The sequence below is a fragment of the Nicotiana tabacum genome, chromosome 18, assembly GCF_000715075.1.
Source record: "Nicotiana tabacum cultivar K326 chromosome 18, ASM71507v2, whole genome shotgun sequence".
Classification (NCBI taxonomy): Eukaryota; Viridiplantae; Streptophyta; class Magnoliopsida; order Solanales; family Solanaceae; genus Nicotiana; species Nicotiana tabacum.
Genome location: NC_134097.1, coordinates 24015777 through 24087865, shown reverse-complemented (window position 1 = coordinate 24087865; position 72089 = coordinate 24015777). Strand labels below are relative to the sequence as shown.

Below are 72089 nucleotides of genomic sequence, written 5' to 3'. Positions count from 1 at the left end.
TGATGGGAGCATAATGGTATATGCCCCTCAATTTGGTCAGTACCAAGTGTGGAACATCCCTAGATCTGATGATGAACTCGTCAGTAGGGAACCACTCGAACATCCATTGAACCTGATCCTCGGTCAAAATGCTGAAAAACTGCGCCCATCCTATAGCATTTTCGGGTTGAGCAAACCTGTCTGGGATATATGACATTCTCTTAGGATTATGGAAAGTTATGTGGTCATTCCACGGCCTTTACGGAAGCTTTTGACGGTATTGACCCTTTCGGAGATGCTCTAACAACCAAACTTGTAACAGCAGATTACAACCTTCGAAGTATTTGTACCCCTTCTGACAGCGCTCTAAGGCTCGGTATATGTCTGCTATGATCATAGGGACAATGGTATATGTTTGCCCCTCGATCCCATCCATCAAGGTTTTGGCTATCATGGCAAGTCTGGTTTGGATTCTATCCCCTTGGATTGGAACACTAACATACCCAAGAAACAGACAATGAACACAAAAACCCTACAGTGGATCCAACCCAATGAAGTGATAGAGAACTCGTCATCGAAGATATGATAAGATCTGTTGTGACCGTATCATTCAAAGAGGAAGTCGAAGGGTATGTAGGAATTCTACAGACACTCCAAGTCATCATTCTTCTTTAATCCCATCATCTTTAGAAACCCCCTAGTAGAGCGATTTTTCGGCACCAATAAACCAGGACTATCCCAAGGTAGCCAAGCGAATCCCCCTATTTCTTCCAAGAGAGGGGTCATTTCTATGTTTCCAAAGCAAATCACGACTCTTTCTTGTCCCAGAACATTGTGGCAGCTTCGATTAACATGTTGTTTGGCTGGAGGTCCAATAAAGAAGGCAAATTTCCCAAGACCCTTTTCACATGATTCTTATCACTTGATGGAAGATCCTCCCACCAATCTAGCAACAATGGTGGTATGTTACGGACCATGTCAAACCTGAGGACTTCGTGCCTTATTTTCTGCAAAACAAATATGGTTAGGCCCTTTCCTCCTCCAGATCTGACTATTTATACAACAATGATTAGCATATTGGCAATTATTTCTCCAAAATTAATGCACACAATCATGGTTGCATCCGTTGTGATTATGGAAAACGCGATGGACTTTTGGACAAGGCTTGTCTTAAAGGGTTATTATGTGGAAAACATATTAACTCGGATAAGTTTGATCATGATGCATGTACAATTAATCAGAGTAAGATTTGTAGAAAGGTCTAGACTGGTACCCTCAAGTGGACAACTTGAGGGGGAAAGGCACGAAACCGTCGACTGCACTGCTGATTGACTAGTTTTATCGCAAATACGCCTTTCCGAATTTAAAGGTGATATATAGGAAGGGCACAAACACTCACCAAGCGTTTCTATAGGATTGATTGTGCACAAGTGGAATATGATGTTGAGCATTATTTATGCAACAACAAATAGCATGTTTTCACGTATTTGCACGTTAAAAATAATAAATGCAGTATTTAATAATTGAAAGACATTTAAGAAAGAAAACAAGTAGACAAGTCAGTTTCTATAATAAAGGAAATCGTAAATGCTTGAAAAATAGGCAATTAAATCCAAATAAATGGGGTAGGAAAGGGTGCACATGTATTAACAGCATAAAGCATGCTTAAGACTAATTAATAAAAACAGGTTTGTTATGATAAGAGCCTAAAATATCCCAAGTAGAGTCGCCATGCTATCGCGCCCTCTTTTTCCTCGTGGAGTTCGGGTTTCGACATTCTAGGACAACTCTTTTCCTTTTGGTAATTGGGTATAATATTTGAAGAGTCGTCGCCTAACGAATTAAGGTGCATTAGGGCACCTAGAACAAATAACTCGTGTACTAGTTTATGTCACCAGATATTGGGTAAGGGCTCAAATTACCTTGAGGGGAAGGTGTTAGGCACCCCTCGAGGTCCATAATGGTGGGTCCTGGCCAAATTCAATTTAAGCGAATTAGTCATAAAGCAATTTAAACAAATAGAGATTATTTTAAAACGGGAATAAAGGGGGTCCTAGGTTTATTAGCCTATAGGATCACTTCTGTGCAATACTCTGTAACCTTCCTCAAATAGAGGTGTTTACGCATAGCATTAGCGTACAGGTCATCATATCTTTTACTACCTGATTACCCTCCCCTTAATTATTATCTAAGCATTCTAACAGCATCGAATACATATCCTATGTGTGCACTACTCGTCCCTTACATGTGGCCCTGGAGGTGTTTAGGACCTCTATTTAAGGTGGTTCTAGACTCACCTATGGTGCTTAAAAGGAGAAAACTAAGTGACAAACAAAATAAGTAGGACTGTCACATAAAATATCACTTAAGGGGGCTCATATTTACCTCCACAAATAGACAAACAAATGCACGCTATTCAAGCGAGAAGTTTTAAAACGATTAGGGTTCTATAGGCAGGATATCTAAATAAGCACAGAATATAGAGTTGTTTTATTAAGGCGAGGCAGTAAATACTTATCAGTTTGCCTATTGATTTTAATCACGTACTGAAGCTGGGCTTGTTTATAAGCAGTCAAACAAACACAATTTTAATTATCCTATAGGCTTGCCTAGGTGATATTCGGGCAAAATCCTATAGACATGGTATCTAAACATTAATCAGCACGCAATTATAAACCAGTGATTAATTTCAACAGGCGAATTTTTATCTTTTAGACCCAATAGGCATACTTTCTAGGTGCTGAAACTGATTACAAGCGTTATTTCACGGCATAGAAACTGATTTTATACACGTTCCCCATAGGCATGATATCTAAGTTGTCAAAACTGATTTTAAATATGATTTCCAATGGACATGATATCTAAGTATTCATGTTGATTTCAAACATGATTTCCTATGGACATGATATCTAAGTGAGCAGAATGTTATAGGAGTTGGTAATTCCCAAAAAGATCTTATGGGCATGGTTTCTAATGCACATTGAAACTTGAGAATATGCATGAACATGAATTTTGATACAGAATTGATAAACGTCCTATAACAGGATTTCTAGTATGTAAAGTGGAAATTCAGGACAAATATAAAGATAAGGCCTATAGGCATGGTTTTTAATGCATATAAATAATCACAACAATCTTATAGGCATGTTTTTACCCGATCCCAACAAAGATATATAAAAATCCCTCCTAGATTTACTAATAAACACATATCTGTTTATACAAGAATTATTATTACAGACCAAACAAATGAATCACATAATGAAAATTATTATACCATAGGGAGCCTTGACAGCCCAAAAGTAAACCTGGAATCCAGGCCTTCATTCAAATCTGGAGTCCAACGGGCAGTCCATAATACACATAATTGGCTTCTAGTGTGTCAAAGTTCCCAAGGGCCTCAGGGACCCTGGGCAATGCTCACACCAGAACCTTTTCAAAGAAGTAGATTTTGTAAACAAGTTTGGAAAGGCCAGCCCTAGTGTGTTAAAGTTCGGAGGAGTTCCATGGACTCCTAGGCAATGCTCACACTGGAGGGGCAGGACCCTAGATATCTAAGAGTAGGAGTTGAAAATAGCATATGAAAATAGGAGATAGTTTTAGGAAAAAAAATAGTTTGGATTTTAAAAGTGAGTAGAAACAGGTTACAAGATTGAAACAACAAACAAAACCATATTCAGCAGATTGTGTTTAAACATGCATTCCAGCAGTCAAACAACAGACAGAACAGAGTCACAATCAATTCAAACAAGGTTCCGCATTGCCTGGGATTGACTTAGTTCATTAGTTATCACTAGGTGAGCATATGGACATGATTAAACAGGGAATAACATATTGGGATTAGAGTCTTAATCAGACAATTACATAGAAAAGGCAGCAGGGGTTGAGAGCATAGAAATCATTAATCAGGAACTTGTTAAGGTAAACACATAAAACATGACAGGAAGGAAAGCATGCTAGTTGAGAAACGAGTAGACAAGTATCCTGGATCAAATAAGAACATGCTAAAGTGTATGACCATATTTATATATTGGACAAGACAAATTCACAAGAGTTAAGGCATGCTAGTTAACAGAAACATAAAGCAGGCAGAGGCAGGTTGATATCTACAACAGACAGATTACATAACATACTGAATAGTACATAGTAACAGAGATAGACATGTTGATTAAGAGTAATAAATAGGAAGCACATAGTTCTAATTACATAGCATATTGAATGATAATAGAAGTAGTCATGTTAATTAAGAGCAATAAACAGTAAGAACATAGGTTTATCTTCAAAGCATATTGGATGATAGCAGAAGTGGAGGCATACCAGTTAAGAGATAGCAAACATGAAGATGAAAGTATGTAGAATCCAATAGTTTTGCCTTGGCTTTCAGTCGGCTGGACAGTGCAACAAACACAAGTAACAAAAAGATTTGCAATAGAGAGTATGTGTGAATAAGAGCAAGAGTTCGTGTGCAGGTAAAACAACTAAAGCAAAGAATAATAGAGTTCATAAATAAGGTATACAAATAAAATCAGTCAGTTAATTGGGGCTAAACCCAACTAATTAGTACAAACAGAATCCAAGAAAGACACCTTAAAATAAGGGGAATCAATTACCAACCCCATATTGGGATTCAAATAAGGCAGGCTAATAAACTAATTAAGGCAAGTAGTACCAATTAGGAGTCATAAATAAGGAAAATTGGTAAAAATCACAGAGAAGTACTAATTTCAAAAGAAAGATATGATTCCAAACCCTAATTAGGCGGATAAAATCAATTATCCTCTATTAATTGACAGGACAAAGAATAACGGGCAAATATTGAAGCGAACAGTGAAATAATTAAACAAACAAGGGATTAGAACATAGGCATGAAAAATCAGTAGAACTAGTAAAGATAATCAGATTCAAACACTTAGAAACTTTTGAACCTTTTTGCAAAGAACTTAAGAGGAAACCCTAGTTTTAGTAAACATTGAAATCGATTAATAATAATTAAAAACATAAGGTTTTTCAAAGAAAATACTAGATAAACTTAAGATCATCTCAGATCTACAAGGATCTGAATAGATCAAGTAGAAAGAGATTAGGGTTTTGAAAAATGGAGCAAGATGAGAAAAATCTAGTTAAGAACCGGAGTTTCAAGCCATAATCATAAAGATAAAAATACTCACAAACGTAGCGATGAACACATGGCAGGTTCATCAAAAATGAACAATTTAGGTCGACTCTAAGTTGAGTCTTTTGAGATTCCTTCAAACCACGAAGAAATCGAACAAATAGAAGAGGTAAGAGGCTGGCGGGGGCCTGAAATCATAGAGAAATCCCATGGAACGGGTTGTTTTCCGGTGACGATGTCTAGGGTTAGGGGAGAGCTTGAGAGAGAAGAGAGGAGAACAGGGAAACAGAGGCGGCGGAATGGGGAAAGTGAGTAGGGTTTGGGGCGGGAGATTAATTAAAAATTGTAACTCTTTCCTGGATCGTTGATCTCTGAGATCAACGGCAAGGATTTGATTTGGGGGTTGGACGGGTTTTATGAAATGGATTAGGGTATTTGGATTGTGGGTATTTTAATTGGGATGGGGGTAATGTTTTGGGCTAGGTCTGAAATTAAAATAAATTTAAAGAGGCTATTTGTTAAATACCCAATTAATTGATAAAATATTTTTATAAAAATATGTAATAAATGATAAAAATGATGTTGGTGCAATGAATTTAAATAATTACTTAATATTTTAAAAATATAAAAATATTTTTTCTGGTGAAATAAAGTAATTAAGCACTTATTATTGCGAAGCTATTGCAATTATAACCCTAAAAATATAAATGTGGCAATTCATGAAATAATTAAAGCTTAGTATAAATATAACTGATAAAAATTAAGCAGTAAAATTATTATAAAATTATTTATGATGCAATTAGTAATAATTTATATAATAAAATACTGGATAAATTAATAAAATTCATAAAAAATACAGAAATAATGGAAAGATATCAATTAATGCTCATGCATGGTTTTAAAGATGCATATGCATTTTTGAAAATAATATAGGAAAAAATTGGATATCAACAGTCGCCCCTCTTTACCCGAGAAGGATGAAAGAGTTATCGGGTAAAGATATGATGGCCAATTTTGACCGAGTAAGGCGATTTGAGAGACATAGGCCGCACTCTAGTTTCCGAGCTGCCTACATATCCCTGGTTTTATAGGAATCAGGCCCTGTGTAGTTTTGGATTCACCGGCGAAATATACAGATGAAGTTATCACAAGAACGAACACAAGGTTTTGAATAGATAAAATGGTTATGGTGAGCGGTTAGGTTTGAAATAGTATGAAGGAGCGGGATTGCTCCTTTTGGGATAACGGTTGCTCATCAGGTTACCTGCAGATGAAGACGCACTACATGCATATATTTTGCGTAAATTTAAACATGATACAAATTCCCTTCGTATCATGAGAATTGTCTTTGGACGGTTGAGGATGACGTCCTTAGACCATGATGTCCCTGGCCATGAATTGCGCGATAAGGGATTCACAGGCCATGAAATGATGTTCTCGGGCCATGAAAATAGTGTCTCTGAACTATGACGCCTTTGAATAATGATATGCAAGTGTTGAGAGATCCTCAGGCCATGACATAGTGTCTTCAGGCTATGAAGATGATGCCTTCAGAATATGATGCCTTTGGACAAGTTTACTATACATCAGCCCATGAAATGCAAAGATATGATACCAAAGGTAATAACAAGGCAATTCTTAGACTTGTGTAGAGTTTGGGGGGGCAGAGCTTAGCCCCGAGAGAAGAAGATGATGCAAAGTTTAGAATAGAGCAACACTTATGCAAGGGGAGACAATGCTTAATCCCATGAGAAGGAAATTCTTAGCCTTATGCAAATATGGAGGCAGGGCTTAGCCTCATGCAAGATTTGAGACAGGGCTTAGTCTCATGCAAAGAGAAGGAAGTGTTTAGCCTTATGCAAATATGGAGGTAGGGCTTAGCCTTATGCAAGATTTGAGACAGTGTTTATCCTCATGCAAGAATCGAGACAGGGCTTAGTCTTATGAAAGGAAAAGGCAGTGCTTAGCCTTATGCAGATATAGAGGCAAGGCTTAGCCTCATGCAAAATTTGAGATAGGTCTTAGTCTCATGCAAGGAGAAGGCAGTGCTTAGCCTTATGCAGATATGGAGGCAGGGCTTAGCCTCATTCAAGATTTGAGACAGGGCTTAGTCTTATGCAAGGAGAAGGCAATGCTTAGCCTTATGCAAATAGGGAGGCAGCGCTTAGCCTCATGCAAGATTTGAGACAGGGCTTAGTCTCATGCAAAGAGAAGGAAGTGTTTAGTCTTATGTAGTAAACAAGCAACAGATAGGAGCAGAATATTTCTTAGCTGGAGATATATTTGCGTCTGGTGGCCTAATTGATAGTGATTTTGATATGTGTATATTTGCGAATACTCCTGTTATGTTCATCGTGCCTGCATCCAAAGAAAAATTGTGAGTTTTGTAGCGGAGGTTGGTCCGTGTCCTTGTCTGCTTGCTTTGCTCTATTTTGGAGGCCCTGTTTGAGTCCTCTTGGGTAACACATGGCTGCCATAGAAATAGAGTTTCAGAAAATATGCACTTATTTGATGAAATAGAGTTATTTTAGAAACATAATGGTATATAATATCAAGTGAATTAGATGAACTGATGATTGTAACGCTTTTAGAGATATTGTGGCTTCTTTGCATTAGAATTTTGAGGGTCCTCCTCAAAATTCTGCCCCAGTTTGATCCTTTGGTTGTTCTACATGCAACGAAATTTGTTGGATCTGCTCCGGAATTTTGAGAATCCTTCTCAAAATTCTGGCCCAGTTACTTAACCGATTTCTGACTTTCTAGCATATGATGGTGTCGGCTGGACTTGTTCCGAAATTTTGAGGGTCTGCCCCAGTTTCTGGTTCTAAGGGAAAATGAAGATTTTATTAAGATATGACCGAACCCACAGGACTGCCTACGTATCCCCTATTAAACGGTAATCAGGTCAAGTGTAGTTCAATTACATTAGATGAATAAGTGTAAACAATCTAAACATAGTATCTCTTGACTGCATCTGAATTGATGGGTTTTGGCCAAACTTCTCCGTCCATTTCTACAAGTATGAATGTTCCTCATATTAACACCCGGTGAACCATGTAAGGACCTTGCCAGTTGGGTGAAAATTTCCATTTGGCTTCGTCCTGGTGCGGGAAGATCCATTTTAGCACCAACTGCCCCGGTGTGAATTATCTTGGTCTAACATTTTTGTTGAAAGCTTTGGACATTCTATTCTACTAAAGTTGATCGTGACATACTGCGTTCATTCTTTTTCCGTCAATAAGGGATAGTTGCTCGTAGCGTCTCATTATCCATTTTGCATCATTGAGTTCGGCTTCCTGTATGATCCTTAAAGAAGGAATTTCTACCTCGGCTGGTATGACAGCTTCGGTACCATAAACCAGTAAATAGGGAGTTTCCCCAGTTGATATGCGGACTGTAGTGCGTATCCCAAAAGGGCAAAGGGTAACTTCTCGTGCCATTATTTGTGATTTTCTACCATCTTACTTAGTATCTTCTTGATGTTCCTGTTGGCAGCCTCCACAACTCCATTCATTTGAGGTCTGTATGCTGTAGAATTTTTTAGCTTGATTTTGAAGGTTTCACACATGGCTTTCATCAGGTCACTGTTGAGGTTGGCGGCATTATCAGTGATAATGGACTTGGGAACCCCGAACCAGCAAACAATTTGATCCTTGACAAAATCTGCGACGACTTTTTTGGTTATATATTTGTAAGATGCAGCCTCTACCCATTTTGTGAAATAGTCGTTAGCCAATAAAATGAACCGGTGCCCGTTAGAAGCGGTGGTATTGATTGGACCAATGACATCCATTCCCCAGGTAGCAAAAGGCCAAGGTGCACTTGTTGCATTAAGCTCATTAGGTGGTACCCTTATCATGTCTGCATGTACCTGGCATTGGTGGTATTTCTGAACGTACCAGATGCAATCTGTTTCTATGGTCATCTAAAAATATCCAGCTCTGAGTATCTTCTTAGATAAAACAAAGCCGTTCATATGTGGTCCAAAAGTTCCAGCATGTATCTCCTCAACCAATCTGGAAGCTTCCTTTACGTCAACACACCTTAACAACCCCAAATCAGGAGTTCTTTTATACATGGTCCCTCTTCATTGGAAGAAGTGACTGGACAACCTCCGCAATGTGCGTTCTTGAGTATGGTTTGCATGTTCTGGATATTCTCCTTTTGCCAAATATTCTTTGTTGTCGTGGAACCAAGGTTTTCCATCTATTTCTTCTTCAACATGAGCACAGTAAGCCAGTTGATTATGGATCCTCACCGGTATGGGATCGATGAAATTCTTATCTGGATGTTGTATCATTGATGATAAGGTGGTCAGTGCGTCTGTGAACTAATTTTGAATTCTGGGCACATGTTTGAATTTTATCTTTGTGAATCTCTTCATTAATTCCTACACATGATACAAGTATGGTAGTATCTTGGTGTTCTTCGTAGCCCATTCTCCTTGAACCTGATGTACCAGAAGATCTGAATCGCCAATTACCAGCAACTCTTGTATATTCATATCGATGGCCAAATTGAGCCCTATAATGCAAGTCTCATATTCTGCCATATTGTTGATGTATGGAAACCTAAGCTTTGTGGACACCGGGTAATGTTGGCCTATTTCTGATTCCAAAACTGCTCCAATGCCCACTCCTTTTAAGGTTTGTAGCCCTATCGAAGAACATTCTCCAACCGTCGCAGGCTTCAGCAATGTCCTCTCCTGCGAATGATACTTCTTCATTAGGAAAATATGTTTTTAATGGTTCGCACTCTCTTCCCATAGGATTTTCATCAAGATGGTCTGTCAATGCTTGTCCTTTGACCGCCTTCTGAGTTACATAGATGATATCGAACTCACTTAAAAATATCTGCCACTTGGCTAACTTCCCGGTTGGCATGGGCTTCTGAAAGATGTACTTCAGAGGGTCCATTCTGGATATGAGGTATGTGGTATAGGCACAGAAGTAATGCCTCAATTTATGAGTTGTCCATGCCAAAGCACAGCAAGTGCGTTCTAGCAGAGAATATCGTGCTTCATAAGGTATGAACTTCTTACTCAAGTAGTATATGGCTTGCTCCTTTCTTCCTATCTCGTCATGTTGTGCCAAAACACATCCGAAAGCCCCATCTAATATGGACAGATAGAGTAGCAAAGGTCTCCCAGGTTGTGGCGGGACTAGGACTGGCGGTGTAGACAGGTATTCCTTTTTATCAAAAACCTTCTGACAGTCCTCGGTCCAACTAGTTTCAGCATCTTTCCTCAACATTTTGAAGATGGTTTCACATATTACCGTGGACTGTGCTATGAAGCGGCTGATATAGTTGAGACATCCTAGGAAGCTCATCACATCCTTTTGGCTCTTTGGTGGTGGTAACTCTTGGATAGCCTTGACAATGAATGGGTCCAACTCGATTCCTCGGCGACTGACGATGAATCCCAACATCTTTCCTACGGGAACCCCGAATGCACATTTTGTAGGGTTTAGTTTTAGATTGTATCTCCTTAGCCTATCAAAGAACTTTCTCAAGTCTGCTATGTGATTTGTGGCCTTCTTGGATTTGATGATGACGTCGTCAACATAAACCTCTATTTTTTGTGTATTATATCATGAAAAATGGTTTCATGGCTCTCATGTAAGTATCCCAAGCATTCTTTACACCAAATGGCATCATTTTGTAGCAGTTCACTCCACATGGTGTAATGAAAGCCATTTTCTCTGCGTGTTCTTCGTCCATCCAAATCTGGTAGTAACCCGCGAAGCAATCTACAAAGGATTGGATTTCATGCTTGGCACAATTGTCGATCAGGATGTGTATATTTGGCAGTAGGAAATCGTCCTTGGGACTTGCTCTGTTAAATTCTGATAGTCAACACACTCTGACTTTCCCATCTTTCTTCGGAACCGGTACAATGTTGGCTAACCAGACTGGGTACTCAAATACCCTGAGGACTTTGGCTTTTATCTGCTTAGTGACTTCCTCCTTGATTTTTAGACTCATGTCTGGTTTTAACTTTTTGAGTTTCTGCTTCACTGGCGGACACACTAGATTGGTAGGCAACTTATAAGCCACTATGGATGTGCTCAGACCTATCATTTCATCGTATGACCATGCAAAGATATCCTCATATTCCTTCAGGAAACAAATGTACTCTTCCTTCTCTGACGGTCATAAGTGAATGCTTATGCGAGTCTCCTTGACAGTTTTGGCGTCTCCCAAATTGATTGTTTCGGTTTCGTCCAGGCTGGACTTAGGTTTGTTCTCAAAGTTCTCAACTTCTCTAACAACTTCCTCAAGTATTTCATCTTCTTCTTCTGAGTCATTATCCTTAAATTACATTGTCTCATTACATGTCACAGTCATTGGTTCATCAGGAAAAGTAATAATAACGATGTAGAGAAAAAAATGTGAAAGATAATAATGAATACTAAATAGCAATGCGTTAATTAAATTTGAAAATATCCAAAATAGCTACGGCTCGATGACTCGAGCAATTATTTCGAAACAAAATGCGTATTTAAAACAAAATTACTGAAAATATCTTAAATGCCTAGCATGGCTATAAAACAAATCAGGCTAATTGCCAAGCTACCCAAGGACTCGGCGGGCCCAGGATGGTGTGGCAGTCCAATTGTTGAGAACAGCTCCCTTCTCTATAATCTGAATGGTAAGGCTTTCTTCCTCCTCCTCCTCCTTAATTATCACATTGCAATCCATATTCTTGTTGTCCAGGAATAAGTTTTTCAACCTAGCCAAAGCTTCTTCCTCTGCAGATCCCCATATTGTATCGGCCTGGTGAAAAGTCTAACTTAGGTGTGGTACCGGCTGCTTGATAGGGTAATAAGGACCATGCCATAGAGCCGACCAATCATCATATTCTTGCCAGGTGTATGGATATCCCAGCCTAAAAGTTGTGTCGTGAGGTTTCAACTGTATCGGTTTGGTAATGGCCTGGAGTTCCTTCCCAAGCCCTTTGACGGGTTCATACCCAGATCATGCCAGTATGTTTTCTATTTTGTTACTCCGCCACTTGTCCTTCTCAATTGCGTTGACATGTTCAATGTGGTGATAAGTTTCTCCACCCAACCATCTTCTATTCTTGATAAGCGAGATAGTTTGACTGGTGCAAATGGGGTTACTTCCATCTTCGTGAATGATTACCTCCTGATGGTTCCATTCGAACTTCACGGCCTGGTGTAACGTGGAAGCCATGGCCCCAGCAGCATGTATCCAAGGTCGACCCAATAGAAGATTGTATGTAGCTGATATGTATAGTATTTGGAACTCAACATCAAACCAAGTTGGTCCCATCTGCAGAAAAATGTTAATTTTCCCATTGTGGCCCTTTGAGACCCATCAAATGCTTTCACGTTCATACTTCATACCTGTATCTCATGGAAATCTTTGCCCAACCTTTTCAGAGTAGTCAATGGACAAATGTTGAGGCTATAAACCCCATCTATTAGGACCCTGTCAATGAATTTATCTTCAAACTATAACATAATATGCAGTGCCCTGTTGTGACTTAACCCTTCAGGCGGTAGTTCTTCCTCGTTGAAGGTGATCTTGCGACTCTCCAGTACTTGACCTACCATGTTGGCCATCTCTCCACTGGTTATATCGTTGGGCACATAAGCTTCATTCAACACCTTCATCGGAGCACTCTTATGCGCCTCTGAATTTTGCAATAGTGATAGGATGGATATTTGGGCGGGGGTCTTGTTTAAATGATTGATGACAGAGTATTCCCTTACATGTACTTTCCTCCAAAGATCGTCCGGTCCAGTTTCAATGACAGGTTGTTTTGCAGCAGCCTCCTTGCTTGATCCCCCCAAATTTTTGGGTGTATAGATCCTTCCAGTTCTGGTCATTCCCTGTGCGGCACCAGATTCTTCCATCTTTGCTTTTCCGTTTTGCCTAGCTTCGGCAACGTAATCCCAAGGTATGGCATTGGACTTGAATGAAGGCGTGGTTGCTACTGTCACTGTGAAAGGTGTGGCCACTTCTACCTCAAATGGACCAGGTATGGCTGTTGGTGATGTTACCTCTACCTCAAATGGAATCGATGTGGTTATCTCAACCTCAACTTGCGGCTATACCTGGACCACAATAGGATTGAGCGTGACTACGGGCTTGTTAGGATCATCGCCTCTTTGATAAGTCCAATTGATCCCTTGGGATCCCACTCCTCATCAGTTTCTATCACATTGATCCCTTCGCCCTTATGATCTGAAAGAGGATTGTTGCAAATGTTGGGTGCAGCTTCCTTTGCCTGTATGACCTTATTATCAATCAATGTCTGTATCTTATCTTTCAATTTCTGACACTCGTCAATTGTGTGCCCCTTCATATCGAAATGATATGCATAGGTTTTGTTTGGATTAACCCATTGAGATGAATTCTCTATTGCCACAGCAAGAATAGGGGTGACATAACCAGTAACCTTCAATCTTTCGTATAACTGGTCGATGGGTTCAGCAATGGCGGTATATTGTCTGGGTGGTTTGCGAACAAAATTAGGTTAGGGTTTCTGGTAATTTGGACGAGTTGGAGGTGAATGATAGTAGGTTGGCTGGGTGTAATAAGTGTGATAGGCGTTGGTAGGTTGAGAGTATCTGGGAGGTAAGGGTTGGTATTGACTCGAGCAATTATTTCGAAACAAAATGCGTATTTAAAACAAAATTACTGAAAATATCTTAAATGCCTAGCATGGCTATAAAACAAATCAGGCTAATTGCCAAGCTACCCAAGGACTCGGCGGGCCCAGGATGGTGTGGCAGTCCAATTGTTGAGAACAGCTCCCTTCTCTATAATCTGAATGGTAAGGCTTTCTTCCTCCTCCTCCTCCTTAATTATCACATTGCAATCCATATTCTTGTTGTCCAGGAATAAGTTTTTCAACCTAGCCAAAGCTTCTTCCTCTGCAGATCCCCATATTGTATCGGCCTGGTGAAAAGTCTAACTTAGGTGTGGTACCGGCTGCTTGATAGGGTAATAAGGACCATGCCATAGAGCCGACCAATCATCATATTCTTGCCAGGTGTATGGATATCCCAGCCTAAAAGTTGTGTCGTGAGGTTTCAACTGTATCGGTTTGGTAATGGCCTGGAGTTCCTTCCCAAGCCCTTTGACGGGTTCATACCCAGATCATGCCAGTATGTTTTCTATTTTGTTACTCCGCCACTTGTCCTTCTCAATTGCGTTGACATGTTCAATGTGGTGATAAGTTTCTCCACCCATCCATCTTCTATTCTTGATAAGCAAGATAGTTTGACTGGTGCAAATGGGGTTACTTCCATCTTCGTGAATGATTACCTCCTGATGGTTCCATTCGAACTTCACGGCCTGGTGTAACGTGGAAGCCATGGCCCCAGCAGCATGTATCCAAGGTCGACCCAATAGAAGATTGTATGTAGCTGATATGTATAGTATTTGGAACTCAACATCAAACCAAGTTGGTCCCATCTGCAGAAAAATGTTAATTTTCCCAATTGTGGCCCTTTGAGACCCATCAAATGCTTTCACGTTCATACTTCATACTTGTATCTCATGGAAATCTTTGCCCAACCTTTTCAGAGTAGTCAATGGACAAATGTTGAGGCTATAAACCCCATCTATTAGGACCCTAGCAATGAATTTATCTTCAAACTATAACATAATATGCAGTGCCCTGTTGTGACTTAACCCTTCAGGCAGTAGTTCTTCCTCGTTGAAGGTGATCTTGCGACTCTCTAGTACTTGACCTACCATGTTGGCCATCTCTCCACTGGTTATATCGTTGGGCACATAAGCTTCATTCAACACCTTCATCGGAGCACTCTTATGCGCCTCTGAATTTTGCAATAGTGATAGGATGGATATTTGGGCGGGGGTCTTGTTTAAATGATTGATGACAGAGTATTCCCTTACATGTACTTTCCTCCAAAGATCGTCCGGTCCAGTTTCAATGACAGGTTGTTTTGCAGCAGCCTCCTTGCTTGATCCCCCCAAATTTTCGGGTGTATAGATCCTTCCAGTTCTGGTCATTCCCTGTGCGGCACCAGATTCTTCCATCTTTGCTTTTCCGTTTTGCCTAGCTTCGGCAACGTAATCCCAAGGTATGGCATTGGACTTGAATGAAGGCGTGGTTGCTACTGTCACTGTGAAAGGTGTGGCCACTTCTACCTCAAATGGACCAGGTATGGCTGTTGGTGATGTTACCTCTACCTCAAATGGAATCGATGTGGTTATCTCAACCTCAACTTGCGGCTATACCTGGACCACAATAGGATTGAGCGTGACTATGGGCTTGTTAGGATCATCGCCTCTTTGATAAGTCCAATTGATCCCTCGGGATCCCATTCCTCATCAGTTTCTATCACATTGATCCCTTCGCCCTTATGATCTGAAAGAGGATTGTTGCAAATGTTGGGTGCAGCTTCCTTTGCCTGTATGACCTTATTATCAATCAATGTCTATATCTTATCTTTCAATTTCTGACACTCGTCAATTGTGTGCCCCTTCATATCGAAATGATATGCATAGGTTTTGTTTGGATTAACCCATTGAGATGAATTCTCTATTGCCACAGCAAGAATAGGGGTAACATAACCAGTAACCTTCAATCTTTTGTATAACTGGTCGATGGGTTCAGCAATGGCGGTATATTGTCTGGGTGGTTTGCGAACAAAATTAGGTTAGGGTTTCTGGTAATTTGGACGAGTTGGAGGTGAATGATAGTAGGTTGGCTGGGTGTAATAAGTGTGATAGGCGTTGGTAGGTTGAGAGTATCTGGGAGGTAAGGGTTGGTATTTAGGTGGAGGTGTTTGGTATTTGAGTGGAGATTTGGGCCTTGGGCTACCATTACTGCCCCTACTTCTTTCTTCTTTGATATGCCACCTGATTGCCACGCTTTGTTCGTGGCTTGTAGTGCCTCAAAATTTATTACCATCCCGTTTTTAATACCCTCTTTAATCTTTTCCCCGAGTTTGATGATATCGGAGAACTTATGATTCTCAATAACCATTAGCCTTTCATAATATTGTAGGTCATGTGCCCTGACAAAGAACTTGTTCATCTGTTCCTCATCTAATATTAGTCTGACCTTGGCTGCTTATAACTTCCACCGAGTAGCTTACTCGCAGAAAGTCTCAAAAATGGCTTCTTCTTTAGGTTCTGGATATAGAAAACATCTGGTGCATTCTCCGTATTGAACCTGAACCGGTCCATAAAGTCTAATGCTATGCTCACCCAATTGGCCCATTTCTTAGGATTCTGGCTTATGTACCAGGATAGGGCATCTCCGGTAAGACTTCTCATAAAGAGCTTTATTCGAATCCTTTCATCTTTTCCGACCCCCACAAGCTTGTCATAATAAGTTTTCAATGAACCTTGGGATCACCTGTTCCATCAAACATTTCGAACTTGGGAGGTTTGTATCCCTCCGACAATTCCACATCTAGTTGTATGCACAAATCCTCGTAGTTCAGACCTTCTATCCCTTTACCTCCTTCAACACCCTAAACTCGACTTGTCAACTTCTTTAGTTCTTCGACCATGTTCTTGATGAGCAGGTCCTTCTCTACGGATTATGGTGTATAGGAGATTGGTTGAGTGTATTGAGGTAGGGTTTCCACATATATAGGTTTGTTTTGGTGGGTGCCAGGGATTTGGGTGTAGTGGTGGTCGTTGGTCGAGTTTTGAGGATAGGGAATAGGTTGTGGTGTGTTCTGAGGAGTGTGATAGGTATGGGTTTGTGGTTACTAGGTTGGTTTATGATGGTGTTGTGGAGGAGTTAGCACCGGTAAAGGATTGGGATTTTGAGGTGGTGTGGTGTATTGACGGGGTGTAGGAGGATTTTATGGACGTTGGTTTGGCATATTTTTACGAGGCGCTGGGTTTTGAACATTTTGTTGGTTAACATCTGCGACGTTGAGAGTGAGGGAGAGATTTGCCAAGCTGCGGACCTGCTCAAGTTCTCACTGTAACTTCAGTATTTTCTGCTCCAATCGCAGGACCAAATCATTCTGGGTCGAAGTACTCCGACGGTATGAAGTTTCAATATTCTCATCATTTTCTTTTTGTATACCACTCAAGTCATCCATCTTAGCTTTTCCTCTGCTTTTCAGATTACTCAAAGGAGGAGGAGGTGGAGGGCCTCTAGATCTGGTGTGATATGTTGATGATGCCAGTATGTGCAAACCAAACTTAGGGGATGGGAATAATAAAAATAAAAATAAAAACAAAGGGTAAACAAGTCAGTAATGATTCTGAAAGTGTTTGCAGTATTTAAATACATATTGCAGGAATGTAAATTTGTGTTCTAATTTGGGAGCCTCGTTGTGCCCGAGGTAGGCCTAACGACAAATAGATTTGGAGAATTTCAGTGCCAATAATTGCCTCATTTCATTAATGTAAAAATAGATGAATCTAAAATGACACTAAATAAGATAAGTCACTAATGGCACTTGGCCTTATTACATTTGAAAAAGCAAATAAACCTAATCTACTTGGTCTCAGAGGGACATTCTCCAGGCTAGACGCTTTTGTCGATCAAATTCCCCAGTTCGTGCAGGTTCAGCAGTAGGTATGCCCTCGCTAGATGTCTTCCTTCACTTCCTTCGGCATTCTGGCAATCGGTGACTCTCTTCCTCATTTATCCCTCCAATTCCATTAGACTGTACTTCAGATATTCCAATCTTTCGCTTTATTTAACAGCCATCTCCCTCCATTCATTAATTAGTTCCATATCGGTCTTGTATCGCTCCATATGCTCGGCCTCGGACTCGTGAACTCTTTTGTGCAGTTTGTTGTACTTTATTTGTGCCTCGGCAACTTAATATATGACTCTATTTCCTGGACCAACCCTTGGCTCGAATATTCCTGCTATGTTGTCCTCTAACCATGATAGGTAAAAGTACACATGACCAGCATGATATCAATCTGGCTCGATGGTATCCTTTTCCACGATAATTTTCAAATGCCACATATGTTGAGCTTCACATTTGTATGGGACATCGTCATCCTGAAAATCTTCCTTATAGTGACTCATTTTAGCAACTCGTGGTATGTCATAACTTCTTGTTTGCCTGTCTTATAACTCTGATGGGAGCATAAGGTTATATGCCCTTCAACCCGATCAGTACCAAGTGTAGAACATCCCTAGATCTAATGATGAACTCGTCGGTAGGGAACCAATCGAACATCCATTGAACCTGATCCTCGGTCAAATTGCTGAAAAACTGCACCCATCCTATAGCATTTTCGGGTTGAGCAAACCTGTATGGATTATAAGTCATTCTTGTAGGATGATTGAAAGCTATGTGGTCATTCCACGGCCTTCACAGAAGCTCTTGACAGTATTGACCTTTTTAGAGATGCTCTAACAACCAAACTTGTAACAGCAAATTACAACCTTCGAAGTATTTGTACCCCTTCTGACAGCGCTCTAAGGCTCGGTATATGTCTGTTATGATCATAGGGACAATGGTATATGTTTGCCCCTCGATCCCATCCATCAAGGTTTTGGCTATCATGGCTAGTCTGGTGTGGATTTTGTCCCCTTGGATCGGGAACACTAACATACCCAAGAAATAGACAATGAACAGAAAAACCCTGCGATGGATCCAACCCAAAGAAGTGATGGAGAATTCGTCATCGAAGATACAATAAGATCTGATGTGACTGTATCGTTCATAGATTAAGTCAAAGGGTATGTAGGAAATCTTTAGGCACTCCAAGTCATCATTCTTCTTTAATCCCATCATCTTCAGAAACCCCCTAGTAAAGCGATTTTCCGGCACCAATAAACCAAGAATATCCCAAGGTATCCCAGCGAACCCCCTATTTCTTCCAAGAGAGGGGTAATTTCTATGTTTCCAAAGCAAAACATGGCACTTTCTTGTCCCAGACATTGTGGCAGCTTCGATTAACATGTTGTTCGGCTGGAGGTCCAATAAAGAAGGCAAATTCCCCAAGACCCTTTTCACATAATTCTTATCACTTGATGGAAGATCCTCCCACTAATCTAGCAACAATGGTGGTATGTTACGGACCATGCCGAACCTGGGGACTTCGTGCCTTATTTTCTGCAAAACAAATATGGTTAGGCCCTTTTCCCCTCCAGATCCGACTATTTATACAACAATGATTAGCATATTGGCATTTATTTCTCCAAAATTAATGCACACAATCGTGGTTGCGTCCGTTGGGATTATGGAAAACTCGATGGACTTTTGGATGAGGCTTGTCTTAAAGGGTTATTATGTGGACAACATATTAACCCGGCTAAGTTTGACCATGATGCATGTACAGTTAATCAGAGTAAGGTTTCTAGAGAGGTCTAGACTGGTACCCTCAATTGGACAACTTGAGGGGGAAAGGAACGGAACAGTCGAATGCACCACTGATCGACTAGTTTTACCACAAATACGCCTTTCCAAATTTAAAGGGTGATATATAGGAAGGGCGCAAACACTCATCAAGAGTTGCTATAGGATTGATTGCGTATGAGTGGAATATGATGTTGAGCATGATTTATGTAACAATAAATAGCATGTTGTCACGTATTTGCCCATTAAAAATGATAAATGCAGTATTTAATAATTGAAAGACGTTTAAGAAAGAAAACAAGTAGAAAAGTCAGTTTCTTTAATAAAGGAAATCATAAATACTTGAAAAATAGGCAATTAAATCCAAATAAGGTGGGAAGGAAAAGGGTGCATTTATATTAACAGAATAAAGCATGCTTAAGACTAATTCACAAAAACAAGTTTGTTATGTCAAGAACCTAAAATATCCCCAGTAGAGTCGTCATGTTGTCGCGCCCCCTTTTTCCTCATGGAATCCGGGTTTCGACATTCTGGGACAACTCCTTTCCTTTTGGGAATTAGGTATGAGATTTGAAGAGTTTCCACCTAACGAATTAAGATGCGATAGGGAACCTAGAACAAATAACTCATGTACTAGTTTGTGTCACCAGATACTAGGTAAGGGCTCGAAATTACCTTGAGGGGAAAGTATTAGGCATCCTTCGAGGTCTACAATGGTGGGTCCTGGCCAAACACAATTTAAGCGAATTATTCATAAAGCAATTTAAACAAATTGTAATTATTTTAAAATGGGAATAAAGGGGGTCCTAGGTTTATTAGCCAATAGGATCACTTCTGTGCAATACTCGGACCTTCCTCAAATAGAGGTGTTACGCATAGCATTAGCGCACAGGTCATCATATCCTTTACTACTCGATTACCCTTCCCTTAATTATTACCTAAATGTTCTAACAACATCAAATACGTATCCTATGCATGCACTACCCGTCCCTTACTTTTGGCCCTGGAGGTGTTTAGGACCTCTATTTAAGGTGGTTCTAGACCTACCTATGGTGCTTAAAAGGAGAAAACTAAGCGACAAACAAAACAAGTAGGACTGTCACATAAAAGATCACTTAAGGGGGCTCATATTTACCTCCACAAATAGACAAACAAATGCACGTTATTCAAGCAAGAAGTTTTAAAACGATTAGGGTCCTATAGGCAGGATATCTAAATGAGCACAGAATATGCAGCAGTTTTATTAAGGCGAGGCAGTAAATACTTATTAGTTTGCCTACTGATTTTTATCACTTATTGAAGTTGGGCCCATTTATAAGTTGTCAAACAAACACAATTTTAATTGTCCTACAGGCTTGCTTAGGTGATAACCGGGCAGAATCCTATAGACATGGTATCTAAAAGTTAATTAGCACGCAATTATAATCTAGTGATTAATTTAAAGAGGTGGATTTTTATCTTTTAGACCCTATAGGCATGCTTTCTAGGTGTTGAAACTGATTACAAGTGTTATTTCACGGCATAGAAACTGATTTTATACACGTTCCCTATAGGCATGATATCTAAGTTGTCAAAACTGATTTTAAATATGATTTCCTATGGACATGATATCTAAGTATTCATGCTGATTTCAAACATGATTTCCTATGGACATGATATCTAAGTGAGCAAAATGTTATACGAGTTGATAATTCCCAAAACGATCCTACAGGCATGGTTTCTAATGCACATTGAAACTTAAGAACATGAATGAACATGAATTTTGAGACAGAATTGATAAGCGTCCTATAACAGGATTTCTAGTATGTAAAGCGAAAATTCAGGACAAATATGAAGATAAGTCCTATAGGCATGGTTTCTAATGCATATAAATAATCACAACAATCCTATAGGCATGATTTCTACCTGATCCCAATAAAGATATATAAAAATCCCTCCCATCTTTACTAATAACCCCATATTTGTTTTTACAAGAATTATTGTTACAGACCAAAATAAATGAATCACATAATGAAAATTACTATACTATAGGGAGCCTTGACAGGCCCAAAAGTAAACTTGGAAGTCAGGCCTTCAATCAAATCTGGAGTCCAACAGGTAATCTATAATACACCAAATGGGTTTCTAGTGTGTCAAAGTTCCCAAGGGCCTCAGGGACTCCGGGCAATGCTTACACCAGAACCTTTTCAAAGAAGTAGTTTTTGTAAATAAGTTTGGAAAGGCTAGCCCCAGTCTGTCAGAGTTCGGAGGAGTTCCATAAACTCCTAGGCAGTGCTCACACTGGAGGGGTAGGACCCTAGATATCTAAGAGTAGGAGTTGAAAATAATATATGAAAATAGGAGATAGTTTTAGGAAAAAATAGTTTGGATTTAAAAGTGAGTAGAAACAGGTTACAAGATTAAAACTACAAACAAGACCATATTCAGCAGATTGAGTTCAAATATGTATTCCAGCAGTCAAACAGTAGACAGAACAGAGTCACAATCAATTCAAATAAGGTTCCACATTATCTGAGATTGACTTAGTTCATTAGTTATCACTGGGTGAGAATATGGACATGTATTAAACAAGGAATAGCATACTGGGATCAGAGTCTTAATTAGACAATTACACAGAAAAGGCATCAGGGGTTGAGAGCATAGAAATCATTAATCAGGAACTTGTTAAGGTAAACACATAAAACATGATAGGAAGGAAAGCATGCTAGTTGAGAAACAAGTAGACAAGTATCCTGTATCAAACAGGAACATGCTAGAGTGTATGAACCATATTGACATATTGGACAAGACAAATTCACAAGAGTTAAGGCATGCTAGTTAACAGAAACATAAAGCAGGCAGTGGCATGTTGATATCTACAACAGACAGATTACATAACATACTGAATAGGACATAGTAACTGAGATATACATGTTAATTAAGAGCAATAAAGAGGAAGCACATAGGTCTAATTACATAGCATATTGAATGATAATAGAAGTAGTCATGCTGATTAAGAGCAATAAACAGGAAGTACATAGGTTTAACTTCATAGCATATTGGATGATAGCAGAAGTGGAGGCATACTAGTTAAGAGATAGCAAACAGGAAGGTGAAAGTATGCAGAATCCAATAGTTTAGCCTTGGCTTTCAGCCGGCTGGATAGTGCAATAAACACAAGTAATAGAAAGATTTGCAATAGAGAGTGTGTGTGAATAAGAGTAAGAGTTTGTGTATGGGTGTGACTTTCTGAGTGGGTTCGTGTGTTTGAAAGAAATTATAATGGGGTTTATATAGCACTTAGCAAGGTAAAACAAATAAGGAAAAGAATAATAACGTTGATAAATAAGGTAAATAAAATCAGTCAGTTAATTGGGGCTAAACCTAATTAATTAGTACGAACAGAATCTGGGAAAGACACCTTAAAATAAGGGGAATCAATTACCAGCCCCAGATTGGGATTCAAATAAGGCAGGAAATAAGTCATAGGCCATTTATAAGTCAGTTAGAGTAAATCAAAACCTAGAAATTAGGCTAATAAACTAATTAACGCAAGTAGTACCAATTAGGAGTCATAAATAAAGGAAATAGGTAAAACTCACAGAGAAGTACTAATTTCAACAGAAAGATATGATTCCAAAGGTATTCAACCACTTGTCCCAGAGGTATTCAAAATAGCGGGTCGAGGATCTTACTGGGTTATATTTACATATAACTCACTTCGTATCTGCATATCTATGCAGATACTATTGGTGAAGGCGGAGCTAATAGCTGACGAGTTCGCTAGAGTGGATTCGGTTATTGAGGTGAGCCGCCGCATTGTTCGTGGAGGCTTTCAAAAGAGTCTTTATCATTTATCCATATGATGTCTTTTGTAATTCTCTTAGATACTCCATGGTCTAGTGTAGAATTTGGGCTAGAGTTTTAATTTAATATTTGAGATACTAATTTTCAGAATTAATTATCAATTTATTTGGATACTTTAATTAACCAAATATTGCAAATTAATGGTTAAGGTATGAAAGTATGGTTCTCCTGGCAGGTGGTGTTAGCTGGGTGTCAGTCACGTCTAGGGGGTAATTTGGGACGTGACAAGTATCAAGTACTTCGGACAAATCTATGTCCAGGGAAATCCATCATTCAATAATATCATACGCGCTCACTGAGGGTGTGTTACAAACTCTAGAACGGCTCCTATAGCCCAAGAGCTATCATAATCATCAATATAACTGATGCGTCGTGCAGCCCGATCTCATAACTGTCACTCATATTCAGGCTCTCGGCCTCACTCAGTCATCAATCTCTCCAATCTCACTCATGGGCTCACAATGTCATGAAAACAAACCCAGAACAATGATATGATGATCAATAAATAACTAAGACTGAGATATGATATAAAAATTCATGAACATGACTGAGTACGGAATATTAATAAAAATAGTGAGATGACATAAAGAAACGACCACTAAGGGTTCCAACAATACCGGCATAAAGCCTAAATATGATATCTAGCATGATTTACGGCTCAACTACTGTATCACATGATGAAAACATGGATATCAACGGGATAGAGTCACTAAATGGTGCCATGGAATCACCCAGGTGTGAGCACGTAATTTTTGCCCTACACGAATTACTCTCATAAATTCAAAACAAAGCAATTTCTTCCATCGTTTACAATTTTGTGGATTTTTGTGGCATTTTCTATTAATTGTTTGCATATTGACTGGGCATGTTTATTTTTATTTAATTAATGAAAATACAAAAATAGGCTGCATTTACATTTAGGATTTAACTTTGCATTTTAAGAATTAATTAGTAATTAAGTTGCTTTACGAAAATGGAAAATCACAAAATAGTTTATTTTGCTCTTTAGTTTTGATTTTTTAATTTTGGTAGTTTTTCTTTAATTTGGTATTTAATTAGTCGTGGTAATTATTATTTAGAGTTAGTTAATTCAATTTGATGGGATAATTTATTTAGGAATTAAGTTAGGTTTATGTTTAATTTTGATTTTGATTTAAAAGGAATTAGAAAAAAAAACTAATTTGAAAAAGAAAGAAAAAGAATTGAATAAGAAGCCTGGGTTTGGGACATTCTTGTTTAAAAATCTATAGGCCCAAATATTTTGCCCTGAAACCCGTCCCGTTTTTCAGCCCTGACCCGCCCCAATCAGGTCCGCCCTACCTCAAAATTAAAACGACGTTGTTTAGTGCAAATGTGATCCTAGCCGTCGAGGTTTGTCTGATCTAACGGCTCAGAAGTGAGGGATACTTAATATATAAAGGTTCGAACTAGCCACCACCACCCCCCAGACCCCTACCCCTCTCATCTCCTTCACCGAACCCTCATCGCCTCCGCCGTGAACCGCTGCCGAAAATCGTCTCCGCCGGCAGCGTTACTCCAATTGACCCCATTTTTACAACACCGATTCTTCTCCTTCTCCTCTTTCTAAATCACCAAATCCCCACCCTCGAATCCCAGCCTAGCCTCTCGAATCTTGCATCAAAGAGAGTGGCTGAAACCCTAACTCATCCAATTAACCCCAAATTTACACCCTAAAACCCCCGGCCCTTTCTCGTTCAGATTAGCTAAATCACTGCCTTCAAATCACCCTAGACCACGTCGAATCTTGAATCCAAGTTTGAACCCTAAAAATTCCAAAACTTCCGAACCGAGATTTCGTTGAAGATTTTAGGTCTAGTATGATTTTATTCGTATGTTCTTGATAAGAACACCCGATTAATATCAAATTAGGCCGAGAATTGGAAGGTTTGAAGACTCAATTTCAGTTTCTACCATCCGAGTTTTGTAGGTATCTCCTCTTTTCTTTTGTTTAATCTTTCCTTCCTTTCTTTCCATCATTTTTCTATATTCTATTTTCTTCTTTTCTTCTAGTTTCTTTCTCGCTTCTTCCTAGTTCTTCAGGGTCATGTTCTTTATGCATGTTAGTATTAACTTGTTTAATTAACGTGATTCCATTTTTTGTGTTAGATTGGTTCGAACTTTTTTTATTTTTCCTTTGAGCCCAAGACCTCATGAGTTTTTATGACTTGGTAGGTCACTTAGGCCGATAAAGTTTGTTGTTGATTTTGGAATTTGGGTTTGTCAAAATTCAATTGGATTTGGATCCTGAAAATTTGAAGTCCAAGATCATGATATACAGACCCATACCAAATTGATTTGGGTCAATTTGACACATGCTCTGTCCGGTTTTTTCAGGTAATAACAGGGTCATTAAGGGGTAATTTGGGTAGTCTAGGCTTGGGAATCTCTTTGTAACTGCGTGGGGAAGCTTCTAGGAAGCTGGGGAAGGGATTTGTTTGCAATACTGATTTCTAACCAAGGACATTTGAGCTAAAACAAAAATTAGAAAAGGGGCAAAGAGCAATTTCTGAAATGTATATTTGTTGCCCTAACACCCCTCTATAAAGCCTGACTTTCCAAAAGAATGAAGGGGGATTTTTGGCGGGGGGGGAATCATAAAATGTCTGAAAACACTAAAAGAAAACAAGAGGTTACTGTTCCATTGCATTTCCTTCTATAATTTTGAAGATTTTAAACTTCTGAAGAATTTCTGATTAATCTAGCGCCGAAATGAATTGAGTTTGAATGTTTGAAAGTTTGTTTTGAGGTTGCTTTGGTCAGTTGTTCGATTAAGACTGTCTTGTACTGCTTCGTATCTATTTTTCTGGTTTGAATTGGTGTTGATGGTGCTGAGTTCTGCTAAATACTGTTGTTGATTCCTCACTTTGTTCTTTGTTGTCAATATCCAGGTACTTATTCTAAGACCTACAGAATGTGAATCCAAATTTGATGAATGAAATGGACAGGGAACCTTGAAGCAGTGCATTAAATTTGTTCACTTTATAGCTTAGCCGTATTTTTGCTTTGCTCGTAAAATGTCACTCATGTCTTTTGGAAATCATCAGAACGTGTAGAGTAGTCTGATCTCCCCTTTATCATGTTCACCCTTAATTATTTAGCTTTAAGCATGTTCTGTAATACTGGGTAGATCATGGATTTTGGCCCTTGAATGAGTTCGAATTCGTGTTAGTAAGACTTTAATTTTGTAATTGCTAATTTCATGTTGGTTTGTTATGAACTCTGGTTAGTTTTTTGGCTAAGAGTTGCTGAGATTCTCTAATGAAGATGTACGTTTGAGTTCACTGAGAAATGACAAATTGTTGGTTTGGTCTTACTTATGCGAGATTGGTTTGATTTGTTTTAAATCTTCAGGTCTTTATTTTAAGTTAATTTGGAGGTCTGGAAATAAGTTGCCTACTTCCAGTTATTTAAATTAACCTTTCAACTGCTTGCAAACCAAATCATTGTTGAATGACATATGATTGTCCATTGATAAGCTAGAAGATGATTCCCAAAGTTTGCTTATATGTGTATTGGTCCCATGGTTAGTCTTTTGAATTTATGTGGGCCGTTTGTAACGCCAAGCATTATTCACGCAATGTGGGGACTCGATACCGAATCGTGTGCTCAGTGGTTGTAAGGCCCCAAAATTTGGGCTTCACGCTGGGCCCAAATTTTAACTTCAAACCATTAGCTCCTTTCTCTTATTAAAAATACATTCTGTCAGCTTGAACCATAGTAGGATCCTCGCCCATTGATGATTGGGTAATTGAGTTTCTTTAATTAGTGGGGGTGAGCCGTACTAGATAATAAATAGTTCATGACCATCCAAATATAATTTGAATTCCCTTTTAATCCTTAGAATTCGAGGCGTGCCATTTAGCGAATTTTCCATGGCCCTCGCAAAGCTGCAAATGCATTAGTTGCTTTAGGCGCACATTTTAATAATATTACCTTCCTAAACTCGGGTGTGCATTTCATGTGACCCAAATCCAAATCTTAACAACGTTGAAAAAAATGTATTTCGGATTGCGGTGCATTTCATGTGCCGTGGTCCAAAGACATGTTTTAGATGGCGTTGAAATCTTCCTTAAAATAATTAAAAACGGTTTAAAGTTAAAATTTGCACATAGGTTCATAATTGTTTAAAATAGGATAATTAAGCCGATTATAACAGTTGAGCGACCGTGCTAGAACCACGGAACTCGGGAATGCCTAACACCTTCTCCCGGGTTAACAGAATTCCTTACCCGGATTTCTGGTTCGCGGACTGTAATACAAAGTCAAGCTTTTCCTCGATTCGGGATTAAACCGGTGACTTGGACACCACAAATTTTTCAAGTGGCGACTCTGAATCTTTTAACAATAAATCTCGTTTCGATTGTCCTTTAATTGGAAAAACTCCGTTATACCCTTCCGGGGTATAGTGAAAAAGGAGGTGTGACACCAGGTCACAATTCTCATGGTGCAAGCCCGCACGCCCGTCACTTAGTATGTGTGTTACCTCAATATCAATCACATAACACATAATTTGGGGTTTCGAACCCTCAGAACCAAGTTTGGAAGCGTTACTTACCTCGAACCGAGCAAAATCCTACTCTGCAATGCTCTTGCCTCTCAAATAGACCTTCAAACATTCTGAATATAGCCACAAGTAATACAATACAATCAATATAGGTTAAAGGGATCAATTCTACAAGAAAACTACCAAAATAGAGTCAAAATCAAAAATCGACTCAAGCCCGGCCCCCGAGCCCACATCTCAAAATCCGACAAAAGTCACAAAACTTAAAAGTCCATTCACTCACGAGTCTAACCATACCAAATTTATCAAAATCCGACCTCATTTGGTCACCCAAATCCCCAAAATCCACTCTCCAATTCTCAAGTCCTAATCTCCCAAATTTCACCTCAATACCACATAATCTAGGTGGGAAAATCAATGGTAAACAAGATTTATGATCAAAATCGAGCACAAGAAGCTTACCTCAGAATTCCCCTCGAAAATCCTCTTCAAAATATGCTCTGCCCAGGTTTTTCGCACTTACGGCTCAATTTTCGCATCTGCGGAGCCACATTACGGACCAAACTCCACTTTTGCGGGAATCACTGCCTCCGCTTCTGCGATCAAGTGACCGCATATGCGCTCATCGCATGTGCCGAAGTCACATCGCAGGTGCGGTCCAAGCTCGCACATGTGCCCTGAAGTCCGTTTCTGCGACCATCGCAGGTGCGGGGAATCCATCGCACTTGCGTCCTTTGCCCAGATCTTCCTTAGTCGTATCTGCGACCCTTTTGTCGCTTCTTCGGGCTGCGGTTCCCACTCCGCAGGTGCGGTTACACCAGTAGCAGGAGCACTTCAGCTGCATTTTCTCAACTCAAATCAAGTTGTCAACCATCCAAAATAATCCTGAGGCCCTCAGGACCACAACCGAACATACCAACAAGTCCTATAACATCATACGAACTTAGTCGAACCTTCGAATCACGCAAAATAATATCAAAACACTAAATTACACCTGAATTCAAGCCTAAAGAATTTCTAAACTTCTGAATTCCACAAACGATGCCAAAACCTACCAAACCACGTCCGAATGACCTCAAATTTTGCACACAAGTCAGAAATGACACCACGAAGCCACTCCAACTTCCGAAAATTCAATCCGATCCCGATATCAAAATTTTCACTGCCAGCCAAAATCGTTAAAATTCTAACTTTCGCCAATTCAAGCCTAACTCTACTACGGACCTCCAAATCACATTCCGGACACGCTCCTAAGTCCAAAATCAACTAACGGAGCTAACGGAACCATCAAAATTCAAATCTGAGGTCGTTTACACATAAGTCAACATCCGGTCAACTTTTCCAACATAAGCTTTCAATTAAGAGACTATGTGTCTCAATTCACTCCAAAAACCACTCCAGATCCGAACCAACTAACCTGATATATCATAATATAGCTGAAGAACACAAAAGAAGCAGGAAATGGGAGAACGGGACTATAACTCTCGAAACGACCGTCCAGGTCGTTACACAATTAAAGCTAATTACCCCTACCTACCCACCCATTCCAACTTTTTTTTTACTTATTTGGCTTAGCTTAGCTTGATTTGGCTTAACTTGATTGGCTAGGCTTGGCTCAGCTTAATTTGGCTTGCCTTGATTGGCTTGACTCTGCTTGATTTGTTTTAGCTTGGTTTGATTTATAGTATCTTAATTTGACTTCATTTGATTGGGTATTAAAAAAATGTGTAGGAGAAAACAAAGTGGGTAGGGACAGGCAAATACTTTCCGCTCCACGGGTATTCGAGTTAAAATAAGATGTATCTAATGCCAAGATCATAATGATAAGTGCATTTTAAGAGCCTTTTATTTTGAACTTGATTCCCATTTGTTTTATTATGCTATAGATTGTTACAATCATTTTCATCAGATGATATTCCACATCAAAAATTAAACTTGAACAATTTTAATTTTTAATTTTTTTAGCATTTAATACACTTTATTTTTAAAATTATAAATTCATATCTATTAATTGTACTCTTTGTCAAAAATAATAGTAATAAAATTTCTCTTCGAGATAAAATTAAATACTAAGATTCTAGGAAATGCACACAAGTATTAAGATTTAAGTTAAAGTTCAGCAGCAAATAAAAGCTTATCACTTTGACCTCCAACATTTTTATTTTGGCCCCATTATATGTTTTGTGGTTATTTTCATACTTTTCTCGAGAAACGTTTTTGCTTTTACACATATGTGAATTTGGAGATCAAGATTATGGTAAATAATAATGTTAAAGCGAACTACGCAAGTATTTCACATGTTCTCGTATTTAATTTACTTATATAACATTCGTAATTCACTCATTTGACTAATTTAAAAAATGAATGCTTCATTAAAAGAAAAGAAAAAGTGTTCGCTATCAAAACGTTTTCATTCTAATTATTAGATTATGTGCTTTCGTAGACACATTTTTTGAATAATAGATAACAAAGATTAAATATCAAAATATAGACAGATAAGTTAACGAGAAATCCACAAACCCAAATAAACTAATTATATGTAGTTCTAAAATGAAAAAAAAAAAAAAAAAAAATAGCACATCTTTATTTTACAAGTTATTATGGTTCCATCCTGCAAATTAAAGACTGCAAAACAATATGTACAAATATTAAACTAGTCTAAACAAAGGAAAAATCTACTCAAGTGAAGAATCCCTTTTCTGAACAGTTCTTGAAAAAACTAAAACATCGTCAAGTTGTTGAGCACCCTCTTTCTTCTTCATCTTATTAGTAGTACTGGTGTTTGGATTTTCACCATCTGTGATAATTGCTTCTCTAATGATTTCTCTGGCTTTAGCCATGGGATCATCCTCCTCTTTCTTTTCCATTTGTTCATTCCTCTCTTTTGTTGCTTCCATTGATTTCTTTTTCACTGCTTCCTTCTTTTGCTATCAAATGAAGATAAAGACACTCAGGTTTTTTTGGTATATAAAAAGTTGATATGCATTTACGTGTAGGAGCATAAAAGTTTACACGTGTATTAGGTCCAGCACAACATGGAAGTTGTCTTTATCTTTTTAAATACCGGTGTTGTTTGAGTTTTTCTTTTCTTTTTTCAATAAAAAATTACCATTGAAGGAAAGCGTTGGAGCAACGTTAAAGTTTTTGATATATAAATTACGAGTTCAAACAGTGAAAGCAGTCACTAATGCTTGAATTAGGATAAGTATAAGTGATTTATATTACACCATTCCTCGTACTCTGCATGAATACAAAATACTTTGAGTAGAGCGCACCTAACTACTCAATGTGTTGCTTTAGTTAATTTCCATATGCCTAACTATTCTATTTGGTATCTACTACTTCAGCAGTATTCTTAAGAGTTAATTTGCATACACTTCACTATTCTACAAATACTTGTTACTTTCTACTATGAGTAGAGGACACTGGATAATTTTGTTGTTTTTTGTACTTTTTACCTCCCCTATCATTGCTTTCTAGCTTTCTAGGAGTATCTGTTTATTTCTTCTTTTTTGGCACATCAACTAAGGGAAAGACAGTTTGCAATTACCCCCCCCCCCCCACTCTCAAATACTTTCTTACAATAATGAGTTTAAACACTAAACTTGAGTAATTTTCGCATTTTATTGACCAGTAGTAGGCCAGAAATCACAATTGGCACAATAGTTCATGTCAGGCAAAAGATGACACATACAAAGATAAACCAAATATGTAAAGTTGAACAAGCACTTCCACTTTGAAATTGAACATTGCGAAAAAGTCCTGCAGCCCAAAAGGCCAAAAACAAGAGGCAACCGGCATAGTAGATCCAAAGACTAAATTTAACCTCGACAACAAAACCTGAAACCTGGCTAGTACCATATTACAGTTCAAACTCCAAAAACCAACTTCTAAAGAAACAAAATTTGCTGCAGCTTAGTGAGATTCTTTTAGTTCATCCTCCTGATGAGCTCATTGATGTAATTCTCGCGGTTTCCAGCGTCACCACCTTCAACATAGTGGTTTCTCTTCTTCTTCAGTCCACCAAGAGGTGCCTTAAGCTGGAACGGCCATAGGAAGTTGTTAGCCTCCTTGAAATGTGGTCCGACAGTAATGATCTCGTGGACAAGATCTTCGATGCAAATAATTCCATGTTTGCCCAACACCTGCAATAAAGGTACATTTTGATGAAACACCAGTAGAGATATTAAGGTGTCGAAAATGTATATGTTTTGTATATTAAGTATGAATATACATATATATACATAGAAATACATAAATATACATAAAATATAGATATAATATACATATTTTATACATAATCAATGTACATGTTTTGTATATTTGGGCTCCTGTAATTATTTTGGCCGCAGGGACCAAAATGAAAAAGCTTTTTTGTTATGTTAACTAAGAATGAACTTCAAAAATACATTTGGCACTGACCTGCTCAATGACGGAATTGTCTGTCAAAGCAATTCTCTGCTTCTCTACCTTGCCGTAACCTCGTTTGTAGATCAATTCTCTAATGCTCTTCAGGTTGGGATAACTGTGAAGATAAAAGAGATACAGCAACCAATAATTATAGGGGAACTCCGTAAATGAGAATCAACCCCGGAAAGATACAACGCTTGAGAAATTCAATAGAATGGTACCCGTAAGTAACATAGGGCTCAACCCTGTGCAGCATGTTCACGGTTGCCTTGTTAACTTTCAGGAAGACACCGTTGAAGATCTGCAACATAGCGAAGAGTCCTCTCATAAGACAAACAGAAATGAGTCGGGGAAGTAATAAACAATGAAGAAAAAGAAAGATACTTTTAGAAAAGGAACCAATGAAACAGTAATCAGCAAGTCTACAACAAGAGCATATCCATCTGTATTGCCTGGGGATAGGTTTGTTATGTTCACTCGACACTCGCACCACAACTTAGACTTGGTAACCAAGAGGCACTAGCAGAAATCATGAACTAACTACAAATCATAAAATAACTACCAAGTAAAATGGCTGCCCATTCATGAATTTTCATACGGTACAGCATTAAATTATGCAACGTGACGTGATAGAAAGTGTAATAGATGAATCAAAAAAGCAAGGACAAAAAAGAACATGTAATGAATGATCCAACAAAATGATGCAAAGCCTACAGCCCTACATGATAATGTCAAATTCTGTTTTGGCATGACAATCACAGTGGAAATTGCAAGTTAAATGCTACTCTAACTATATTTCCGGCGAAAACAAAACCTAACTGACCATAATAATAATGCGATCTGCAGCAAATGCTGACCAGATAGAATCACTTAAGCTTACAAACTGGCATGGAAACCGTATAAGAGAAAATAGATTCCCATATTAAATAAAGTAGATTGATCATACTTTTTGTGCCACAAGTGATAGCTAATACTTGAACCAATTCATACATAAATAAACAGGAAGCATAAATAAATTACCTGTCGCAATCTAAGAAGCTGCAGAATCTTTTTTGTCTGAGGAGCCATCGCATTAATACTAAAAATTGAAAACGACAGTCAATAACTCCGACTTTATTCATCAAATTCAGGGGAAATCAAACCGGCAACATCTTACCCACGGATTCTGATGATGAAGAGCAACTTTGCCTCTGGGTCAACATAGAATCCTCCCTTCAATCGTGCCTCGCGCTTCAATTGGATCAACTCCCTCTCCTAAAGACATAAATACAGTTCTTGAATACCACAGTAATAGAGAAAAAATCAGTTCTTTTCACTGATATATTGGGCTCATAATTACCTGCGCCTCATACTCCTTAGCGTACTGCTTAGCTCTGTTGTAGATCAGTTTGCGGTTCTCAGTATTCTTTTTCTTGGCTGCTTCAAGCTCTTGCTTCTTTACAAGGGCCCACTCCTCACTTCTTTTCTGCTTCTTCAGTACAGACTCTGGGACCAGTACACCTCCCTCACCCATGACTCTGTCATGTGGAAGAGCCCAGAAATATAAGTTAATACACGTTTATCAACACATTAAGATCGAGAATCCTACTTGCTTCAGATGCAAAAGTTTTGGGATGACAATTTCAAGTCCCCACCCCCCACCCCCCAAAAAAAACCATACTTCAAAAAAAATCATTGAATGTGTTTCATTTAGCATTTCCTTTCCTTATGCTACCTATCCATGAGGTTGACCGAGACCTATCATCACAAAACTCTTTAGACTTTTCATTTAAGGATATGATAATTCTTGATTTCCCACTAAATATTTAACATCACTTTTCAGGTCAAATGTCACACAATAAAATCTTTGAAAATTGTTCGTCCTACAACTAGGATTACATGATTCAAATTTCATCAAATTCAAATCCAAAAAAACACACAGTTCGCTAAACCGCCCGAAAGGAATAAATGGTAATGAATATTCAGGTATCTAGGGGTACTTTGCAAATACTCTCGATAATCACGCTACCACATAACATAATCATAGCCAAGGAAAAAAATAAACAATAGATTCTAGCACAAAACTAGAATTAAATAGCCCAAAAACCACAAAAACAATGAGTCTTTCAAATGAAAAACTAAATACACAATAAATGAATTAACAAGCAGATAATAACAAAATACCTAAATCGGGAAAAGAAAAAACAGAGAGAACTTACAGGGAAGTACACCTAAAATTCCAAAGCAAATCAAAGTGATGCCATTATATTAAACTAAAAACAGAACTAAAACTGTAAAACATGTTACACAAGCACATTTCAACAAAACTAAAACTCAGATCTTTTCACTAGCTAAAACCCCAGAAATAATGATTCTTTTAAATGCTCAAAATCTCATTACTGTCTACATAAGAAACTAAATGAAATATAACATAAAACCTGAATCAAAAAGCCCAAGAAAAAAAGCCAAAGATAAAACTAAATAACAAAAAAGATACAAACTTTTCACACAGAAGATGATTTCTTATCAAATGCTCAAAAGAGAAATACAATGCCAAATATAATACAAAACCGTTGGACAATATGAGAAAATGGGATTACCCTTTTAGCTGTGCAGCAGACTGAGGATGTCTGTTTGGTCTGACTCTTTCTCCACAATCACAACTACACGGCTGCTGAGCTGATGATATATTAGACCCTAGGGTTTGGGGAGGAATATCTATTGACATTAAGTTTTGGGCCTGTTTGCATTGGACTGCATGGCCCAAATTTAGTTCTAAGACCAACTAATGAGGCCCAAATTATCTAAGTATCTAGAAGAATTAACCTAAATAGCCGCTCATCTAATCTTATATATTACTAATGCAAGTATTAGTTATACAACCTATTTGGTATTATCCTATGTATAACTAATACATAGCAAATCATGGTATTAGCAATACCAAGGCTATTAATGCATGCATTAGCATGGTTAAAGGCCAAATTATCCTTAAAGTCCTTTAAAGCTAAAGAATATGGAGGGCATTTTTGTAAACAAACAATTTTCGAACGATATTTTGCTAAGTGACTTTATGCTTTTAATATAATAATAATAATAATAATAATATAGATAAAAAGCCTCACCATTTCCTTCACATTAGAGTGAGTAAGGTCTCATTTGTTTGCACTTAATTGAGGTCTGAATCTTAATTATTCAGATCTCAGACATTAAGTGCGTTTGTTTTTAAAGTCTGAATCTTAATTATTCATATCTTAATCACTAAGTGTGTTTGCTTTTTTTACTTCACAACCACTTAATGCGTTTGAATAGGTTTATATGATTAAGATCTATAATAGAGACTTAATTTCATTAAAATGCTATCACATATCCATTATTAACTGCCGCCACCGCCTACCATTATCAACTACCACCATGCCGCTGCCGCCATCACCACCATCATCCTCAATCATAGCCGCCACCATTATCGACCATCACCACCCACTATCCCCACCACTCCGACCACCATTATTCTCACCCACAATCAACACTCATCCGCTCCAACTACCACAACTGACCACCCCATCATCATCAACAATTACAGGCGGTACCGCCCATCATTATAACCTACCACCAACCACTTTCCTCAGTCACAACTACTACCACCACCTGCCTTATTAACTATCACCACCTACCACCATCATCCTCAATCATAATCGCCACCACTACAAATCACTACTAGCTACTAGCATGAACCACCATCATCAACCAAAACTACCACCAACCATCGCCTCTAGTCGGCATTCACCCACTTGCCATCACCACCAACAACTATCATATTTTAAAAACTCATATATTATATTGATAGAATACTAGATTAGTTAGTATTTCATTTGAATTTTATGTTTATTAATTTTCAAATAAAGATAAATTTTATACATTCAGATTTTAAAATCAAACAGTCTTAACTATTTAGTATTCAGATCTTAATATATTCAGATGTGTATTCAGATTCAGATGTCTTAATCTTAATACACATCTTGATATTCAGATGTGTATTAAAATTCAGACGTCTTAATTTAAAAAAAAAACAAATGAGGCCTAATATCCTCAACATGTTTCCAAATTTCTATTTCATTTTTTCAAGTTTTAAATATTAGAAAAAGTGGTAACTTATTAATTAATAAAGAATTCATTATCATCTTTAATAATCACATCAGGAAGTAAATACCCTTTCAAGACCTTCTAATTAATATATAACCTTATTATTTTCTTATACAGTCATAGAAATACACTCGATCCTTTTTTCTGGTTTTTAAGTTTTTAGTTTAATTTCATTAGTTATCATCAAGTTTTAGTCCTCTAAAGACTAACATAAGCTTTTTCTTAGCCACCAAAAAACTACCGTTTTACTACTTCTTAATTAAGAGGGAATACAGGCACCTCAGGGTCAACATGCCTGTCTGTCATAAATAAGGGTATTTTTGTAATTTGAATAAAACAGAGTAATACGATTGGCTGGGAACGAATCTTACTGTAGCTGTTACATAAAATCTTTAACGATTTGACGAAATTGTCCCTTATTTATCTTATCAACCAGTAGCACGTTCTTCTGACAAGTGTCAACTCTATCTACTTGTCATGAGTATTGCTAACTGCTAATTATAGTTTCTTCTTTTTCTTCCTTCTAAAAGTTAAATATAGTTTAATATATTAATAGCATAATTTTGTTTTGCCGTATTACTACATTGATCTTATTCAATTCTTGTAGCTATTTTTATGCCTAACTTTAGTTTTAATTTTAATTACATAACATTAAAAAAAACTTATTGTTGGCATTTGGATCTAAAAGTTAAATATAGTTTAATATTTTAGCAGTATAATTTATTTATACGTTGTTTTGCCGCATTACTACATCGATAATCTTATTTAATTTTGTAGCTATTTCTAAGCCAACTTTAGATTTTAATTTTAATTACATAACATAAAAAAACGTAACTGACTGTGGGCATTTGGATAATATTTGATTAAAGTTGAAAAATTAGATCAACTGAAGTTGAAGTTGAAAAAATATATATTTGATAGTTAAAATTATGATTGGATATGAATTTTACTTGTAAAGAAGAAATTAAATTATGAGTGAAATTTTTTATTTCAGTAGAATGCTCCTCAAAAAAAGTTTAACATAATGCTTCGCTACTATCTCCATCGTATCTACCGAGCTAAAAAATGCTTGTTCAAACTTTATGATTCCCTGAGATATTAATGTTTTTATACTATTTTCTCTAGAAAAAGTATTAAACAATTGTACTTATTGTTGGCATTTGGACAAAATTTATATCACAATATTAGATAAATATAAAGTTTAAAATTTAATTTGCCTGCAATTTAAAATAATTACATAGTTTGACCTTTTTCTTTGCACGTGTAATTGCTTAGTTAATATAAAATTAAGCGTAATTAAAATCAAGGAAGGAGCTTATAATTCAAACAGGAGTTCATCTCCATTGAGGGAAAATCATTTTTGATCAATTTGAATAGTGATATTTCAACTGATGTGATCTAAGAGAATAGTTTTAAAGAGAAGAACACTTTATATATAAGTAACACCTCAAAGATTAAACAACATCCAAATCAACCATGTATGAAAATGCATGTATTCCAAATATTTTAAAATAAATTTTTTGGTAATGCAAAATAGAAAGGGGTATAGCTTGTTAGTTTTGCTTATGAAGACTTATGAAGAGATTTAAAAATTTAGGTGCTTGATTTTGTTAATGGCATTGCCATTTTCAGATACTTAGTGTCTTTGATTGAATATTTGGATGCAAAGTCGCAAACCACTATTAATAACATAAGTGTGTTCGAATTATAGATGGAAGTAGACATATGTATAAAGAAAAAGGTGCTTCGCAAATGAAAATCCAATGTAATTACATTTTAAAAAATATCTGGGGAAAAAAAGTGATAACAAAGGCCGGTTTAATGATATTGAATTTCTCTACCAATAAAAAATTACTTTTCTATCAGACACTTTGAGGATCTAACATAAAGTTTACACGTTTAAAAATTAATTTCTAATCACAAGAAGACATAAAAGGTGAAAATAACTAGAAGAATCTAATGATCAAATGTAAAAGAAGAATTCTCAGCGAATTTATAAAGGACTCAAAACAAAAATGGTAAAATAAAAAGGATAATTTTGTAGTAATTCTTGGGTTGTCGCCCTCAATCTAGCTCTCTGTTTTTATTTGAACTGTGCACTTTCCTTTGAACAATTATATCTTTTATTTGAATTATTATATGAAAATTGAAGTTTTCTATGATGTTAAAATTTGTATTGTCAGAATATGTAAGTTTGGCATAAATTAGTTATGCTATTTAACGCAACCTAATTATGAAATAAGTTCCGTTTAAAATTTATTTTCTAGATAATAGTTTGGGACCAGTAATAACAATGTGTGTGTATATATATAGTACTGTTTAGCGATGTTATTTGGCGGTGCGCAGCACATGGTATCTTACTAGTATGTCAAAAAGGGTGAAAACTTACCTGCAATGACATCTATATCAAATCAAACTAACGGTTTCGTGGTGTAAAAGTTTGAATGTGCTATCAGATCATTTACAAACTCATGTGGTGCTTTACTCATTACCATCTCTTTCATATCCACGGATATCTAAATATATTCTTGATGAGGTCCGTCTCATTGAAGAAGTATTAGGCATGTGCCTAATAAAAGTTTCTTTGGTTTGGTAATCAACCTTGTTGAATTAGTTTGGTTTGGTAGCCAACTTTGTTGAATTTCTTTGGTTTGGTAGCCAACTTTGTTGAATTGTGAAAAGTGTGTGTAAATTGTCAAATATGGTAGGCTTTAGAGAGTGAAACTTTGGCTATAAAATGAGAGCTTCAACTCTCATTTTCACACACCAACAAAGAGAGAAAGAAATAGTGAGGTTTCACAGACAAGGTATAAGAAAATAGTCTGTGAGGAAAATAGAGAGTGAGCGATATTGTAGTGAGGTGGGAATATCAAAAGAGGGTTATTTCTTTTGAGTGTTGTAGTGGTCTTTGGAGTATTTATCTCCGACCTACAAAGTGTAAAATTCCTTACTATAGTGATATCAGTTGCTCCTCTCGGGCCCGTGGTTTTTTCCCTTATTAAAAGGGTTTTCCACGTAAAAATCTTGGTGTCGTTGTTACTCTTTTATTCTTGTTAATTACCGTATCTCGATGCTACATTATTATTCCATTTTTATTACCGTGAATATTATTTTGACAAGGGGTTTATTCCCAACAATTCTCGCTACTTTTAAATAATTTGATAGATGTCTTAGAGAGGAACTGAAAGTTGTCAGCAATACTTACTCTAAGAACTTTCTCTTCTCTCTCTCTTATTTATAAAAGTAAATAGCTTCTTTGATATCTTTTGTTTTATATTTTTAATCTATTTTTCCAAAGTTAATAAGGCCGCATTTTGCTTCACTTATCACGCTTTTGTCATTTGCGAATAATTTATTTCCTCACAATCAAGTAGTAATTCGCTACAAGGTGTAATGACTCGGTCGGTTGTTTTATGAATTTCAGCTCCGTTTCTCCTATTTCTGCTTCTTTATGTCTTGTTCAGTTGTATTATGTGGTATCGGGTTGGTTGGTTCGGGTTCAAAGTGGTTTTAGAGAAGTATGAGACACTTAGTCTCTTTTGAGTAAGCTTAAATTGGAAAAGTCAACCGGATGACTTATGTGTAAAAGGTCTCGGATGTGAATACCGATGGTTCGGATAGCTCCGTTAGGTGATTTTTGGCTTAGGAGCGTATTCGGAATGTGGTTTGAAGGTTCGTGGTAGATTTAGGTGTGAATTGGCGAAATTGGAAATTTGGCCTTTTTCGGTCGGCAATGGAAATTTTGATATCAGGGTCGGAATGGAATTCTGGAAATGGGAGTAGGTCCATTGTGTCATTTGGGACGTGTGTGCAAAATTTTAGGTCATTCGGATGAGGTTTGATATGTTTTTGGATCGGTTGAGGAATTTAAAAGTTTCTAAGTTCTTAGGCTTGAATCTGAGGTCGATTTGGTGTTTCGATATTTTTTTGAGTGTCGCGAAGATTGGAATAAGTTTGAATAGTGGTATATGACTTGTTGGTATCTTTGGTGGAGGCCCAGAAAGCCTCGAGATGAATTCGGATGGCTAACGGAAGGATTTGAAATTTGGTTGAGCAGCTGAACTTTGTTGCTTCTGTCATTCCGCACCTACGGATTGGGAACCGGAGGTGCGAGTCTCGCAGCGAAAGCGAGATAGGGGCCGTATATGCGGAGAGTTGAGGAGCTGAAGAGAACCGCATATGCGCATAAGGACCGCACCTACGAGCCCGCAGGAGCGGGAAGCTAACCGCAGAAGCGGGAATCCCAGGGTTAAGTGAAAACTGCATCCGCGATGGTTTTTCCGCAGGTGCGGCGTCGCAGAAGCAACTTTGAGCCCGCAGATGCGGAAAACACTGGACAGAAGGTATAAAAAGGTCTTCTTCACGAATTTTGCTAAGTTTCTCCATTTTTGAAAACGGGAATTGAGCTTGGGCAGTGATTTCTTCAGTTGGGTAAGCCACTTAAGCTTTATTACTTATGTTTATGACCACTTTTCTATTGTTTAATCATGATATTAGTGGAAATTAGGGAAGAAAGTTGAGAGATTAGGGCTTAAAATTGGAAAGCTTTGAGTGGGGATTGGAGGGGCCATTTGAGGTCCGATTTCGATGCTTTTGGTATGAATGGATTCGTGGGAGGATAAAGATTCTAGTGATGTAATTTTTATCAAATTTCGAGACGTGGGCGAGGGGGGGTTGGCCAATTTCAGAATTTTTGAGTTAATTTGATAATTTCCGTATGGGTTTCATCCCTTTAGCGTATATTGATGATAATATACTAATTTTGGTTATATTCAGAGTATTTGGAGGCCGAATTGAGAGGCAGGGGCGTCGCGGACTAGAGTTTGGCTTGGCTTGAGGTAAGTAACGCTTCCAAACTTGGTTCTGAGGGTTTGACCCCGAACTATGTGTTCTATGATTACTATTAAGGTGACGCAAATGCCAAGTGACGGGCATGTGGGCGGGCACCGTGAGAATTGCAGCCTGGATCATTCCATGGCACCGCTTAGTAACTCTTTCTTGTTGATATCCATGTTTCTATCATGTGATTAAGTAAAGGGATAATTTCATAAAAATACAATTAAACAAAATACATTTCAACCGCTTAGCCTAAAACAATATCTTCATCGGATGGCCCAATAAATATTAACAATCAATTCTTTTTCTAGCAATATGATTTCATTCACATGGTATGACAAGATTTTTTTTCACTCTCTCAAGGTTACAACTTTTCCCTCCCCCCCCCCCCCCCCACATCCCCCGCATTCCCCCTCAAAACTTTTGTCTGTGTCTTTGTTTTTTTTCTTCCCCAACGTAAATACCAACAAATTATGTATTAAAATAAATATTTTCTCCTATTTTCTCTTTTTCTTATGGAAAAACATGATTTTTTAATGAAATATACCAATCTTCTATTACTCTTTTAAATGGTAAATCATTTGGGTTTTCACATATCAAAATTGTTAATCAAAATTTAAATTAAAAGTGAAATTTTATGTGCAATTGCTGAAGCAATTCAACAAGATAAAAGAAAAATCAAAACTTGATTAAAAAAATTGTAGAATCCTTCTAGCACATATAAAAACTTTTTCATATTTCACATAATGAAAAAGAAGAGAAGAAAGTGTCAAACTTCCATGGAGGCCTCTTATGTAATGACATTGTATCTAGATTCTTATAAACTAAAAAATATATAATTATATAGCATTGTACATAAATATACATATTTATACATAAGTATACAATACCATATAACTGTATATGAACACTAGTTATACAATATTTTCAGTAGAAAATACATTGTGCCAAACACTACACTAACTGTAAACAATATAGCAACTTGTATAAACATGTATAATACTGTATAAGAGGTATTTATGCATTCATATACATAATTATACATTATTATATAATGTCGATACAAACTGCTACATGGTTATGATTTTTTATTCCAACTTCGAGTTGTTGCAGCATGTATTACAACTTTATGCGAACGATTCTGAATTTAATACCCAGACAAGATACATCCATTTTTATCCGAGACTTCAAACTCCTAACAATCCTGATTCGAATTTCAAACTTCAAATTCTTCCAAAATTAGTGGTTATTTCTCAGCGCAAATCAAGTTTGAGAGCTAAAGATTTCAGATCTGCGTGGGTTTTCATTTTTCTTTCAAAATCTTCAATTCTTCTTCTGCTTGCCACCATCGGACTTGGCAGGCTTGGACGATGGAGGAGGAGTCTGAGCCAGAAGTGTGTAGAGAGTAAGGGGAGGAGGAATAATGAAGGCCAGGGTAAGAGAGGATGATGGAATCTGTTTGGGTTAGAAAGAAAGAAAAGACTTGGTTGGGAGAGAATTGGGAATGAACAAAAAAAGAAAGAAAAAACCTTTTAAGTGCTTTGGGCTAACTGATGAAAATTATTTTACAATATATGTACAATCTGGGTTAAATCGGGTAAGGACCTAAAATATGGGCCTATTTTTGTTGATATGTTGGGTCAACTAACAATGAAGGTAATTTTCTCTTAAGTAAATATGCTGTAAAAACATGCTAGATATCCTGTTAGGGCTTCACGCCGATACTGTTGAGACCCGAGTGATCATTTCTTGCTGTCATCTCATTACATTCATTGATATTCTGTACTCAGTCTTGCTCATGCATATCATATCATGTCTCACTCTCGTTATTATTATTTGGCACATCATATCATTGTTTCGGGCTAGTTTCATGACATTGTGAGCCCATGTGTGCGTGAGATTGGAGAGTGATGATTGTGTGAGGCAGAGAGCCTGATTATGAGTGACAGTTATGGGATTGGGCTACACGCCGCAGCGGTTATGTTGATGATTATGATAGCGCTTGGGCTGTAGGAGCCCCTCTGGAGTATGTAACACACCCCAGTGAGCGCAATTGATTATATTCAGAGATGGATCTTTGAGATGGATCTTCTCCATAAGGCTGGTTGGCCTGTTCCTCGATACTAGAGACCAATGATCTGTGATGTGTATATATTCCAGGATGGATCTTTCCTGGGCCGTATGAGCCATATACAGTACTGAGCAGGGGCAGACCCACCTTATTGCAAGGGGGTTCAGTTGAACCCGCTTCGTCGAAAAAATTAATTATTTTTACTTGTTAACTTCATCAGAAAATCATGAAAGCAGATAATATTGTAAGAGATCAACCCACTTGACACAAATAGAAGCTGCAGAGCAGCGACAAAGGGGGTTCATTTTGGGGCCAGACGTCGCAAGTTCGAATCTCTGCTAAAGCGCAGACTTAGGCGTGTTCCACAATTCATTATATGTCCAGTTGTCACTTTGTTATTTTCTATGTTGTCTTCTTTTCCTACTTCTCTTTATACTTTTTTTTGGTAACTAAATAATTTTATTACCAAGTAATATTTTACACGCAACTTCTTACTATAGCTTGTTCTGGACATAAGTCCCAGACTAAGCTATTTCTTCTGTATCGCTCCCCCCCCCCCCCAAAACTTTCTATACATTTCAATGAACAATAGGATAATAATTCAACTCTAGTAATCTTCCCTTCAATCGTTGCTTCGCATTCCCTCTTCAATGCAGATCCTGTGCTAGTAGTCTAGTAATTGTTTCAGCATTTCTTTGTGTTGCCTGAAAAACTCTTGCATTCCTCTCTTGCCGTATATAGTATATGCTCACAGCTAGCATCATCCTGTATATTTCAGCATTTGCACTTCTTCCATGACAGTGTTGCTCAGCCCATTTCAGTTCATGCTCCCTGTCACACCTCCTTTTTCCGCGCCCGCGGGGGCACATGGGAGTTTTTTCCAATTAAAGGACAATCGAAACGGGATTTGTTTATTTATTTCAGAGTCGCCACTTGGGAGATTTAGGGTGTCCCAAGTCACCAATTTTAATCCCGAAGCGAGGAAAATGATGACTCCATATTACAGTCTGCGTACCAGAAATCCGGATAAGGAATTCTGTTAACCCGGGAGAAGGTGTTAGGCATTCCCGAGTTCCGTGGTTCTAGCACGGTCGCTCAACTGTTATATTCGGCTTGATTATCTGATTTTATACAAGTCTGAACTTATGTGCAAAATTTAACTTTTAACCGCTTTTATCATTTACTGTTTTTATCAAGAATTGCAACGTTGTGAAAATGTATCTCGAACCGCGTTACAATCAATGTACCCGCGGTCGTCGACACACTTTGACTCCGTTGAGATTTGGATTTGGGTCACATCAATGTGCACCCGAGTTTAAGGAAATTAAATTGTTAAAGGCGCGCCTAAAGCGACTAGCGTATTTATTTTGGGTAAGACCGTGGAATTTTACTAAATGGTCCATCCCGAAGTCTAAATAATTTTTAAAACAAATATTTACTGAGGGCCCCGCAATTGTATTTTATTTGGCGAGGCTCATCTCATTCTTATTATTTTTTTTCAAAAAATGAATTTGCAACGTCATGGACACGCATCTCGAACCACGTCACAATCAATGTACCCGTGATTAGAAACACATTTCGAATCCGTCGAGATTTGGATTTGGGTCACATAAATGTGTACCCGAGTTTAGGAAGGTAAGGTTTATTAAAGCGTGTCCTAAAGAGACTAACGTGTTGTTATTTTAAGAGGGTTGTGAGGTTTGCTAACAACCCGTCCTGGAAACTAAATGCTTCAATAATTTACATTAAACAAGGGCCCCGCATCTGCGTGTTTTGTTTATTTTCATCGAGGCTCATCTCGTTCTTATTTTAAAAGGATATCCTATAGCAACTACGTTTCTTGTCGTGTTCGTCTCTATCAATTGAAAACGGTGGATAGTCCTAATTAATTACATGCTTGCAAGTTGTTTGTAATGGAATTCGGAAATGCTTAACAACAAGTCGGGACCGAAGCTGCGTGCACAGTCGGCCAAACAAATAATCCTGGGCCCAAATCCAACCCACGCGCGGTTGGCCAGACCTGGGCCACTGCTCGCTCGATGCGGGCCTGCCTGATCTGTCCTCGACCTGGGCTCGACCCTTGTGAGGTTGAGGAGTGCAGGCTTGCGCCGTTTATTTTAAGGCAATGGTTTGCCAATTATAGGGGGACAATTTATCAAAAGGACACAAAATTAACTAACATGGATAGTTCTATGTATTTAAAGCCATGCTAACCTTATAAAACCTAAGATACAACCTACTGCTTTGGGGACCCTTTTATCTATCAGCCTACATATACAAACTAACATTCAATCACCATATATTGATATCTACTGGGCACACAGGCTACCTTCAATATCTAAACAAGAATGTAAACTATTATACATTAAATGAGGTTCAATATAACAGTCTATGTACGAAATAAACAACTTCAGCTCTTCTCTTTTATATTCATGCTAAAACTCTCAAGTTACATTGGCACTGTTAATCGCGTACCTGGTATAGCAAAGCAGAAGAAGAAGGAGAATTGTCAGCTGAGGGGTATGCGGCAAATACAACAACAACAGATAAACAGCAATAACACAGCAACAATCCAACAACCACAAATGTTTTCCACAGCCCACAAACAACCAGCAATATTTCCCAGAACAAAGAAAACCAGCAAATAGTCGAGCACCAAATGAGCAATCCCAGGAAAGAGTGATGAAACAACAGCAATACCAGAGTATTCAATGCAGCAACACCAACAGTTCAACAATCACAAGTAGCTCAGTCAATGCAAACCACAGAACTTGGCCGAGACAGCTTGACCAATATGAACTCTTATACAACTTTTCAGACAGTGTTTGGTTACAGTGTTTACTGGAAATTAACTTATGTTTTCAGTCTTTTTCTTTAAACTCACAAGACCTCTCCTCAGACTAAAAATTTTCCAGCCTTTTGTTTTTTTCTCTTTCTGAAGACTAAAAGTCCAGCCCTCTTTTTGTTTTCGAATGACCTATTTATAAGCCAAAGACTAAGTGCAGCTAGGCTGCCCCCCCCCCCCCATCTGCAACTTGCAGTCTGCCCATACCCCTTAAAGCCCATGCCTAAACATCTTTTGGTGTCAGCCCCCTTTATTCCCCACGCCTGGTTTTTGTTTAATCCAGAATTATGGGCTCATTTGTTTATTCATTTTAAGCCTCATACCCTTGTGTCTTGTTCCCCATTGGTATTAGTTTAATCCTAAATTAGTACCCTACTTGTCAGCCCATTTATACTAATCTTTTCTGTCTTTTTCAACACCCCAGAATGCCCTTGTTAACCCTGGATTATTACTGCCCTGCCTATTGCAGCATCAGGGCACTTTGGGCTTTGAACATTCGATTTCAGAACTGCCCCAACCTGGCCTTTAATTGTTTACAATGTAGTTACAAACTACCGTTCATGGGTAATGCCCAACATTCAAATCACAATACAGGCTCATTAGTCATGCGACATTATTAGCTCATTCGATTCATTAGTTATAGAAAACTAATCGACGACATTTATCGAGTCGACTATACTAATTATAGCAGGTAATAATCAGTCGCTCGCATAAACAATACGTTCAGGGACCTAAGGGGTATCAGACAACTTTTGTTAAATTACTGGGCCTATATGAATTAGTTCATTTGACGATTAATCTAACTGACGATCATGTTTATCACAGAGAGTATTCAGAACAAACAGAAGACAATCGACCAAATAAAAGGCCTTTAACAGAGATGGAAGAAATCTGAAATAAAAATAACAACATAACAAACAAACACCACGAAACATGCTGACAACTTAATTAGAACTAAAACAAAAGAAAGGAAAACTTACCAAAAGAGTTTGAAATCAAAACGGACCCAAATCAGATTCAACTTCGAACTTTTGAGGCCGAACAAACTTTAATCAGGGTGTTCTCACATGAGAACACCTTGATTAAGGTCTATTAGACCTCAAACCCTTGTCAAGACCGGCCGGATTCCCCAGGTGCATGTGTTTCAAGTTCTGGATTTTCAGATCTAATTTTTAAGGAGTTGTGGGTAGATTCGGACCAAACCAAGCTTGGTTTGGTCACGAGGAAGGTTAGGGGAGTGGCTGATACAAAGATGGTGAGGTTTGGTGTAGATCGAGTTTTGTCTCGAATCTTCAAATCCAGATTCGAGACGATAGGAGATGATTCGAGGTTCGTGGTTAGTGGATTCGTGTTCAGGGGAGTGAGGGGTCTTAGGGTGTTCAGGGGGTGGTCACCGGCGTTCGTGCCGCCGGCTTTAATGGCGAAGGAGACTAGGGCGGCTGCTAGGGTTTGGGGGTTTCAGGGTTCAGGGAAGGAGACGATGAAGGGTGGGGTTGGTATAGGGGGTGCGGGGTAAGGGCTGAGTTTATATATGGGGAGGTTGATCGGATCTGAGCCGTTAGATCATATGATCTCAACGGCTTGGATCTGAGGGTGGGAAATGAGACGGGGTCGTTTGGTAGTTAAACGGGGTCGTTTGGTTTAAGTGAGGGGTTGGGTCAGGCTGGTTATTTGGGTCGGGTTTGAACATGGGTCGCTGAAAGAGGTCATGAACCGTTAGATCGGCTGGGACGGACGGCTCAGATTGATTTGCCCGAAACGACGTCGTTTCAGGAGGTGCCTGGGCAGGCCTGGTCTGGACTGGGCTGAGTGATGGTTTGGGCCTGTTTTTGTTTCATTTATTTGGGCCCAACCGATTTCAACTTTCTTTTGTTTTCCAATTTAAAGAAAAATAAAAATAAAAATAATTAATAAAACCAATGAAATTAAAACAAATAACAATATAGCACTTCAACATAATTATCATAAAAATAAAAATGTTTAAGTAAGTTAAATCACAACCTAACACGGACGACGCACACATATATATTTTGAATTTTCTTTTGGAGTGGTTGCTCGTAAAGCAAAAATCACGTGCTTACAGCTGCCCCTCTTTGCACGAAGACACGAAGGGTTTTCTCGCAAAGATAAGCGAGCGATTTTTGCCCGTCCGAATACTCCGTGTGAAGCATTTTTTGAGGGAGATTTGACCGAACCTTTGCTTCAGAGGTTTCCTACATATCCTGGGCTGAAACAGGAATCAGGTCAATGTAGTTCGGGAAATTTTGGTAGCTGGGACTACCGTGTGACTGTATTGCGTGCTGCTGTTGTGCGCTGTTGTATACTGCTGTAGGATGCTACTGCTCAACCGATCTCCCTATTACATTGCTCTAAAAGGAAAACAAGAAGCTAAGCTAAATTGAGGATCCTGAAATCTTATCCATCTTCAACTTGTTCTTGTTGCTTTGCTTTCTTGTCGGCTAACACTCTCCTCCGATGCCTTTATCTTGTGACTTTGGGAGATGATGCTGGTCCTTTGCTGACGTTTGAATGCCAGTTTACATTACTTTGCTTGATCCGCTGGGGACACGACTTTCTTCTTTAAATCTTCCAATGGTTTCTTCAGTGGTATGTTTCTTCATCAGCATCGCCATGCTGGGCATGCTACAACGTTTCCAAACTGCTTCTTTTGAGATGCGTTCCTTTTTCCTTTTGAATTGCACACTTGCCTCTGCAGTTGTCTGCTTCTTGGTGCTGGGGATTTTATTGTTTCCCGTTTGGGGCTCTCTGTTGTACCCTTCCGTCTCCAGGTGGGGTGACTGATTCCAAAATCTAGAGCTAAAGAGTATTCCCGCATTATACTGGTGGGCGACCTAGAACTTAAAAGTATTCCCGCATTATACTGGTGGGCGACCTAGAACTTAAAAGTATTCCCGCATTATACTGGTGGGCGACCTAGAACTTAAATGTATTCCCGCATTATACTGGTGGGCGACCTAGAACTTAAAAGTATTCCCGCATTATACTGGTGGGCGACCTAGAACATAAATGTATTCCCGCATTATACTGGTGGGCGACCTAGAACTTAAAAGTATTCCCGCATTATACTGGTGGGCGACCTAGAACTTAAATGTATTCCCGCATTATACTGGTGGGCGACCTAGAACTTAAAAGTATTCCCGCATTATACTGGTGGGCGACCTAGAACTTAAAAGTATTCCCGCATTATACTGGTGGGCGACCTAGAACTTAAATGTATTCCCGCATTATACTGGTGGGCGACCTAGAACTTAAAAGTATTCCCGCATTATACTGGTGGGCGACCTAGAACTTAAATGTATTCCCGCATTATACTGGTGGGCGACCTAGAACTTAAATGTATTCCCGCATTATACTGGTGGGCGACCTAGAACTTAAAAGTATTCCCTCATTATACTGGTGGGCGACCTAGAACTTAAAAGTATTCCCGCATTATACTGGTGGGCGACCTAGAACTTAAATGTATTCCCGCATTATACTGGTGGGCGACCTAGAACTTAAATGTATTCCCGCATTATACTGGTGGGCGACCTAGAACTTAAATGTATTCCCGCATTATACTGGTGGGCGACCTAGAACTTAAATGTATTCCCGCATTATACTGGTGGGCGACCTAGAACTTAAAAGTATTCCCGCATTATACTGGTGGGCGACCTAGAACTTAAATGTATTCCCGCATTATACTGGTGGGCGACCTAGAACTTAAAAGTATTCCCGCATTATACTGGTGGGCGACCTAGAACTTAAAAGTATTCCCGCATTATACTGGTGGGCGACCTAGAACTTAAATGTATTCCCGCATTATACTGGTGGGCGACCTAGAACTTAAAAGTATTCCCGCATTATACTTGTGGGCGACCTAGAACTTAAAAGTATTCCCGCATTATACTGGTGGGCGACCTAGAACTTAAATGTATTCCCGCATTATATTGGTGGGCGACCTAGAACTTAAATGTATTCCCGCATTATACTGGTGGGCGACCTAGAACTTAAAAGTATTCCCGCATTATACTGGTGGGCGACCTAGAAACTTAAAAGTATTCCCGCATTATACTGGTGGGCGACCTAGAACTTAAAAGTATTCCCGCATTATACTGGTGGGCGACCTAGAACTTAAATGTATTCCCGCATTATACTGGTGGGCGACCTAGAACTTAAATGTATTCCCGCATTATACTGGTGGGCGACCTAGAACTTAAAAGTATTCCCGCATTATACTGGTGGGCGACCTAGAACTTAAAAGTATTCCCGCATTATACTGGTGGGCGACCTAGAACTTAAAAGTATTCCCGCATTATACTGGTGGGCGACCTAGAACTTAAATGTATTCCCGCATTATACTGGTGGGCGACCTAGAACTTAAAAGTATTCCCGCATTATACTGGTGGGCGACCTAGAACTTAAATGTATTCCCGCATTATACTGGTGGGCGACCTAGAACTTAAAAGTATTCCCGCATTATACTGGTGGGCGACCTAGAACTTAAATGTATTCCTGCATTATACTGGTGGGCGACCTAGAACTTAAATGTATTGAAATTGTTTCCCCGTTCTTCCGAGAAAATTTTCGACAATCGGCAGAAAATTTTCTGCCCCGGTTTTTGGTGACTTCCATGGCATTGCATCTTGCTGCCCTCATCAATCCTCTGTTCCCCTGCAATAGACAAAAGGATTTAATTAGTTTTTATCGTGGTGGTAGAGGGTGCCTTTCTGGCGAGCAATTTTTCTCTCTTCCTCTTTTCTTGCTCTTTGTCCCCATAATTGGTTGGCGGGCAAAGTTGCCTGTTGGGGGTCTCTAGCCTGCTGGGGATTGGTTTTCAGTTTATCCCCTACTCTGCTTTCTCTTTAAACACATGATGTGGGAGTCTGCTTCTAACTCCTGAAACCACTCCCTTTTGGAGCATACTTCTTCCAACATTTCCGAGCACAATCCCTGCATTGCCTGGGGCCGGCCTTTAAGACTGTTTGTATTATCCTGCATTGGATGAATTCCCTTCGGTTTCTAGTAGTAAGCTTTGAAAAATCCTTTAAAGACACATTTTAGGAAAAGAAATAAAGATATGGAAAGGAGAAAATCTTTCTGAACCAATATTTTGTGGGAGGAGACAATCAAAAGAACTTATCTGGAGGACACAACTGGTCCCCGTGATCATGGCGTGCACCATAGATTCCGACCCAGTCTATTTGTATCAATTGATTTGCCCGATGGTTTGACTTGCTGGGGATGATAAAGGAGTGTTCACTTCGTTTCTAATGTGGTAGCTTCGCTGATCTGTCTCGTCGCCTCATAGTGCCCTTCGAGGGGTTTTCACTAATGAGACTCTCTCTTTTCTCTCATCTCCCGGCGCCTTATGGTGCCTGTGAAGGTTTTCACCAATAAGACTCTCTCATTTTATATCCCTCATCTTACATCGCCTCTCGGTGCCTGCGAAGGTTTTCACCGATGAGACTCTCTCATTTTATTTCTTTCGAGGAATCGGGGTGTTGTAGATACGACCCTCTTTTCTGGAGATTCCTTTGACTATCAATTCGTTCCCAATCTTACGATCCTCTTCTTTGCTGGGGCTTGGTGTATTATTCTCGGTCTTATTCGCCTGACTCGACATCTCTTGAACATTGATCGGGAGGTCTTTTGGACGTTGATGTTGGTTTTGGTGTGGGGTTAAAGAAAGGCTATAAAATTGAAGATAATTTGATGGGTGATGTGCTACAACTTTTGGAATCAAACCTTTGCTGGAACTTAAAAACATAACCTCTGCCCCAGTTTTCTTGCTTGGGGAATTTATTATTTATACTTATGTTGCGCTATGTGCGTTACGCACGCTGTGCCTATTACGCACACTATGTATATTATGCATCGTATATCCACTATGATGCATACTATGACCGAGCCGTGAGGCGCCTACGTATCCTCTTTGAAGAATCAGGTCAAACGTAGTTCCCCCGGTTTTGTATTTCTTTATGATTTCATCTTCTTCTTTTTTTTTCTTCTTTTTTTTCTTCTTCTTTTTTTTTCTTTTTTTTTTCTTTTTCATTTTCTTTCTCTCTTTTTTCATATCTTTCCCATTAGTGATTCCAAAAGAGGGACATGAAAGAATTACTTAGGCTCGAAGGGGGAAGCAAAGGTTAAAAGTGTTTGGATAGAAGAAAGAATTGCCTCCGTCATCTCATTATTCAACAAATGCCAAATACAAACGAATAAACCAAAAATTGCCATAATAAAAAAATTACGCATAATATCTCTTGACTGCATCTGAATTGATAGCCATGTCGACACATCTACCTTCGACATCTGTCAAACACAAAGCACTGTTGGACAATACTCTGGTCACGATATAAGGCCCTTGCCAATTTGGGGCGAATTTGCCTTTTGCCTCGACCTGATGTGGGAGGATCTTCTTTAACACCTGCTGCCCTACCTCAAACTTCCTGGGGCGCACCTTCTTGTTATATGCTCTTGCCATTCTCTTCTGATACAGTTGACCATGACACACTGCTGCCAATCTTTTCTCATCTATCAGGCTCAACTGTTCCAATCGAGCTTTTACCCATTCATCATCATCAATCCCGGCTTCAGCGACAATTCGGAGGGACGGAATTTCGACCTCCGCTGGTATCACGGCCTCAGTTCCGTATACCAACAAATAAGGAGTTGTGCCTATGGAGGTCCGGACGGTAGTGCGGTACCCCAATAAAGCAAAGGGCAATTTCTCGTGCCACTGTCTGGACCCTTCCACCATTTTTCGCAGTATCTTCTTGATATTCTTATTGGCTGCTTCGACTGCTCCATTTGCCTTAGGACGATATGGGGTGGAATTGCGGTGTGTAATCTTGAATTGTTGGCATACCTCTCTCATCAAGCTGCTATTAAGATTCGCACCGTTATCCGTGATGATCACTTTTGGGATCCCAAATCTGCAGATGATATGGGAGTGAACAAAGTCCACCACTGCCTTCTTAGTTACTGATTTGAAGGTTTTAGCCTCAACCCATTTGGTGAAGTAATCAATGGTCACTAGAATGAACCTATGACCGTTGGACGCTGCCGGCTCGATGGGCCCAATGATATCCATGCCCCATGCCACAAACGGCCAGGGTGCTGACATCGTATGTAACTCTGTTGGCGGAGAATGAATCAAATCTCCATGTATCTGGCACTGATGGCATTTCCTTACGAAAGTGATACAGTCGTGTTCCATGGTTAGCCAATAACACCCTGTTCGAAAGATCTTTCTTGCCAATATATATCCGCTCATGTGTGGCCCACAAACTCCGGCATGTACTTCCGCCATAACCGTCGTCGCCTGCCCGGCATCTATGCATCTCAACAATCCCAAATCCGGGGTCCTTTTGTACAATACTCCTCCACTGAGGAAGAAACCATTCGACAAACGCCGAAGGGCTCTTTTTTGGTCCCCAGAGGCATGTTCTGGGTATATCCCCATCCTGAGGTATTCCTTGATATCATGAAACCAGGGTTCGCCATCTGCCTCTTCTTCTACGGCATTGCAGTAGGCGTGCTGATCACGGACTTGGATGTGCAGAGGATCAACATACATTTTGTCAGGGTGGTGCAGCATTGATGCTAAGGTGGCTAAGGCATCCGCAACCTCATTGTGAACTCTCGGGATGTGTTTGAACTTTACCGATCGAAATTTCTTGCTCAGATCATGCAAGCATTGTCGGTATGGTATGAGCTTTAGATCTCGTGTTTCCCATTCACCCTGAATTTGATGTACCAAGAGGTCCGAATCTCCCAAGACCAAGACGTCTTGGACACCCATGTCAGCAGCCAAGCGCAGACCCAGAATGCAAGCCTCATATTCGGCCATATTGTTGGTGCAATAGAAGCGTAGTTGAGCCGTAACAGGATAATGCCGTCCTGTTTCAGAAATGAGTACTGCTCCTATTCCAACCCCTTTTGCGTTTGCAGCTCCATCGAAGAAAAGCTTCCAACCCGGTTCCTCGGGTAATTCCAACTCATTCGTATGCATCACCTCTTCGTCAGGAAAATACGTTCTTAAGGGCTCGTATTTTTCATCAACGGGATTCTCTGCCAAATGGTCTGCCAGCGCCTGGGCTTTCATGGCCGTCCTCGTCACATAGATGATATCAAACTCTGTGAGCAGAATTTGCCATTTTGCCAACCTCCCCGTGGACATAGGTTTCTGAAAGATATACTTCAATGGGTCCAAGCGGGATATGAGATAAGTAGTATATGAAGACAGGTAATGTTTCAACTTCTGAGCTACCCAAGTTAGGGCACAGCATGTTTTCTCGAGTTGAGTGTACTTGACCTCATGCACTGTGAATTTCTTGCTAAGATAGTAGATGGCCTGCTCCTTCCTCCCTGTGTCATCATGTTGCCCCAGTACACAACCAAATGAATTTTCCAAGACTGTCAGGTAAAGGATTAGGGGCTTCCCGGGCTTAGGCGGGACCAATACGGGTGGATTAGACAAATACCCTTTGATTTGGTCGAAAGCCTCCTGACACTCTGTCGTCCAACCTACTGCAGCATCCTTTCTCAATAGCCGAAATATGGGCTCACAAGTTGCTGTGAGTTGAGCGATGAACCTGCTAATGTAATTGAGTCTACCCAGCAAACTCATTACCTCTGTTTTGTTCCTTGGCGGTGGCAAGTCTCGGATGGATTCAATTTTGGATGGGTCTAACTCAATCCCCCGTCGACTGACGATGAATCCTAGCAACTTTCCTGATGGAACCCCGAATGCGCATTTGGCCGGGTTAAGCTTGATATCATACCTTCGGAGTCTTTGGAAAAATATCCTTAGGTCTGCTACATGGTCCTCCTGACGCCAAGATTTGATGATCACATCATCGACGTACACTTCTATTTCTTTGTGTATCATGTCATGAAACACAGCAGTCATTGCTCGCATGTACGTTGCCCCAGCGTTCTTTAAACCGAACGGCATTACCCGATAGCAGTAGGTTCCCCATGGCGTAATAAACGCTGTCTTCTCAGCATCCTCTTCGTCCATTAGGATCTGATGATAACCCGCATAGCAATCCACAAAGGATCCGATCTCGCGCCCAGCGCAATTATCGATCAGGATATGAATGTTGGGTAACGGGAAATTGTCCTTGGGACTTGCTTTGTTGAGGTTGCGGTAGTCAACGCACACCCTGATTTTTCCATCCTTCTTTGGGACTGGTACCACATTGGCCAGCCACTCGGGATACCGAGTGACCCGAATGACCTTAGATTGTAATTGCTTAATCACCTCTTCTTTGATCTTTACACTCATTTCTGTTTTAAATTTCCTTAGTTTTTGTTTGACCGGAGGGTATGCCGGGTCAGTGGGCAATTTGTGAACCACTAAATCGGTGCTCAATCCAGGCATATCATCATATGACCATGCAAAAACATCTTTGAATTCCCTGAGAGTTTCGATCAATTCTGCTTTGACATTCGGCTCAATGTGGATGCTAATTTTGGTCTCTTGGATGTTATCAGCGTCTCCTAGGTTCACAGCCTCAGTGTCATTTAGGTTAGGCTTGGGTTTCTCTTCAAATTGGCACAGTTCTCGGTTTATTTCTTTGAAGGCTTCCCCTTCGTCACATTCGGATTCATTATCACAAACGACCTCTTGTATCATTGAGTCAGATTCAGATTGATTTATTAGACTAGGTCGAAGATCCGCTGTGCATGCCATGTCATTAGGACCAGTAAAAAGAGAACTGTTCAGAAAGAAAAAGAACAAAACAAGAAATTAAAATGGGACAAAAGATAAGAACTTTATTAAATTTGCAGGATAAAAAGGGTTCACACTTTTACAAAACGAAAGTAAAGTTGGGATTACACCCTTGAATAATCCGATCAAACAAACAAACAAACAAAACATTAATCAAAGCCTACTACCAAGACTCCCCTCGGACAGGAAGAGGAGTAACCGTCCAATTGTTGGTCTTGGCCTCAGGCCCCACAAATTGTATCTCTGCTCGGCTGGGACCTTCTCCAGCTTCCACCATACTGACATCCGCAAATAGCCTCTCAAAACTCTGATTCAGGTCTTCATTTATACCGATCAAAGGTCCTCGAATCTTTGGGATCGCTGACCCCTTGGCACTTGCTTTAACAAAAGACCTTGAGAGGCGTGGCACTGGTTTAGGCAGGGACCAGACTATCTTCTTCATTTTTCGCGCTTGCTTCCTGTCTGCTGCGGTTGGTTTGAACCCCAACCCGAAAGTTTCCAGATTCTTAGGAAGGGAGACAGGTTGGACTATCCCTTGAAGTTCAACTCCCAGGCCTTTTCCCGGCACAAACCCATTACCCAGCATTTCTGATACCATCATTACTGTTGCGGCAGTCACCCTAGGGTGCGGGATGATTTCTCCTTCAGAAATTTTGTTGGCCGACCCTGTATCGAGAATCTGGTAGACCCAGGGACCCTTGTCATCAGTGGTCTCTATGAAAGGCACAATGGTTCCGCCCATGGTGCATGTCGTATCCTCGCCGTGCAACACGACCTCTTGTCTTTCCCACTCGAACTTCACTGTCTGATGTAGGGTGGAAGGCACCGCTTTAGCTGCATGAATCCAAGGTCGTCCTAACAGCAAGTTGTAAGATACCGTGGCGTCCAACACCTGGAATTCCATGGTAAATAGGACCGGACCAATGGTTAATTCAAGTACAACATCCCCCACAGTGGCGGTTCCGTTTCCGTCAAACCCCCGGACACAGATGCTATTCTCCCGGATTCTTCCACTGTCAATCTTTAACTGGTCCAGGGTGGATAATGGACAAATATTGGCTTTTGAGCCGTTATCCACCAATACTCGGGTTACCACCGAGTCTTCACATTTGACAGCTAGGTATAGAGCTTTGTTATGCTCCGTACCTTCCACCGGCAGGTCATCATCTGAGAATGTCACTCTGTTCACCTCGAAAATCTTGCTAGCAATGGTTTCCAGGTGGTTTACAGAAATCTCACTGGGTACATGGGCCTCGTTCAATATCTTTAACAGGGCCCGACGATGTTCCTCGGAATGGAGGAGTAATGACAATAGTGAGATCTGGGCAGGTGTTTTTCTCAGCTGCTCAACCACAGAATAGTCTTGTACTTTCATCTTCCTCAGGAAGTCTTCAGCCTCTTCTTCTGACACTGGCTTCTTGGTTGCCACTGGGTTGGTTTTTCTTAACTTCACCGGAGCAAAACATCGACCTGATCGAGTCAGCCCTTGCGCTTCACAACTGACTTCTTCCACCTGTTTTCCTTGGTACGTCACCACTGCTTTTTCATATTTCCAGGGCACAGCCCTGCTGTCAAGCATTGGCAGTTGGACCACCGGCTTTATGGTCACCCGTTCTCTACATACCCCTTTCAACATGACTGCCGGTGTGGGCAGGATCCCTGGTATTACCAATTTGCTTGGCTCGGGTTTGCTTGTTATGACGGACGGGCTCTTCCCCCATATTACTACCGGCTTGACGCCTTCTCCCTGTGACTGTACATTTGTTCCTCCACTGGTTAAGACTTCTTTTGGGGCAGCTTGGATCATCATCACTGTTTGTGAGGGTTTTCTTAATTCTCCTCCCTCACACACCAACTCAATCATGTGAGCTTCGTGGTGTGCTGGCAGTGGGTTTTGGTTGATGTTAGGGGCCTCCGGTGTCTGGACCTCGATCTTATTGGTGTCAATAAGATCCTGTATGGCATGCCTTAACTTCCAGCACTTCTCGGTATCGTGCCCGAGCATCCCTGAACAGTATTCACAACTGATTGAACGATCCAAATTCTGAGGCGGGGGATTTGGTTCCCAAGTATGGACAGGACTAACCAAACCCAATTGCCGCAGCTTGTGGAACACAGCGGTGTAGGTTTCTCCCAGTTCGGTGAAGGTTCTTTGCTTCCACAACCTGTCATTTCTGGCATCTGGATTTCCCCTGAAACCTGCCCCTGAAGGATTTCTATATGCCCTTGGTGGAGGGTAAGTGTTTTGTGGTGGTGCATATATGTTCTGGGGAGCCGGTGCACGCCATTGTGGGCGAACCGGAGGCTGAGTGTATACCTGGGCTTGGTGTACGGAACAATGTGGTTCTCGAGGTGGATAGAAATTTTGTGGTGGGTTGTATGGGTAGTTTGACCTGTGAGGCATGGGTTGTTTGTAGTGTGGCCTGCCAGCCCTGGGCCAACTGCCTGCCTCGATCGTGGCAACCTCTTCTTTCTTTCTTCTTAGCGCACCTCCCGTGCCGCTTTGAATAGCCTGGGTTGTGGCCTTAAGTGCCGAATAGTTTAAGATCTTGTCCGACCTCAAACCTTCTTCGATCATGACCCCTATTTTGACCACCTCGTTGAAAGATTTTCCAACTGTTGTCACCAAGTGACCAAAGTAGGTTGGATCCAATGTCTGCAAAAAGTAGTCTACCATCTCTCCCTCTCTCATGGGAGGATCGACCCTAGCTGCTTGTTCTCTCCAGCGGAACCCGAACTCGCGAAAACTTTCCCCGGGTTTCTTCCCAGTTCTCAATAACGTGAGACGGTCAGGGACTATCTCCAGATTGTATTGGAAATGACCTGCAAAAGCCTGCGCCAGGTCATCCCACGTGTACCACCTGCTGAAATCCTGCCTGGTATACCATTCCAGTGCAGATCCGCTCAGACTTTGGCCGAAATAAGCTATCAAGAGCTCGTCCTTGCCTCCTGCCCCTCTCATTTTGCTACAGAATCCCCGCAAATGTGCCATGGGATCACCGTGCCCTTCATATAAATCAAACTTGGGCATCTTGAACCCAGCCGGGAGTTGGACATCTGGGAAAGGGCATAGATCTTTGTATGCCACGCTGACTTGATTGCCCAGCCCGTGTAAGTTCCTGAAGGATTGCTCCAGGCTTTTGAACTTTCTCAACACTTCGTCCTGTTCAGGGGCCTTAATCGGCTTCTCAACCTCTGCCGGTACTTCCAAATGGGGATTGTAAGCCTGTGGTTCCGGTGCGTGGAATGTAGGCTCAGGGGGATAGTATTGTGTATCGTGAGCCTGAAACAATGGCTCACTGGTCGTTCGCTGCAAAGGGGCTGATGCGGGTCCCACAAAATGGGAATATTGGGTGTTGGGAGAGGTTGATGGGGTGGTGGAGCTTGGGAATCATGAGGGCTTCTTTCTTGATGATAGAGGGGATTTGGGCGGCTTGTGGAAGGGCCAGAGTGAGGGTACTCCGGCACGTGTCCCAGTGTTTCAGGACTCTTTTGTGTTTTGGCTAGGGCTAGCTGCATTGCATGCATCTCTAGTCCCATCCTTTCAATCTTTTCCATTGCCTCTTTTAGCAACTGGCTCATCGGCCTTTCTTCCTCATTACTATTCTCTGAAGTAGTCATGCTTGTTGCTACCGGTCCTTTGGATCTGGTTTGGTATGAATGTGTTGCCAGAATTCTTTAACAACTAACTGTCTGATATCAGACAACAACAAACTTTGTTAGTGTTAGAGCTTAACAGATTTGATCATAACACATAGAGGATGCAATGCACCTAGGCAGTTAATCGTTTCTACATGCTTTGCCTCAAACAACATACGTCATCCCGGTTTGCTCATTCATCCCTTTTTAAAGTACTTGGGAAACCCTGTGTTTTATTTTGTATTTTTATTTTTATTTATTAAAAGCGGTCGAATCTTATGGGGATTGCCTACGTATCACGTCCCCGCGTGAATCAGACCAGGCGTAGTTCTGCCTTAAAGTAAAGAAACACACAATTCTTGTGAAATCATTAAATTCATTCTCAAAATTTTGCTATTACAAATTACATCAAGCAAGGAATAGCAATAGTACAGACTCCACAGTTCTTAACCCGTTTTGACTAAAAGAAAGGAAAATAACATATGGAAAAACGACAAAGCCAAATAAACAGGACTCAACCAAAGATTAATTTTCCAACTTAGGGACCCGCGAGGCATCATTCGGCCTTTCCGCGGCCCTTGGTGTGAGGTCCCTCTGCAGGTTTTTCAACTCATTCATGATTCGGTGGACGCAACCCATGATGGAAACAAGGAGGGTCTTTCGAGGCTTTTGCTCGCATGCCAGGCATCTCATGTAGATGTAATGCCCAATCTCGTCGATCTTTCCCCGAATGTTGTCCCTTTCTGTGAACAAATGCCTTATCTGTTGGTTCTTCAATCCCAGTGTTTGCGCATTGTTGGCAAGCTGATCCTGGAACATCTCCATTTGCCTTTCCATTCTGGTCATTGCATCGCAACATTGCCTTCTGTCGGCTTGGGCATCTCGTGTTCGCTTGAGGATCCTTTCTCGAAGAGAGGCATTCGTTTCCCTTAATGTCCCGACGCTCAGTTCATACTCCCTTATGACTCGTTGCAGGTGCTGCCTCCGAGCCATCGCACCTTTTGCCCACTTGGTTCGCAATTTTGCCGTGCTGGCCCTGGCTTTTTCCAAATCTTCCTGGCATTCCGCAACCTGATCCTTTAACCCTGCTATCAATCTTTTATCTGCCCGGCTTCTCAGCTGGCTATTAGCCTCTTTTTTCATTCTCTGGATCTGAGCTTTGAGGACCTCGCCTTCTCTGATTAACCTGTTCTTTTCTCCCTCGTGGGCGGCAGACTGTAATTGGCACTCAAACCTCATATCCTGAACTTGTTGCTTCAGTTTGCCTGCTTTGACAAGATATTCCTGCTCTTTGGCCAACCAGCCCCACTGTTCTTGTGAAGATTTGGCAAATTCTTGCAGGTGAGGTCTTTTGGTCGGTCTTCCAGATGATGTCTCCCCTTTGTACCAGGCCTGATACCCGGGCGAAACTTCCCCTTTTGCCCGATTCATTACACAAGTATTTGCTTCTAAGTATTGACATTGGCTCCAAATTTGACGAACCCTTGCTTCAGGAAACTGGCCGTCGGGACTGATCTCGATTACCTGGATGCTCAGATCCTCATCTTTCGGCACTATCTGATACCTCCCAAGTTGCCTTAAAACCCGATGCGGTGCGTATGGTTGAATGCTCTTAAGTCCCATTAAGAGAAAATGGGGCCTAGCTGCTGGCATGTATATGACTTTGTCGATCGATAACCATCCTAGCGCCCATTGTATTTGACTGGCGTTGAGGGTATGGAAATATGAGGTCCATGCTGTGACTCCTTCTGGTAGGTAGGTTTCATTAACTTTGGTATAGAACTCCTTTATGCAGGTCTTTCCTGCGGATCCATGGCTCAGAAACTGGGCTCGGTGACATAGGTGTTCGGTCATCCACATTTGCAACAACAAATTGCAACCCTCGAAAAAGCTTCCTCCGGCTTTGCAAGAAGTGAGTGCCCGGAATATATCAGATACTATCATGGGCGCCAACGTACTATCACTCTGTGTGAGCAACGTACTGACGACCCCTGCTATCTTTATGTCAATATTCCCGTCTTTTCTTGGGAATACTAGTAGTCCTAAGAAAGTTATTATGAAAGCAATCCGTCTATGTTCTTCCCACTTTTGGCGATTACCTTTGCTGCACAACTGGTTTTCTGGCTTGTCGAATCCTCCTATGTGACCATATCTTTGATATATGAAACTCATGCTGCAAAAACCTTTTGCCAAGTCAGGGTTATGAATTGTTCTGACTATCTTTAAGGAGTCCAGGAACCGGTGTATTGCTACAGCTCTTGGAGCAATCAGATATTTGTGCCTCAAAGGAGTCTCAGCGCTGCCGATATACCCTGCTATTTCTTCTAAAGTTGGGGTAAGTTCAAAATCTGAGAAACGGAAGACATTGTGCGCAGGATCCCAGTGGGGGACTAGTGCCCTTATGATATCTCCTCGTGGCCTGATATCCAACAAACTCGTGAGGCCTTTCAGATACTTCTTGATTTCGTCATGCCCTTCTTTGCCCAAATCATTCCACCAGAGCCGCAATTGGAGGGGAATTTTATTCATGATTGAAAAGGGTTCATTCGGAATCGTGCTCATTCTGCACATTTATTAATAAGATTTTAACAACGACACTTATCCTGATAAAACAAAAATATATGCGATTTTTTGTGAATTTTCGTATATATATATAAAAACTTTCTAAAGAAGTCAATAACGGAAAATATTTTAGATTTTTGTTTCGAACACTGGGAGCCTGAAAGGACTTTTCTAGACCTTTAGCAAGACAAATACTTTTGCCACAAATAAAGATATATATACATTTTGAAGTAAAGCAAAACTTTTGAACTTTTCATATATATATATATATATATACATATATTTGCAACAAATAATAAAAGTAAAGACAACACAAGACTCTTTTTATTATTATTTTCATAAAATAACCATTTTAAAAATAAGATCTCTTTTTTTTTTTAATTTTTATGACAAGACAAATTCTATATTTCTATTGATATTTTATTTTTTTGAAAAACAGAACAACGACTTTTTTTTTCAAAATTTTGGCAGAGTTTTGACAGTATTTGTTTTTTCTTTTTTTTCAACAATAAACAATCAATTCCTAACCGTTATTTCCTCTTTTTTTTTCACAATATTCCAAACACCGGTCAACATGCGGGCATGAGACAAATAAATGTACGGAAAACAATAGGATGCATCAGAATGGTCTTTTCATATCAGGTTGCTAGTCCTAGACGGACCCAACCCCTGTGTTGAGTCCCCTAAGTCATATGCAACATGATGCAAATAAGCGTTCCTACTAGGGATCCGGCATGAAGTCACGTTATTCTATGTTCAAAACCTGGGTCGGTGTTCTAGACAGTGTACCCGAGCGGACAACTCGAGCTGAGGAAGGAGCTCCTTTCCGGGAACCAAAAGGCCAGCCGGCTTAGAAACTTTCCGAGCCTCTTTTTATTTAGGGTATGACACTAACAGAATAGGGAGTCTCAACCAGTGAGCACATCCCCGGAGGTAAGAAGAGAAAGGTTTCGGCACAGTTTATATACAGTTCAAATAATATCAAAGCGGTAAAAGCAGCATTTAGCACATTAGGCTCAGAACATGTAATAATCAGATAATAAATAAAGCCAAATAATAACAATTATTCTAAGCTCGAATTCTTAACCCTGAACCAGTGGTTCTGGGTAAAAAATCCCCAGCAGAGTCGCCAGAGCTGTCACACCTCCTTTTTCCGCGCCCGCGGGGGCACAGGGGAGTTTTTTCCAATTAAAGGACAATCGAAACGGGATTTGTTTATTTATTTCAGAGTCGCCACTTGGGAGATTTAGGGTGTCCCAAGTCACCAATTTTAATCCCGAAGCGAGGAAAATGATGACTCCATATTACAGTCTGCGTACCAGAAATCCGGATAAGGAATTCTGTTAACCCGGGAGAAGGTGTTAGGCATTCCCGAGTTCCGTGGTTCTAGCACGGTCGCTCAACTGTTATATTCGGCTTGATTATCTGATTTTATACAAGTCTGAACTTATGTGCAAAATTTAACTTTTAACCGCTTTTATCATTTACTGTTTTTATCAAGAATTGCAACGTTGTGAAAATGTATCTCGAACCGCGTTACAATCAATGAACCCGCGGTCGTCGACACACTTTGACTCCGTTGAGATTTGGATTTGGGTCACATCAATGTGCACCCGAGTTTAAGGAAATTAAATTGTTAAAGGCGCGCCTAAAGCGACTAGCGTATTTATTTTGGGTAAGACCGTGGAATTTTACTAAATGGTCCATCCCGAAGTCTAAATAATTTTTAAAACAAATATTTACTGAGGGCCCCGCAATTGTATTTTATTTGGCGAGGCTCATCTCATTCTTATTATTTTTTTTCAAAAAATGAATTTGCAACGTCATGGACACGCATCTCGAACCACGTCACAATCAATGTACCCGTGATTAGAAACACATTTCGAATCCGTCGAGATTTGGATTTGGGTCACATAAATGTGCACCCGAGTTTAGGAAGGTAAGGTTTATTAAAGCGTGTCCTAAAGAGACTAACGTGTTGTTATTTTAGGAGGGTTGTGAGGTTTGCTAACAACCCGTCCTGGAAACTAAATGCTTCAATAATTTACATTAAACAAGGGCCCCGCATCTGCGTGTTTTGTTTATTTTCATCGAGGCTCATCTCGTTCTTATTTTAAAAGGATATCCTATAGCAACTACGTTTCTTGTCGTGTTCGTCTCTATCAATTGAAAACGGTGGATAGTCCTAATTAATTACATGCTTGCAAGTTGTTTGTAATGGAATTCGGAAATGCTTAACAACAAGTCGGGACCGAAGCTGCGTGCACAGTCGGCCAAACAAATAATCCTGGGCCCAAATCCAACCCACGCGCGGTTGGCCAGACCTGGGCCACTGCTCGCTCGATGCGGGCCTGCCTGATCTGTCCTCGACCTGGGCTCGACCCTTGTGAGGTTGAGGAGTGCAGGCTTGCGCCGTTTATTTTAAGGCAATGGTTTGCCAATTATAGGGGGACAATTTATCAAAAGGACACAAAATTAACTAACATGGATAGTTCTATGTATTTAAAGCCATGCTAACCTTATAAAACCTAAGATACAACCTACTGCTTTGGGGACCCTTTTATCTATCAGCCTACATATACAAACTAACATTCAATCACCATATATTGATATCTACTGGGCACACAGGCTACCTTCAATATCTAAACAAGAATGTAAACTATTATACATTAAATGAGGTTCAATATAACAGTCTATGTACGAAATAAACAACTTCAGCTCTTCTCTTTTATATTCATGCTTAAACTCTCAAGTTACATTGGCATTGTTAATCGCGTACCTGGTATAGCAAAGCAGAAGAAGAAGGAGAATTGTCAGCTGAGGGGTATGCGGCAAATACAACAACAGCAGATAAACAGCAATAACACAGCAACAATCCAACAACCACAAATGTTTTCCACAGCCCACAAACAACCAGCAATATTTCCCAGAACAAAGAAAACCAGCAAATAGTCGAGCACCAAATGAGCAATCCCAGGAAAGAGTGATGAAACAACAGCAATACCAGAGTATTCAATGCAGCAACACCAACAGTTCAACAATCACAAGCAGCTCAGTCAATGCAAACCACAGAACTTGGCCGAGACAGCTTGACCAATATGAACTCTTATACAACTTTTCAGACAGTGTTTGGTTACAGTGTTTACTGGAAATTAACTTATGTTTTCAGTCTTTTTCTTTAAACTCACAAGACCTCTCCTCAGACTAAAAATTTTCCAGCCTTTTGTTTTTTTCTCTTTCTGAAGACTAAAAGTCCAGCCCTCTTTTTGTTTTCGAATGGCCTATTTATAAGCCAAAGACTAAGTGCAGCTAGGCTGCCCCCCCCCCCCATCTGCAACTTGCAGTCTGCCCATACCCCTTAAAGCCCATGCCTAAACATCTTTTGGTGTCAGCCCCCTTTATTCCCCACGCCTGGTTTTTGTTTAATCCAGAATTATGGGCTCATTTGTTTATTCATTTTAAGCCCCATACCCTTGTGTCTTGTTCCCCATTGGTATTAGTTTAATCCTAAATTAGTACCCTACTTGTCAGCCCATTTATACTAATCTTTTCTGTCTTTTTCAACACCCCAGAATGCCCTTGTTAACCCTGGATTATTACTGCCCTGCCTATTGCAGCATCAGGGCACTTTGGGCTTTGAACATTCGATTTCAGAACTGCCCCAACCTGGCCTTTAATTGTTTACAATGTAGTTACAAACTACCGTTCATGGGTAATGCCCAACATTCAAATCACAATACAGGCTCATTAGTCATGCGACATTATTAGCTCATTCGATTCATTAGTTATAGAAAACTAATCGACGACATTTATCGAGTCGACTATACTAATTATAGCAGGTAATAATCAGTCGCTCGCATAAACAATACGTTCAGGGACCTAAGGGGTATCAGACAACTTTTGTTAAATTACTGGGCCTATATGAATTAGTTCATTTGACGATTAATCTAACTGACGATCATGTTTATCACAGAGAGTATTCAGAACAAACAGAAGACAATCGACCAAATAAAAGGCCTTTAACAGAGATGGAAGAAATCCGAAATAAAAATAACAACATAACAAACAAACACCACGAAACATGCTGACAACTTAATTAGAACTAAAACAAAAGAAAGGAAAACTTACCAAAAGAGTTTGAAATCAAAACGGACCCAAATCAGATTCAACTTCGAACTTTTGAGGCCGAACAAACTTTAATCAGGGTGTTCTCACATGAGAACACCTTGATTAAGGTCTATTAGACCTCAAACCCTTGTCAAGACTGGCCGGATTCCCCAGGTGCATGTGTTTCAAGTTCTGGATTTTCAGATCTAATTTTTAAGGAGTTGTGGGTAGATTCGGACCAAACCAAGCTTGGTTTGGTCACGAGGAAGGTTAGGGGAGTGGCTGATACAAAGATGGTGAGGTTTGGTGTAGATCGAGTTTTGTCTCGAATCTTCAAATCCAGATTCGAGACGATAGGAGATGATTCGAGGTTCGTGGTTAGTGGATTCGTGTTCAGGGGAGTGAGGGGGTCTTAGGGTGTTCAGGGGGTGGTCACCGGCATTCGTGCCGCCGGCTTTAATGGCGAAGGAGACTAGGGCGGCTGCTAAGGTTTGGGGGTTTCAGGGTTCAGGGAAGGAGACGATGAAGGGTGGGGTTGGTATAGGGGGTGCGGGGTAAGGGCTGAGTTTATATATGGGGAGGTTGATCGGATCTGAGCCGTTAGATCATATGATCTCAACGGCTTGGATCTGAGGGTGGGAAATGAGACGGGGTCGTTTGGTAGTTAAACGGGGTCGTTTGGTTTAAGTGAGGGGTTGGGTTAGGCTGGTTATTTGGGTCGGGTTTGAACATGGGTCGCTGAAAGAGGTCATGAACCGTTAGATCGGCTGGGACGGACGGCTCAGATTGATTTGCCCGAAACGACGTCGTTTCAGGAGGTGCCTGGGCAGGCCTGGTCTGGACTGGGCTGAGTGATGGTTTGGGCCTGTTTTTGTTTCATTTATTTGGGCCCAACCGATTTCAACTTTCTTTTGTTTTCCAATTTAAAGAAAAATAAAAATAAAAATAACTAATAAAACCAATGAAATTAAAACAAATAACAATATAGCACTTCAACATAATTATCATAAAAATAAAAATGTTTAAGTAAGTTAAATCACAACCTAACACGGACGACGCACACATATATATTTTGAATTTTCTTTTGGAGCGGTTGCTCGTAAAGCAAAAATCACGTGCTTACACTCCCATGTCATCACCTGTCTATAGATCCTCACCCATTACAGCATAGCAGTCCATATTTGTGTATAGAATGAACATGTAAAGAAGAGATGATCAGTAGTCTCTACTTCTGTATTGCATAGTGGACAAATATCATCTTCTACACAGTCCCATCTTCTCAATCTGTCTCTTGTTTGAAGTCTCCTATGAGCAGCCAGAAACATGATGAATATCCACTTAGGTAGTCCACTGTAGTTACAAATGAGTATTCTCCATGAAACTTTGCTAAATTGTCCTCTTTGCTTCAAATACATAGTTTTGATCGGGAATGTTTCCAGTCTAAGCACATCTTCCTCTGTATACCCAGCTTCTTCAAAGTATTATTTGGCTTTAAAAATCTTCTGAATCACCCAAGATACTTGTTTTGGCTCATCTCCCCACCCTGGATTATATTTCTTATAGTACACATGGACTCACTGCACCCACATTTTGTCCTTCTTCTTGCATAGATTCCACAATAGCTTGCATATTGCAGCTTTATTCCATAAGCCTATGTCCATCAAATTCTTTATACCTTCTTTTCTCAGCTTATATCCATTATAGTTGTTCTTATTAAACTCTATTTTACTTTGCTGAGATTATTTGTAGTTGTTTAATTTAATGAGTTTAGTTTATATTTGTTATTGCTTATTTGTATTATATTGAAAGTTCTAGTTTGGTGTATAATCTCTTTTACTTTAATGTTTGTATCAATTAGCTTAGTTTATAATTCCATTTTTATTTTTATTTTGTTTGTAAATACTTATAATGTTAAATTTCTTACAATTATAAGATTTTTAAGTTGGTTACATTTTTTTTAAAGTCAATAAATTTATAAATTTATTGAAGTTAAATTTGTTAATATATATAGATAGAATTCTAAAATTAAAAGTAAATATTTTTTTTTAAAAAATTCAACTTTGATTAAAAAATAGCGTCAATGACTTTATTTTGAGGTCACATGATGAACAAAATTGAGTAGTGAGCAAATTGTATTAACCGATACCGCTTATATTAGTGGCTACTATGCTCTTTGACTGAACCCGCTTGTATAAAATTCTGGGTCCGTCACTGGTACTGAGTGGATGATCATTTGAGATTGTGGGCACATGAGGCACTCAGCATGGTGCATTCCATACAACATGTGCACTGACATATAGATGTAGCACAGTCTCATTTCTTTACCATGTTCATATCTACTCTATTCCCTGTTTTGAACTATCTATTTAGCTGAAAGCATGCCTACGTTTCTGTACGTTATTTCTGTTATCTTTGAGGAGGTTGAGTTCGTCACTATCTCTCAGTCCATAGTTTGGACTTGTTACTTACTGAGCTGTTGTACTTATGTTACCTGTGAGCACGTGATTTTTGCCCTATATGAATTACTCCTATAAAATCCGGAGAAAATAGGTTTTATGTTAATTATTTGCCATATTAGGAATTTTTGTAGAATTTTCTTAATTATTTGAATTTCTGCGCATGTTTAATTTTTATCTAAACCATGAAAACAAAAACCAAAAAATGTCATGCATTGCATTTAGGATTTGTTTTTATATTTTTAGAATTAATCAGTAATCATTTGTTTTATAGAAAAATAAAAAATTATAAAAAATAACTCACTTTGCATTTTAACTTTTTAATTTTGAATTTTATAATTTTTCTTTTAATTTAGGAGTTATTTAATTTTTGTAAATACTATGGCTAGTAATTAGCTTAATTTGAAAAATTAATTTAGTTTTAAGAGTTAATTTAGGTCTTAAATTAATTTGGAAAAGAAAAGAAAAATTGAAAATTAAAAGAAAAGGAAAAGATTCAAATAAGAAGGTTGACTTTTGGGCCAATTCAGCCAACCCAATTAAAATTTCCCAAGACCCGTTCAAAATCCGGCCCAAACCTACGCCTTTACTCGGTCCAGTCTTCACAGCTTAACCAAACGACATTGTTTTGAGTTTGTTTGGTTTGAACAGATCCTGGCCCTTCGTCTTTCATCATCCAACCGCCAGAGAAGCCTCATTGAATTCATTTAAAAATGTCCAAACAACCTAGGACTCGATCATTTCCACTTCATCTTCCTCATCAGACCTCTAACCCTAGCGCCGCCCTTGAAATCCTTCACCATCTCCGGCCGGCGCCGGCTTCCAAATCCTCTCAAAACTTAACCACACAATCCCCACACCCCATGGAACACGAATCTAACACTAATATCCCCAAAATCCCCACTCTTACTCTCAAATCCCAAATTTGATGCCCAAATTCGAAACCTTAATTTTGCCCGTTTTCCAAGTAGAAGCAGTTTTCATGGGACGATAATGAGTCGGGACCTATTCCAGTCGATTATGCTCTTCGAGGATGAGTGATTAGCATGGATTTCAACTTGATTCGAAGTCCATCAGCCCCATGCAAGGCCAAAGACCGACAAATCTTGCCAAAACAAACCTCACTCATGTGTTTCTAGTAAGATAGTGCATGTTTTCTTTTTTTGATTGTATACCCTTTTATTCTTTAACTTTGTTTTCCTCCCGCTTCTGATTTCACCTCTTCTTCTTACCATTCCTTCATTCATTTATTGCTGCCACGGTTTATTCAAAGTAGTAGGTCAAGTTCCTCTTGTTTTCTTTGTTTAAATCAGAGTTCCGTTAAATCTGTAAATGGTACCAGTATGCCCAATTCTACTATGCTTCTGTTTTATTCTTTTTCTTCCTAGCTGAATTAGTCATTGGGTTTGGGTTCATCATGTTGGGTTCTACTGATTATTTTGAGTTTTTTGTATTTTACTCGATTTGTTTCATTACCTTACTGATTTGGGATCATGTTTGGGATTTATGGCGGTCCAAACATGGGGCATTAAAGCCCATTGGTTTAGGCCCAGGATTGGGATTCAAGTAGCCTACTTTGTCTCAGACTAAGAAGGTTAATAATGGAATTCGAGGGGTAATTTGGGGAGTTTGGATAAGGGAATCTTCATTAACTGATTGGGAAACTTCTAGGAAAGTGGGGCTTGGGACTGACTTAGCAAGCAAACTAGAAAATCAGGGTCTAAAGTGAACAAATTGGAAATTGGGGAAGGGGTAATGGTTAAATGGCAGAACCAATTATGCTGCCCTAGAAGCTTTCTATAAAAGGCATGTTCCTTCATAGCCAAGGCAGATTTTAGAGATTAAAAAGTCTGAAAAGTTAGAAACGGCTGAAAGATAGTTACTCACTGAAAAAAGCTTTGAAAATTAGAAAGAAAGGAGAAAAATCTCACAATCACGGTTCCATTATAGTTTTGCCTTTTCATATTTCTGGGAATTTTAAAAGTTCAAGCATACTGCTATTCTCTTGGGTTCAAACGATGGTATTAGCTGTTTAAATTTGTTGTTTACTGCTGATCGAATGTTGTGGCTACTGTTATTGCTTTGATGAGAAGCTCTGTTGTTTGTTCTTATCATTCCAGGTATTCTTTTGAACCATGAATGGCAAATAAGGCTTGAATATGTGTTGTATGGAAGATACATGTTCTGCTGAAGTCAATGAGGATCCTTTTGTTTTGGAGTTTTATTTTTCATGTCTCTTTTAGGCTATCCAGATTTTATCCCATTTTTCCTTGTCCATCTCTTTGTTTATTATGTTTAAGTTTGCTCTGATGTTTCTTTTGTGAATGGAGTTTGTTCTATGGTATATGTTCAAAAACGCATGTTGAGAGTAGTGAGTTTATATAGCAGTCTTGTTTAAAGTCATAGTACAATCAGCTCATTGTTTATTATTCATTGAAATGAGGATCTGAACATTTTTAATGGCTTTGAGGTTTGTTTGTCATTTTGAAGGATGAGTTCCAGTCCCATGTTATGTGTATTTTGGAAGAGATTTCATGTGACTGCATAAACAATGTCCAAATAGGTTGTATTAGAAGTCAAATGTTGTTATGGGTAGTTGAATGTATGCATTTGACAATTCAATACTTGTTTAAGGTTATTTGGAATTGGATCCGATGTTTGGAATTAGATAGAGCTGAGCCTATATTAATAAATGTATTCTTTATTTGAAACCATGCTAGTGTTTGGTTTGAAGTCCTGAATTCTATTAGATTTTAAATGATGAGATAATTATGTATGAGTTATTATAACATTAAGGGATGTATTTTATTATAGAATGTGACTTGGCATTAAAAATATGCTTTGCATCTGTTTAAAATTTGCAAGAGTTTGTCAGTAGTCATTTTTATCTCAAGTTTTCATGAAGGATTGTAATTTTGCTCAATTGACCATACTGAATCACGTAACTGGGCCTTTGGCGTTGGCCCAGTTGTGCCCAATGCCTCTTTGACGTTCATTTGAGCATTCTAGGCTTCATGCGAGCCCGATTCCCCTTTCGTGTTTTGACATGTAAACTTTCAAAAGGCAATTGGGCTTGCTGCCAACTTGGGCCCTTCAAACAACCAAATGCCCGATTTCTTTCAACACCAATCCTTTAATTATTAGGTTTAGTTTGAACATTAGCTTAAAAAATAAATTAGAATTTCCTTAGTCTTTTAATCAATTAATTAGACTCCTTTAATTAGATCGAGGTACGCCGTATTAGCAAAACCTACAACTTATGGCCTCGAAGATTAGATCAAGAAATCTTTTAAGAATAATTTGAGGCGTGCCATGCCAAATAAATTTATAACCTATGGCCATCATGTAATTATTACTAACTCTCTAAAAATCGGGGTGTGCCATCAATTGAATTTTCCATAGCCCTCGCAAACTAGTTATTAATATGAAATTTCGTAGTTGCTTTAAGCACACTATTTAAATTGATTTTCTTTTAATTAATAACTTCGGGTGTACATTTCATGTGACCCAATTTCAATTCTTAGCAACGTTAAATAGAACGTGTCGTTAACCGC

At 39.4% G+C, this 72089-nt stretch overlaps 1 protein-coding gene across 1 annotated transcript; it reads right to left on the bottom strand.

The window, feature by feature from the left end:
• Positions 1 to 31466: 31466 nt before the first annotated feature.
• Positions 31467 to 34892, bottom strand: LOC107794124 (large ribosomal subunit protein uL30y). Its single transcript, XM_016616586.2, has 7 exons — positions 34744 to 34892; positions 33504 to 33681; positions 33321 to 33418; positions 33185 to 33242; positions 32386 to 32465; positions 32177 to 32279; positions 31467 to 31899 (listed from the first exon to the last, which is right to left on the bottom strand). Exons 1-7 carry the CDS (start codon positions 34869 to 34871, stop codon positions 31684 to 31686), a joined length of 861 nt encoding a protein of 286 aa, XP_016472072.2. The 5' UTR covers positions 34872 to 34892; the 3' UTR covers positions 31467 to 31683.
• Positions 34893 to 72089: the final 37197 nt, after the last annotated feature.

Excerpts from the sequence above, each read along its gene's own strand:
- LOC107794124 (XM_016616586.2), bottom strand. The coding sequence starts at position 34,871 with ATGTCAATAGATATTCCTCCCCAAACCCTAGGGTCTAATATATCATCA. Across the intron at positions 33,243-33,320 it reads TTCATCATCAGAATCCGTGG|TATTAATGCGATGGCTCCTC; the intron begins GTAAGATGTTGC and ends TTCAATTTTTAG. Across the intron at positions 32,280-32,385 it reads GAGCCCTATGTTACTTACGG|TTATCCCAACCTGAAGAGCA; the intron begins GTACCATTCTAT and ends TTATCTTCACAG.